This window comes from Arachis hypogaea, chromosome 12, assembly GCF_003086295.3.
Source record: "Arachis hypogaea cultivar Tifrunner chromosome 12, arahy.Tifrunner.gnm2.J5K5, whole genome shotgun sequence".
NCBI lineage: Eukaryota > Viridiplantae > Streptophyta > Magnoliopsida > Fabales > Fabaceae > Arachis > Arachis hypogaea.
This window is the reverse complement of record NC_092047.1, coordinates 12561437-12622384: the sequence shown is the minus strand read 5'-3', so window position 1 is coordinate 12622384 and position 60948 is coordinate 12561437. Positions and strand designations below refer to the sequence as shown.

General features: G+C 31.6%; 3 protein-coding genes and 1 pseudogene across 3 annotated transcripts; 3 read left to right on the top strand and 1 right to left on the bottom strand.

Moving 5' to 3' along the window:
• The first annotated feature begins 9577 nt into the window (after positions 1-9577).
• On the top strand, positions 9578-15802 carry LOC112726885 (putative pentatricopeptide repeat-containing protein At1g69350, mitochondrial; annotated as a pseudogene).
• Positions 15803-24785: 8983 nt separating this feature from the next.
• Positions 24786-25274, bottom strand: LOC140176626 (F-box/kelch-repeat protein At1g30090-like). Its single transcript, XM_072208159.1, has one exon. It carries the CDS (start codon positions 25272-25274, stop codon positions 24786-24788), a length of 489 nt encoding a protein of 162 aa, XP_072064260.1.
• Positions 25275-28566: 3292 nt separating this feature from the next.
• Positions 28567-29710, top strand: LOC112729140 (mavicyanin). Its single transcript, XM_072208158.1, has 3 exons — positions 28567-28732; positions 29317-29510; positions 29603-29710. The coding sequence occupies exons 1-3, from the start codon at positions 28567-28569 to the stop codon at positions 29708-29710; spliced, it is 468 nt and encodes a 155-aa protein (XP_072064259.1).
• A 3805-nt stretch (positions 29711-33515) lies between these two features.
• Positions 33516-35374, top strand: LOC112726883 (probable inactive patatin-like protein 9). Its single transcript, XM_025776416.3, has 2 exons — positions 33516-34745; positions 34889-35374. The coding sequence occupies exons 1-2, from the start codon at positions 33822-33824 to the stop codon at positions 35120-35122; spliced, it is 1158 nt and encodes a 385-aa protein (XP_025632201.1). The 5' UTR covers positions 33516-33821; the 3' UTR covers positions 35123-35374.
• Positions 35375-60948: the final 25574 nt, after the last annotated feature.

Sequence of the window (60948 nt, the reverse complement as noted above, 5' to 3'; positions counted from 1 at the left end):
TCGATGAGTTGCGAGATGGTGACGGAGCAGAGGATCTTTTATCATCTCTTGTATTTTGGTTTTTTTGTTGTAGTACTCTCTCTTTTGTATCTTAGACCTTGCTGCCTTAGAGGCTTATTTGAGAGACAAATGTTGCTGTTTAACTTTTCAAAAACTCTATATTGTCTGTATATCACTAGTCGGCCTAAACTTCGTGGGCTACAGCTAGAGTTCTTTTGACTATCATACTTACATATATCTATCTTGATTATTATTGTATTATGTTGTATCTTGTGCCTTTACACTTATAGTTGATTGTGAATGCTTCGCGCTTTTGTATCTCTGTTTTGAGCTTTATTTCTTCATCGTACTTCTAGTATTATTATTTCTTTCTATATATATCGTAGGGGCTTTAGAACTGTCGTGGCACTTTTTTATCTTTTTCTTTAAGGCATGAGGTAAGGTTTAGAATAATAGGGTGTTACACCTGACGACCTTGCGTATCACCTTCCTCGATAACTCGTTCACCCTCTGTTTCTCCCTCTGCTTGACACTGCATATTAATGTATTGATTATATAAAGATATAAATGATAAAAATACTCAGTAAATAAATAGTTGTTATAAAGAAAGAAATTGAGCATACCCACGGCGATGATGCCTTTACCTCCGGAGTTGAGGTTGCCTGTTGACTTTCCACATGAGACTCTTCATGCTCCTTCTGAACTTCAATGTTCTCTATCTGAGTAGGAACAATGATAATTGAAAATAGTTTGATAGGAAATATTAATCTGAAATAGGAAAAACTATATAAAGAAATAACATAGGTAATTGGAAATAGTTTAAAAGGAAAGCGCCTCAGATTTCAAACGAGCTCCTTTTGAGTCCCATGAGGCAATCGAGCTTTCACTACAAGAAAAATGCTGAGAACCATCTGATTTATCGTCAGATGTAGTGTTGGACATTATCGACGAGTTTTTCATCGGATTTACCGTCGGAGTTGATAATAAAATCGTCACCCTAAAATATTACCGTCGCTCTTAATATCCTCCATCATCTTCTTAAGCTGCAGATCAATATGAAGGTAATGAGGCAGACGAGTATCGAGTCACTCTGGCTGAAAGAGTGGCTCTCCATCGAGGAGTTGGCGATGCGCTACATGCGGATGATGGGATAGCACATAATTGCCACAAATGACAGTGGTAATAGATCCACCAACTGTTCTTTGATGGGCATATACCCCTGATGGTTTCGTAAGGTAAGGCTTCCACACAACCTAATGTTAAAACATCAATTAATTTTAAAAAAGATAACATATAAAATAAAATAAAATTTTCAAAATAAAATAAATAAGCTTTTTACAGCATTAATAGTCACCATATGAAATTCATCATGCAGCTTAGTCAGCATATCTTTCAAACATGAGGAGACTCCACTCGAGATTTCATGTTGTAGATTATCTTATTCGTCAAAACTGATTAACAATTCCACATAAGTCGAAAGCCCTTATGTGCTATAGGATGAACATCTTTGTAGCATAAATGCATAATGGAAGGTAGACGGGAGAAAATAAATGCCGACAATAAAATTAGGATTGAGAGAAAATCTTAAGATAGAATAAATTATCAATGTTTGAATAATATTTATATACCTGCAAAGCGATGACGCAACCTTGAACGTTGGTGGATCCACTACCATCTCTTTTTATTTTGAGAAGACTCGTGTGCAGGTTAACCTAGGCAACTGCCCCCAAGACAAAGTCCTTAACGTCATCTACATTCTCAACCAATTATAGGAATTTAGATGAGATTATGTTAGCTGATGCATCTTGTACTATCATGGATCCAATGGCCAACATGGCAACCGCCTGACACTTCTGAAGTAATATTTCTTCATTGAGCAGATATGGGTCATTATCAATCGGAGCACTTGCAAATTCTGATAGCCGGTTTAGATTAATAACATTTTTTTGTTTAGGGCGATCTACCAATGGGACACCAACCAATTCCATGCATTGCGTGTAATCGTATAATTTTTTATCCTTAATGAAGACTGATTTACCATCATTACCCCGTCAACATAAGAACATCTTCAAGACCAAAGCATTAATCAATGACGTAACCAGAGTGACTTTAGAATAGTCATGATAAAATATAAACTCAAAACTGGAACCTATCAACTGCTGCTTCACCTGTTGATGCAAATTGGTTTGGTAAAAATATACTTTTTCTTGGTTTGTTAAATTGGGAATATCTGAAAATTAAAAGAGTAAAACTTACGATTAAATGAGCAATTGATCAAAATAAAAGTAACTAAAAGAGCAATTAAAAACTTGTCAAAGTATAATGACGTCAACTGGCTCTTATTATTGCCTTATTCTCCTTTCATACACTCTTCCAAACTTGCCTATCCTATCAATTGCATATTTGAGTCAGAAATTATCCGAAAGGGACAAGCTGAAATCAGTATATAAAAGGGAATTAATTGCAATAGGGATGGCAGTGCAGAAATGAAGACATTACCTGCTAGTGGGAAAATTTATTGTGCTGGCTGATCAAAAGAGCTTGAAACTTTTTATTAATCAAAGGATTATGGGAGAAGGACAGCAAAAGTGGATGGCAAATACTCCCATGAAGACTCTTAAAACGTCTTTTTTTAAAGACGCTTACATGTCACATTATTATTGGACTATTAATGAATTCTTTATTTTTAAATTTCTTAATAAACCATAATAAAATAAGTTTTAGAACACTCTATATAACTATATAATAAAAGATGAGTTTTTCACTACAAGAAAAATGTTGAGTACCGTCAGAAATAATCGGACGGTATAAACCTCGCCAGTAGATATTTTTCCGTCGGATTTACTTTGTCCGACGGTAGTTAGCGTTGGACTTTCTGGTGGATCACCTGGTCAGAAAACCAATTGGTTACCGGTGAATTTTTTCGATGATAATATTGGCGCCAAAAATATGTTGTTCCGCGCCATATTACCGGATAATGCCATTTTTTTAAAATTTGAAATAAATTGTCAATTTTAATTTTAAATTTATTTTTCTTTACATATTAGTGGTCAATTCATAAATAATACAATGTGCAAATAAATATATGAAACAATAAAACAAAAACCTAATATCTACAGATCCAGGTAGTTGTTGTCGCCAGTCCCGTGGCCCTGAGTTGGCGGGGCAGAAGGTGGTGACGATGTTCGTGTGCCACCAGTGCTACCGCTGCCAACCTGCAGCTGGATCGCTGCCACCAATAGCGGTGCTGCCACCAGCAAAGTCGATGTCAACGACACGCATATGGGCCTGGTACACCTCTATCTGAGCCTCCATACACTGAATCCGCTCCAGTGACTCCCTAAACTCCAGCCTGAACTCATTCGTAGACGTCATGCGAATGAGGATCTCTTGATACCTCTCCCGATAATCATTAAGCTCCTGAGCGTGCTAGTGACGGCTGCGCTGAAGCTCTTACACTTGGAGCTTCAAATCCACGCCTTCCTCGAGCTGGACGGCTCGACTGGTGGTGGGGCCTGATGATGGCCTCAACGTCGAGGTGTGGAAGCTACTGGCGAAGAAAGACTCCATCTCGTATACGTGGTTCTTGTACGGGACTGAGGTGGTCTCGTGCCAAACCGCATTGGGGTCGACGACTGAGGCCACAGATCCATCGACGGCGTCCTTTCCACTTTGCTAGGACTATAGAGACTGCTGAGTCACGGTCTCTAGTCTCTGTGTGTAGGACTTCTGTGCAATTAACACAAGTTACTGTGATTAGTAAGACAAAAATACAGTTAATCTCTAATAATTTCATGGCAAAAGATAATCAGATGTATGTTTACTCACACAATGGTCCCGAGACCGCTGATCAACAAATCTCGCTTTGTTCTCCTTCAGCGTGTGGGTGTACTTGAACGTCTCCACCAATGTGGCCTCGCGGTCCAACGATTTTGACTACACAAGTTGCATTGAAATACAAAATTATTAGAATGCATAGTAATGATATGCAAAATAGATAACATAACGAAGTTATTAACAATATTAAAGGAACTACATACCAGCCTGACCTTCATCTTCATGAAGGTCACCAAGCCGCCGATGTACTTGGATGACCTGGCTGATGCTCTGTTAGCTCGGTTGGTGAGACGCCGATGTCTGAACCCCGCATCAGTCTCCCAATGAGCCAACATGCCCTTTTTTTACCTCTGACCATGATGAACATCATCCAACATCATCCAACATCTAGTGGAGCCACCGACCCATCTTATGATTGAATATCTTTTGGATGGTCAGGTCGTGCTTAGCATCCCAAATGAAGTGCAACAGCGTCAAAGAAGCTTTAAATTTAGTTAAGCAATATAAAGGATATAAACTAGCTAAAAATATTTAAAACAGAAACAATAAAAGTAATTACCGCCCATTTCTCAAACCAGCACTGCCTGGTCTCAGCGTGGATCTTCGTGTAGCTGGGCCAGGACTAGTAGTACATTAGCTTGATGATATTCATAATCTCTTGAGTACACGCGTTCGGGTTCGGCAAAAACTTAACAACAACCCACAAATAAGAATCAACGCTAATCCTTAAATCTAGAAAATAGGAATCAGGAATCATAATCATTAAAACTAGAAAATAATAACCAACAATCCAAATCAACCTAAATCCACTAAATAGGAATAAAGTTTCAGAAACTTTTAGCAATAACAGGAATCATAATTATGAAAACTAGAAAACAATAACCAGCAATCTACATCATCCTAAATCCACTAAACAGGAATCAGGTTTCAAGAACTTTTAGCATTAACAGAAATCATAATCATTAAAACTAGAAAACAATAACCAGCAATCCACATCAACCTAAATCCACTAAACATGAATAAGGTTTCAAGAACTTTCAGCTTTAACAGGAATCATAATCATTAAAACTAGATAACAATTACCAGTAATCTACATCAACCTAAATTCACTAAATAGGAATCAGGTTTAAGAAACTTTCAGCATTAACAGGAATAATAATCATTAAAATTTGATAACAATAACCAGCATCCCAAATCAACCTAAATCCACTAAACAGGAATCAATTTTCAAGAACTTTTAGCAATAATAGGAATCATAATCATTGAAACTAGAAAATAATAACCAGCATTTCAAATCAACCTAAATCCACTAAACAGGAACTAAATTTCAGAAACTTTTAGCAATAACAGGAATCATAATCATTGAAACTAGAAAACAATAACTAGCATTCCAAATCAACTTAAATCCACTAAACAGAAATTAATTTTCAAGAACTTTCAGCAATAACAGGAATTATAATCATTGAAACTTAAAAACAATAACCAACAATTCACACTTAAATAAACTAAACTAGAAACAATTCAGGTACTTTCAAAGATAACCATAAACAGGAAATACATGAGCATTTGAATGTGATACTTACCTCGTGCCACCATCAGGCCAAATGCGCAATCATACGATGGGAGGTGGTGGAGGGGCATTAGTTGCTGCTTCACTTTCGTGACTGGACTTCGGGGCTGTGGCATCCGTTGTTGGAGTCGGCATCGCCGTGGATGCGGGCTACTGAGTGGTAGGAGGCAGCGGCGTCGTGGATGACGACACATAGTTGGGGTTAGGGACCATGATGAACGGCTGGTCCACTAAACCTGGAACCTGTGGCGTGACCGGGGTGGTCAGAGTAGAGGGAGAGGATCCAAAAGTCCTAGGGGTACCGGAAGAAACCATCCCTCTACCTCGACTATGGCTATGACCACGACCAGCAGCCTGATCTGTAGCACCTCTTCTTGTTGTCATGTCTGCATATATCAAAACTAGCAACAATGTTTAGACAATTTCAAACAACTCTAGCAACAATATTCAACAATTCAGTTCAATAACCGAAACACTTTTCATAGTTGAAATTGAAAGTTCAAATTCAAATTCAAAATAAGAAAAACCAATTCAACAATCAACAAAACCTCAGCATATTCATAAACTCAAATTCAACCATCTTTAAACACGTATAAAAATGCAGTCTCTATACTCATCATATACATCATCTAACTAGGTTTCCATAGAAAAAAGGAAAAATTAATTAAATCGAAAACAAAGATTTTCACTCTAAAAACAAAATCTGTTAGGATAATGTTTCATTCAATATATAGTTTACATACATGTGGATATGATCTATTAAAAGAAAAACAGTTGGATATAAACAATCAGACATAAACACCCATCTCCACTTTTATCAAACAGAAAAAAAGGTTAAACTAGTTTTCTTTTTCAAATATGCATCCTTAATAAGCAACATATGCTTCAATATAACTTAATTTCTCAATCATTTTTGGATATGTTAAAATGGATAGCTTGACAATTTTTTCAATTTCCAACAAAATATTTTGGCCTAATATAGAGATTTCAATTAACTCGATATAGATATTTTAATAAACAAAACAAAGTATAATCTAATCGAATTTCAACATGCATCAACATTAAGTAGAGAAGCTTCTATTTTTAATATTTACATTTGAATCTGTTACCTGTTGTTGCAGAAGCAGAATCAATTTGAGAAGGTGGATGACTCACAGTAGTGTGCAGGTAGCACAATCGCGGAGGCACGAACGACCTTCCACAAGCAGCAAAAACCACCCACAGAGACGGCGGAGCGAGGCGCGGAGAGACGCGAGCAGGAAGCAAAGTCGAGTAGAGACGTAAGGAGGGAGAGAGGCCAAGCTGGCAGTGGCGGTGGTGGCTCTGTGGTGCGACACAGCGGTTCGGAGAACGGAGAAGGTTAACAGTGAAGTGGCAAGGAGAGAAGAGGGAGAAAAAGAAGAATGAAGGGGCCTCGGTGGTGGGTGGGCTGACGGCGATGGAGAGGGGGTTGTGATGGTGGTAGTGTCGACGGCGGCAGATGGTGGTTTTGGGGAGAGGGAAGGAAATGGTTTAGTGAGAGAGGGAGTGAATCTTGAATGACGGAGAAGAGGGTTCGCGATTTGAATTTACGTCCCAGTTACCATTGGATTTACCGTAAAAAAAATCTGACGGAAAACCATTGCGGGTCACCAAAACGTATCGTTTCACTAATTGGCTTTACCGTCGGAAAAATTTGATGATAAATCCAACGGTAAAGAATGCGTCATTTTATTTTTGTTTTCCTCCAAATATTACTGACAGATTTACCGTAGGAAACCAAAATCCGCCGGTAATTACTTAATCTTACGAACGCCGTTACCGTCGGTAAATCCGACAGTAAATCCGCCACTACTCTGCAACGCTAAATCCAACGGTACTCAACGTTTTTCTTATAGTGTTTGGTGTTCAAAATTTCTTTCAATAATACATTCTTAATTAACTCCTCCACTTAACGTCAGTTCTTCAATTTTAAAAAACTCACACCAGTTTCTCTCATCTCATATTCATATTCATATTCATGTTATTAGAACAACTTCACACTTATCCCACTTTGACGTAACTTCCACCAATTGTCTCTCACTACTTTCCTGCCCATTTCTCTCATCTTATATTCATGTTATTAGTGCAGCTCCATACTTTAACCTTAATATTTTGCCTAAGAACTCTATCTAAATTAATTCTACAACAAAACAAATACTATAGATTACTCCTACAATATGATAAACTATAAGTAATAAGTTTTTCGTTACATCCATATTATTATTATTATTATTATTATTATTATTATTATTATTATTATTATTATTATTATGTGCTCTTAGTAGCTATGATTTATATAAGAAATCACTTTATTTTCGGTGAAATTTAAAATACATTTATCTCATGCCAACAATATATTACTTTTTAAATATTCAGATATTCACAGTAGTGGAGTTGATCTATATGGTGATAATAGCATTGGTAGTTATAAATTATAATTTTTTTTAAACTTTATTTCATACTTAGTGAATCTTTAATTATTTCTAATATAATATGTTACATATATCTATAATATAATGCATTATGATTGATAATTATTCACTTAATAAATTTATATTGTTAATTTATTGTTTGAATTATTTTTATTATTATTATTCTATTTTAATGTACTCTAAGTTTTTATCATGTATTTATAATTTTGATGATAATCATCCTTAAAAGAAATATTAATTTTATTTCTTAAATTTTTTGGCCCTAACAATGTTAAATAATTTATATTAAAAAATTTAGATAATTCAAAAAATATTATTAAAATAAACGTATTAAAATACATTAAACAAAATTATTAATTCAATATTTATTAATGGATAACTATCAGAAGAAAAAAATTACTGCATAAATAATAAAAAATGAATTGATAATATACAGGCTAATTTAGATAACTAAAATAAAAAAAATAAATAACAAAAAAAAAAAGATATAAAATTCTACTTTTTGTTATATGGTACAAAAATAATATAATAATATAATAAACTATAATATTCTGAACAAAAGAATATGAAACTTAATATTACATTTTCAAGAATTCTCTATTTTTTTATTTTAATTTTGTTAAAAAATACTAATATCATTTAACTTTAATATTTAATTTTTAAAATAAATAAAAAAATGTGATCTTTTATGCATGACATAATTTAAAAAATATTTATTATAAAAAAAGTTAAAAATATTCTGAAAAGACAGAGATAGAGAGGGTGAGGGGGGAGAGAGAGAGAGTTGAAAATTTTTAACAAATAAAAAAGAATCACCACCGTCAACCTATTAAATTTGAGTTATATCAAGTGAGGGTTAACAAGCCAACAAGCTATAGCTCAAATGACCTATGTCCAATTTGGGTAAACATCTTAATTAATCTCCTTTTGAAAAAATAGTTTAAACAATAAATGCTTATATTAAAAGTAACTTATAAATAAGATATTTTATATTTGGTTTTTTAACTTTAAAAGTGCTTATTTTAAGAAAAGAGTCATAAAAAGTCTTATATTATGAGTCATTTTTTTTTAACTTCTTCATAAGTACTAAAATAATTTTTTAGAAAGTTGCAATTTAGTTTTGAAAATTGTATCAGAATATTAATAGTATACCTTTTCATAAGTTAAAAAAAAAATAGTAACTTATGAATTTATCCAAACGGGCCCATAATCTCCTCATACTCACCTAGAAGTCGCGGGTTCGAGCCTCACTCCTAACTTTGAAAAAACAAAAGTGAAGATTAAGAAACAAATTAGAACTATGAATTCAAAAGTTTTTTTTATCTGAAAATCGGACCGAATCGACCAGTTGAACCGATTCAACCAAAAATTGACGATAAGAACAGTCCGATTTAATGTTTAAAACCACAAAAAGAACCGCTGAACCGGTCGATTGGATTGGATCAGAAACCGGCCAATAAAAAAAGGAAACCCCACGCGTGCCCCTCCCCCAACCGGCCAAACCCAACACCCCCCCCCCCCCTTCCTTCGTGAGTGTGTCACTCGGCAGTCGGCACTCAGCAGCAAAGAAACTTTCTTCAAAGTTCAAAAAGCCAACCCAAAACCCTAGGGCTAGCTTCTTCAACGGTTCCGCTGCCGCCGTCCGTGGTTGTCGGCGCCTCCGCGGCTTCCTCCTTCCCCCGTCCCAAACCCAGACCCTCTGTTCTAACTCGGCACATCGTCCATCCTCCCGTGGCGTGTTGGTTGCTGCTCGAGCACTCACTGTACCATCGGTTCCCTGTTCTGGTCGTCCGTGCTTGTCTCTGCTCGATTCTGCCTCTCAGTCTCACTCGAGTCTCGTCTCAGTCACACTTCTGGCACCTGGCATCTCGTGGTTCGTCTGTCTCATCGCTGGCGGCAGAAGCAACTCGTGGGGTTGTCTCTTGCTTCGTCGCCTTCAGTGGGGTGGTCGTCGACTCGCCGTCGACGGTTGGTGAGTTCCTGCACCATTGCTTCCCTATTCTCTCTTTTCCAGATTACCCTTCTCCCTGTATTTTTGCATGTTGCTGAATTGCTAATCAATAAATTTGCCTTGCTACTGGTCTAAATGTTGCTGTAAATCGTGACTGAACTAGGATTTGTTAAATTTGTTGCTGTAACTTGAATTTGTTGCTTCCCAGTCGCAGAATCAGAACAAAATGCTCAGTGAGTGCTTCGTTGATTGGCTTTGCTCACTGATTGTATTTGATGATAAAATTTAAATTGATATCACTATTACTGCTTTGCTGCCTGTTTCTGTAGTTAAATTTTATTAAAGTTTCTTGAATTTGCACCGCCTATGTTACTGATTCACTGTTCCTTCAGTGCTTTTTTTTGTTGTTAATCATTGTGATGAGCTTTGTTAAAATTGGATTGAAAACTGTTGATCTTTCTTCAATTTTCATTGTTCTAACTTCTGTTCTTATTAAAAAATTTGCAATTCGTGATCTTTTGATTTATTATATGCTTTATGTTTTTATTGTTCTGTTCTTACGAAGAAAAAATTTGTAATGAGTGATTGTATGATTCATGTTTTGATTGTTCTGTTATATAAAAAAATTCTGTTTTCATTGTTTGGTTGCACTGTCCCTGCTCTTGATCTCCACCAACTCGTTGCCCCTCCTCCGTGTTGGATGCTCTGTTGTGTGTTTGTTGTGCAACACTATCATTTTTTTTTGTTTTACTTGTGACTCAGCTACATTAAGGCAACATTCTCTATCTTTAACTTGTGCAGTGTGATTCAATCCAACTATTTTTAATTGAAGTATAGTTATGTTAATTGTCAACAAATTTGCAGCAAGTTTTTGTATATTTTGATGATTAATTACATTTAGTTGGTAATATTTTATGTAGAGTTTTAAATTTGAAAGATATTTTAGGATGTTTATTTATAATTTATTTATTATTTTATTATGGAATGGTTTTTTCGGTTGACCACGGTTAGACCGGTTGGACTAATAAACCAGTATAACAGTGATTAGAGCGGTTCGGTGATTGGTCCGGTTTTCAGAACCTTGGATGAGACAATGACAGGTATGTGCATAGAGAATAATAGTAAGAAAATAATAGTGTGTGATACAATGAGATATAATAAAAATATAAATTAATAATTTTGAAAAGGTAATAAAAATTAAAGATAATTTAATAAATTGAATATAAAATTAAAAAATAAAATATTTTTTATTTATTAGAATTATGCATGAAGATAAAGAATGCTTTGAATATAAATTTTTATCTTTGATTCAAATTAAATATTGTTAAAAAAATAAATAAATAAACTTATGTAATATTTATAAATAATTACTTTATAAATTTTTATCTTGATTTTGTTACACAAAATAACGACGTCGTTTGGCAAGGCTAACTCACACTCCTCCCTCGATGTCACTAGACTAAACCTCGAGCTCTCTCATCCCTGTCACTGCTGTCGCACCCAAACTCCCCTCCCTCTCTCGGCTCCAGTCTCTCTCACGGTCTCCGGCGTCGCCATCAAGCTCGTCGTTGCTCTCTCGGATCTGGTCTCTCTCTCTCTCACGGTCTCGCGCGGCTTTCCTGCTCTCATCATCGCCGGTGGCAGAAGCAGCAGGTCCCGGCGCTTGCTCCTCGCTGTCAGCAACCCTCGCCGTGAGGCGTGAGCTTCCTCCCCGCCGTCAGCTTCTTTCGCGCAGCCAGAAGCTGGTCCCGATTTGGGGAGTTCCAACAAATTCCCCTGTTCTTCCCTTTTCTGTTTTGTTATTGTCTTTGATGTTGTTGCTGAAAATATCAACATGAATTTGTTATTGATTATGAACCTTGAATAATTTGTTGATGAAAATTTACTGAGCTAGTTTTTTAATTGCTGAAAAATCATTGAGATGAATTTGTTATTGGTTTGAATTTTGAAGTTGTTGCTGTTCTACTCAAGTAATTACTTAGCTAAGTCTTTTTGTTGCTGAAAATCATCACTGAGTTGAATTTCTTAGTGATTGAACCTTGAATTTGTTACTTCACTGAACCTTAAATAATTTGTTGATGAAAATTCACTGAGCTAGTTTTTTTTGTTGCTGAAAAATCATTAAGATGAATTTGTTATTGATAACATTCACTGAATTTTGTATTTGTTGCTGGTCTACTCAAATAATTACTTATTGATAACATTTGAGTTGAATTTCTTAGTGATTGTACCTTGAATTTGTTATAACAAGGACAATATCCGAAGTTCAACGGCATGCAGTAGCATTACCTAGTATAGTGTGATGAAGAGTATAGTTTGAGATGTTATTTAAATTTTTGGATTTCAATTAGTATTGCATTGAGGTTGATAGAAAATTTCTATTATTAAAAACATGCATTGTTGGAATGCTTGTTCCATTGATGATTATTTATTTGCATCTTTGTTTCATGTTATATATTTCATCAGTCGTGTAATGTGTCTGACAGGCAGATTTTGATCTATGTTCCAACTGCTTTAGTAATAGAAAGTTTGTTACAATCCTATCCATTGGTTGTCTTTTTAGAATTCTTAATTTAGTTTCCAATTCAAATCTGTAGAATGAATGAATAATCCAGTCGTGTTTTTATCTTTTTGTTATTCACCTTTTTTGGGGGTGCCCCTTCCCACAAGGTTGATTTTGGAGGCAAAAATTGATTCTGAGTTGTACACTCTGTCAAAATCAGTTTTAGATGAAGTACCAAACATAAATTGATTTACTCGAAAAGATCAATTTTAAGTGAATCACTTCCAACTGAACTACAAAAGCAGAATTGAAACACTCTTTTTGTTCTAAGGACACCACATCTCCCATTTATTCAATTTTAATACCTGGCAATCACCTGGAAGTTGGAATTCTTTGCACATTCAGATTCGACTGGTTTTCCTTTGCAGGTAGGAGGGACACATGGTATAATTGTTGAGTTTACTGATCCTCACTAAAACACAAGGCGAAGTGCCACATAAAATTTATTCTATTCAACTAATAATTTAAATCTACACTTAATACTATACATACATGTGCATTGTGAAGATTTAACCCCCCCCCCCTCCCTCTCTCTCTCTCTCTCTATATATATATATTATTTATAGTACTTTTTTGAGAATGAGAATTCATCGTTATGAAGTTAAATGATTTTTAGATTTGCTTACATTCAAGAAAAAAATTACATTTTTCACTCTCATTTATTAAGATTGTAATAATAAGTCTAAAATATTTTGAATATAAAATAATACAGATTAATTTTATAATTTCAGAATTTTATTCAATTGATATTTTATAAAAGCTCTTATAAATGATTGTAAAGTACTTTTGTCTAGTTATAACTGATCTTAAATCATGTAAAGGATATATAAAAAGTTAGCAAAAGCTTATAACAAAATCTATTTCACAGAGTCTCACTAAATTTGTTGGTTTTTTTCAGAGAAGGAAGCAACATTGTTCTATGATATTCCATTCCCATCTTTTCAAGAAACCCTTTTCTTCAGCCATTCACACACACACCCACTCAAACCTTCTAAAACTCTGCAACCTTTCCAATACTCTTTTTCAAACCAAGCAAGTTCACGCCGTTGCCCTCATCCATGGCTTCCTCCCATACAGCATCTCCCTCTGCGCCTCCCTTATCCTTCAATATGCCACCTTTGGAAATCTCCCTGCTTCTCTCCTTCTCTTCCAGCGAACCTCTCTGCATTCCCATAGCGCCTTCCTCTGGAACACTCTCATTCGTGCAAACTCCATTTCTAGAGTGTTTGATGGGTTTCACACTTACAACCGAATGATTTGTGCTGGAGTTAGGCCTGATGATCACACTTTTCCATTTGTCCTAAAGTGTTGTTCTGATTTCGAGCGGGTTGAAAAAGGTAAAGAGGTTCATGGTTTTGTCTTTAAACTTGGTTTTGATAATGATGTCTTTGTTGGGAATACCCTTTTGATGTTTTATGGTAATTGTGGATTTTTCGCTGATGCTAAGAAGGTGTTTGATGAAATGCCTGAAAGGGATAAGGTGTCTTGGAACACAGTTATTGGGTTATGTTCTATGAATGGGTTCTATAATAAGGCGCTCTGGTTTTTCAGAGAGATGGTTGCAGAGTCGTCGGGGTTTAAACCGGATTTGGTCACCGTTATTAGTGTGTTGCCTATTTGTGCGGAGACTGAGGACGAGGTGATGGCGAGACTAGTGCATTGTTATGCTTTGAAAGTTGGTTTGGTGGGTTGTCATGTGAAGATTGGGAATGCTTTGGTTGATGCTTATGGGAAATGCGGGAATGAGAAAGCCTCCAAACGTGTTTTTTATGAAATGGATAAGAGAAATATAATTTCTTGGAATGCTGTTATGACAAGTTTTTCTTATAGAGGGCTCTACAAAGACGCTTTTAATGTATTTAGGTTGATGATTGATGCAGGAATGTTACCAAATTCTGTGACGGTTTCTAGCATGTTGCCTGTGTTAACAGCATTAGGACTTTTTAAGTTGGGAAGGGAAGTCCATGGGTTAAGTTTAAAGGTTGGTATGGAGGATATTTTTATTGCTAACTCATTGATAGATATGTATGCAAAATCAGGATATTCCGGTGTAGCATCGGCTGTATTCAACAAAATGATAGATAGAAATATTGTATCTTGGAATGCCATGGTTGCAAATCTTGCTCAAAACAGACTTGAATTTGCAGCCATAGAGTTAGTGAGGCGAATGCAAGCTAATGGAGAAATTCCGAACACGGTCACCTTCACAAATGTTCTTTCAGCCTGTGGAAGATTAGGTTTCTTGCATGTTGGAAAAGAGATTCATGCCAAAATAATTCGGATGAGATGGTTTTCTGATTTGTTTGTATCTAATGCTCTTACAGATATGTACTCAAAATGCGGACACTTACACCTTGCTCGAAATATCTTTAATATTGCTATCAAGGATGAAGTTTCATACAATATGTTGATTATGGGATATTCCCAAACAAGTGACTGCTTAGAGTCCTTGAATTTATTCTCAGAAATGATACTCTCTGGCATGGTACCTGATATTGTTTCATTCATGGGTGCCATATCTGCTTGTGCAAATCTGGCTTCCATGAAGCAAGGGAAAGAGATCCATGGTCTGCTGGTGAGACAGCATTTTTACAGACATCTTTTTGTGGCAAATTCACTCTTGGATCTGTATACCAAATGTGGACGAATAGATCTTGCTAGCAAGGTATTTGACTGTATCGAATACAAGGATACAACCTCTTGGAATACTATGATTTTAGGCTATGGTATGCTGGGTGAGCTTGACACTGCAATCAACCTCTGAGGCAATGAAGGAAGATGGTGTGGATTACGATTCAGTGTCCTTTATCGCGGTTTTGTCAGCTTGCAGTCATGGGGGGTTAATTGAAGAAGGGATGAAGTACTTTATAATGATGCAGGATCTTAATATTGAACCAACACAAATGCACTATGCTTGTATGGTTGATCTTTTTGGAAGAGCTGGGCTAATGGAAGAAGCTGCAAACCTTATTAGAGGCCTTTCCATAGAAGCAGATGCTAATATTTGGGGTGCGATGCTCGGCGCATGTCGGATACATGGAGATGTAGAATTGGGCTGCTGGGCTGCTGAGCATCTGTTTGAGTTGAAGCCTCAGCACTGTGGCTACTATATTCTGCTTTCAAATATGTATGCAGAAGCTGGAAGATGGGATGAGGCAAACAAAGTTAGGGAATTGATGAAATCAAGGGGAGCTAAAAAAAATCCAGGTTACAGTTGGGTTCAAATTGAAAATCAAGTGCATGCATTTCTAGTTGGTGAGAAAATAAAGAGCTTGGATAATGGCTTCTTGCTATCAGAATGTTGTTAAAAAGTAAATCTTGTTATGAATGAGGAGCCACTAAATATTTGTTTTGTGAAAAAGAGAAATACAGTTAAGACATTGTTTTATTTTTGTTATGGAAATTATATTAATTTATTTTTCTAAGAACATCCATAATTTAATTATTATGATTAAAATACAGAATAAATATTAATATTAAATTTCATGCTTGAGGATATACAGTGAAATTATTCAGTCATTAAAATAGCCTTTATAATTTTCAGCTAAATATAGTTGTATGGTATGAAAAAATTTATCAAACCACATAAGGAGATAATACCTCGTATAAAACCAGCAATAGATTTCAATTGATGAGCAGTAAGTATAAGAAGAATAAAAAGAAACATAACTGTTGGGAATAAGGAGTATGACCACAATTTAATTAATTATATATTAAATAATTTGTTATTGTTATTATATTAAAATATTAATATAATAAAGTCATTGATTAAATTTAGAGATTTATCATTGTGATAGTGATCATAATATTGAGAGATAAATCTTTTATAATTTAATTTAAATTGTTCTTGGTCATAGAATTATTAAAAAGGACATTAATAATCCGAAAAGATCAATATATATATATATATATAGGTTTATTGGATGAAGATTAATAGATCTTATTTATTAAATTATATATATAGATAGTGCATATAGAGATATGACCATTGAACTGACTCACTTTGAGAATTCCTAATGGTTATAATTATCGTATATTTATCAATAGGATATTCTCAAGATGAACATGGTAATAGAGTTTCCTTTGACCTGTGAATGTCATATTAACAATGTATTTATTATACTTTGATTCCGGACACCTAATATCCTAAGGTGCTAGTTGAATGGATATTGGGTATGATTTAAATATTTGTAAAATTAATGATTCGTCAATAAGGAATCCGTCAACTCTCGGTAAAGAGTTTAAGCTCTATGATTATAATGACTGTGATGAATAAAACCTTGGCCAAGGGGATCGAATGAATGAAGAAATGAGTTTCTTAGGTCATTCACAGTTCATTATAATAATGGTAACAAGTTAGACTTTGACAATTAAACCATACTCTAAGAGTTAACCAAGAGCTGGAAAGATGGAAGGAATTATACTTTGTTCTTCTGAGGTTCTTAGTAAAAATATTATTACTTCATACTATCGGGTCGTCAAGGAGCGTTGCTAGACGTCAACCTTGATTAGTAAATTTAGTACGACTAATTTACTACCCGCTTAGTATTGAACCTATGGGGTCACACACTAACGAGTTCTAATCCTTGGTAAATAATCATTTAATTATTATTTTGATTAGATCAAATAAATAATTATATTAATTCAAATAGAATATTATTATATTCTTTGCTAACACCATGAATATTATAATATGATAATTGAGAATATTAAATAATTAATTATTTATTCTATGATGAGTTTTAAATATGGATAAGATCCTAACTGATTCTGTTTCAAATTAAGTTGTAATTTGATTTACAAATCAGTCACCAATCTCATACTATATATGTGTATATGATAAAAGAAAAATATACAAGTTTTTTTCTTTTACCTCCACATACACAAATATTCTAATTCTTAGTGAAGAATTACTGGTGCAAGGAGTTGCAAGAAATTTTTCAGTTAAATCCATTGGTCAAGGAGTTGACAACAAGGATCAGTCTTGGTATGGATACACATAGTACCTTCGAACTATCGAAGGAAAAAGTTTTCATTTACTAGGGTACTCAGGTATTGGCATCTAACATATCTTATTTCAATAAAGTTTTAACCACAAAAATAGATCAATAGAATTACTTTATTACTTCCGCTGCGTGTTATGAACACTTGTAATTCTTTAGTGGTATCAAAGCTTTGGCTTTTTTGTGTTTAAATTTTTATTCCTATTTTCTTAAAGTTTGTGAATTAATAGGATTAATTCAAATTATTTTTTAAGCATGTGATGTATTTATTTCCATTGAGATGATTTTCTAATAAATTAATAGTTAATTTATTTTAATTATTTAATTGTGATTAAATTATCATTTTTTTAATATAAAAGTTATATTTATAATCAAATATTTTGTTTGATTTTATTTATTTATTAATTTTATTGTGATTTTGAACACAATAAAAAGAATAAGATGCAAAATATCTTTTATTTATTTCTTATATATATAAATGTATATATAAAGATCAAATTTGATTTGATAATTTTTTAAGGCTAAACGTTAGTACATGAAAAATCAAATTTTGATTTGATTAATGTGTTTTGAACACTATAATTTTAGAAATTAGTTTTTCTAATGTTCTTTATTATAAAGAGCGGCCTGATAACCAGGAGTTTTATTTTCAAGATAATAATCAGTATATACATTTGATGTATTAGGAATTTAATTTTATATTTTTACCTAGACAACTTGAGAGTATAAAATTTAATCCATGAGTACTGATAAAAAAAATCTCTAACAATAGAGATAAATTCCAAAAGTTAGGAGATTGTCAAAAATAAATTTATTTCTTGTTTACAATAAGCAACCTGACAACCAGGAGACTTGTACTCAAAGATAGAATTTATTTATGCATATGATGATGTATAAGAAGAATTAATTTTATGCTTGAACCTAGACTATCTAGGAGTATAAAATATAATTCAGTTAAATAATTGTTTGACAACCGGATAATTATTTGGGATTATAATTGTATGAGATATAATTTAATCATGTTTATTTGGAATAGATATGAGTAACAACTTGACAACCAAGGTACTCATTCACAATTCTAAATAATTTTGTCAGAAATATAAATTTCTTGATTTACTTTCATATTTTAAATTTTTAAATATGTCAATCTTTCATATGCATACTTAAAAGTAAAAAATTGGCTACAAATTGAGAATTGTTCTCATGTATGAAAGGGTTATTATAGACATAATAATCCTATTGAAATAATATTGTCCAATAAAATTTGTGATGGAATAGTCCGTACTTATGAAGTATTTGAAATATTGCTTTACTGGATGGGTTGTTTTGACAACTATATCTATAAATTCAAAATTCAAAAACATTTTTTCACTATTTATTACTGAACATCTTGAGAAGATGTAGTGCCCAGAGTACGATAGTATGACTATCAAAAATTTTGTTTAAATTAGTGGGAGTATTGGGCGATATATTTTGAATTAAACAACTTTAGAAGTTGGAATGCCATTAGGCAAATGGTTGTAGCGAGAATTGTTCTTGCAAGCATTTTTGGAGATTTAGTTTGTTACAAACAATTTATAATTGGCCTTAAATGATTAAGGTTTGTGGTCTTTCTGAAAAAGCTCAACATGAGTATTGAGAATGCTAATCAAAATTGCTCTTAAAGGTTGGTTTGACCAATATTAAAGATATTGAGTATTTTTATTCTAAGAGTTTAAAGTAAAATCTCTAATATCTAATTGATATTTTATTGAATAGAGAATGAAATTTTCTTAATGCACAAATACTAGTATTCTATGTACTCCATCATGTTTAAAGAAACATGAAATTTGATTTAGTTGAGGATCACTGTTTGTTAAATATTTGGACTATGTTTTAGAAATGTTGCTAAATTAATAAATTTATCACTAAATCAATTTTTTTTATCCATATGAGATATGGAAAAGGTATAAGGTGAAACTCAAGAACATTAGAGTTTGGAGATGTCTTATATGTGTTAAGAGATTGCACAACAATAGAATTGATATTAGGTCCGATAAATGAGATTTATTGGTTACCCTAAAGAAATAATGAGATTATTTTTATCACTTTTCTTATGATAAAGTGTCTGTGATAAGATGTTAAACTCTTTTTTAGAAAAGGGATTCCATCTTAAAGAAAGAGTGGGAGTACAATTACTTTTATTAGAATTGTATACCACTCAATAGAGGATATACTTTCTCAAAGTATAAAAGGTTTGATCGTCAAACTAACTTTTCGAAAAAGTAGCCTATTTGTATAATGATACAATTCTATACAGATAGATCTAATGGTTAATTAGATTTTTATAATCATGTTCAATAATAAGGATTGTCCTTAAAATAAAATTACGCACTATTGAAGTGGGAGATTTCATGTTTTGAAAAAATGTGATATTTATTATATATTAGGCATATTTTGCAAAAAAAGTCAAGCACATATGCTCAAGAGTTAAGGTATTTAAGGTCAAAAGAGTTTTGATAAACACAAATTTGCATTGAAAATGATACACATGATTGATTGGCTCTAGTGCAAGTGGGAGATTATTGAGATAATAGTATGCCCAAGATCCAATCTATCATGATTGACTCTCATGCAAGTGGGAGATTGTTGGGAATAAGGAGTATGACCACAATCCAATCAATCATATATCAAATAATTTGTTATTGTTATTATATTAAAATGTTAATATAATAAGGTCCTTGATTAAATTTAGAGATTTATCATTGTGATAGTGATCATAATATTGAGAGATAAATCTTTTATAATTTAATTTAAATTGTTCTTAGTCATAGGATTATTAAAAAGGACATTAATAATCCGGAAATATCAATATATATATATAATGATCTTTATTGGATGAAGATTAATAGATCTCATTTATTAAATTATATATATAGATGGTGCATATAGAGATATGACCATTGAACTGACTCACTTTGAGAATTCCTAATGTTATAATTACCGTATATTTATCAATAGGATATTCTCAAGATGAACATGGTAATAGAGTTTTCTTTGACCTGCGACTGTCATATTAACAATGTATTTATTATACTTTAATTCTGAACACCTAATACCCTAGGGTGCAGTGCTAGTTGAATGGATATTGGGTATGATTTAAATACTTGTAGAATTAATGATTCGTCAATAAGGAATCCGTCAACTCTCGGTAAAGAGTTTAAGCTCTATAATTATAATGACTGAGATGAATAAAACCTTGGCCAAGGGGATCGAATGAATGAAGAAATGAGTTTCTTAGGTCATTCACAGTTCATTATAATAATGATAACAGGTTAGAGTTTGACAATTAAACCATACTCTAAGAGTTAACCAAGAGCTGGAAAGATGAAAGGAATTATACTTTGTTCTTCTGAGGTTCTTAGTAAAAATATTATTACTTCATACTATCGGGTCGTCAAGAAGCGTTGCTAGATGCCAACCTTGATTAGTAAATTTAGTACGACTAATTTACTACCTGCTTAGTATTGAACCTATGGGGTCACACACTAACAAGTTCTAATCCTTAGTAAATAATCATTTAATTATTATTTTGATTAGATCAAATAAATAATTATATTAATTCAAATGAAATATTATTATATTCTTTGCTAGCACCATGAATATAATAATATGATAATTGAGAATATTAAATAATTAATTATTTATTCTATGATGAGTTTTAAATATGGATAAGATCCTAACTGATTCTGTTTTAAATTAAGTTGTAATTTGATTCACAAATCAGTCACCAATCTCATACTATATATGTGTATATGATAAAAGAAAGATACATAAGTTTTTTTCTTTTACCTCCACATACACAAATATTCCAATTCTTAATGAAGAATTACTGATGCAAGGAGTTGTAAGAAATTTCTCAATTAAATCCATTGGTCAAGGAGTTGACAACAAGGATCAGTCTCGGTGTCGATACACATATTACCTTCGTACTATCGAAGGAGAAAGTTTTTATTCACTAGGGTACTCAGGTATTGGCATCTAACCCATCTTATTTCAATAAAGTTTTAAGCACAAAAATAGATCAATAGGATTACTTTATTATTTTCGCTGCATGTTATGAACACTTGTAATCCTTCAATAACTTTTAGAAATTTTCAGCTTTAGGGACAAGCTTCCAATTCAACTATTAGATTCAATTAATGAAAATTCTTCATCGTTTGAACCATTGGACTTTGTGTGTTCTATATTGTATTTGTATAAGAATAATTAGAGGATTTGAATGTGTATTTTAAAGTATTTGTTATAATGTATGCTATTATTTTAATTTATTATGTGCTTTAAGATTGATATTATTAATTTTGAAGGGTTAGAATTGAGTAAATATACATTATGATATATATATATATATATATATAAAATAGGTGAACTCGTACGAGTCTACGAGTTAACTCGCGAGTCGAGTCTAGGTCAGCTCCACGAGTTTACTTAGACTCGCGAGTTTGATAACCTTGAAGATACCTAAAGCATCGGTCTCCACGCTCCCAGTTACGCCACCTAATATGACTTAATTCATTAACACACTTGGATTCTAAATATGAAGAAAGGATGTCAGTGTAAGATAATGTTACCTGTTTGCAAGTTGCGGGGTTCCCGAAGAACCGACGCTAGATATGGGAGACGGATCCAAGCCTATGTGCAGAAGTGTTAGCGGACCATCAATTTCCTTGCAGTCAAAACGAGATGCCCTACATAATGACTTGTACAGCTGTGCCAGACATGCAGATCTCCAACTGTACTATCCGATACTGCCAAAATCATGAAGCAAAGGCAGGAACTTCTAGTACACACATGCCCCAGACTTGTCACCAAATAAGACTGTACTAAATAATAACATAATGTGGCACTTCACGTACCTCTGCATGCTGGTTTCGTCAACGAACTGTAATCGTTATTTTAGATCTCGAAGCCACGTCAGTTTTATGCAACTTGCTCTACAGTCCGACTTCCTCGGTGCAACCCTAAATTGCTACAAACACTCCGCCTCTAAGGTTTCAAAACTACTCATAGTCATCTCTGTGACTGGAAGACCGTCTGTTGGAAGACCAAGAATAACAGCAACATCTTCCAGTGTCACAGCACATTAACCAACAAAAAACCGGTAAACCGTAAATGTTCTTCAACCCTATCATTGTACCGATTCGGAGAGAGTGGGTGATCACATGTTAGATACCGTGAACTCTACAAAAGCATATCAGATTATTAGTCAAATCATTAACAATTACTAATTTACTATTATAAGATAATAATTATCTAACTAGGGCAACTAATTTATTAAACTCATACTAAACTTTTTGTTAATTAGTTAATTTAGTAATTACCATGTATGACTAACCTAACCTACTAATTAATTAACTATCATTATTAAATAATTTTCACAATTAACTAAACAAGACATAATAATTGAAATCACAAAGCTATGATATATAATTTTACTAAATCCAATTCAAACAAATAATTTTACTTAATCAAATTTACTAAATCCCCGAATAATTAACTTAACTGCTAAATTTAATTAACAACCCTATAAATTATTTTGAATGCTTTATAAAATATAAAAAATTACGATATTATTATTATACATATTTTACTCATTCTGTTCCCAAATGAGCATTGAATTACATAATTATTTATTTATTTAGTCACTAACAACAAACTACCTTACTACTAATAATAACTAATAAATAAATCCAATTCTTGTTTAACTAATAAAATTTTACTTCATTAAACCCTCAACTACACTAACATATTTATTTCAATTAAAAATCTAACAACAAACAAAAAATTATTACAAAAAATTCTACCTAATTTACTCAAAATTTTTCAAACCATTTCCAAAAATTATACAACTTAAACATAATAATTAATTATAATTTCTAAAATTATTACAAAAAATTCTAAACATATATTTTTACTAATTTATCACATTACATCAATTTAAATATTATCATTAATTAAAAAGTTCACTAATCAACTACAACTGTATATATATACATATATACTTTCAACAATAAATTCTTAAGTTCTAATGATAATCACAATTTCTTAACCTATATGTTCCTAAATTCACTTTCTAACAATAATAATAATTCTATAACATATAATATTTACTTCATTTAAATATATATTCCTAAATTTTTAACAATAATAATAAATCTGAAATATAAAAAAAATTAAAAACTAAACTTACATAATTAGGATGGCTGAGATAATGTATAATATGAAATTCAGGACGATCAACATCTTTATATTTTTGTTTCTTTGGCATTGTGAATTTTTTCTTCAAGTTTGCATGAAGAACAATGAGATTTTGGAGGCTCAAGAAAAAGAAGAGAGGAAAGGGGTTGCTGGTGGGATTCACTATGAAAGTGACTCGGAGGGAGTGAGTTGAGGTTCCAGGAAGCATGTTAGTATAAAGGGACACTGTTCTAAGGGGCAACGAACGTGCGACACGTGGCTAGGATCGCACAAATCGGACGGTCCGAGTTGTGCCCTCTAATCAGACCGTTCGAGTTCCTACCTCCAACTCCCTCCGTTCGATTTCAGTCCCCCTGACACCACATGCAGATAAAGTACTCATGTTCTTCATAATGTTGTATCACACCAAACTCTTCTCCATATTAAAATTAGAGTAAAGGAAAATCCGTTCCTGACCTTTTTTTTTGCGGACATTTTCGTCCCCGAGGTTTGGAAAATACTTTAATGTCCCTGACCATCCGAAAAAGTGGACATATTTACCCCTCCGTTAGAGTCGCTCAGTTTGCCCTGACGGAAAACGGTGACGTGGCTCCCATGGCGCTGACGTGGCCGTTACGGGCTGCCACGTGGGATGGACTTTTGAAAAGAGGATGTATTAGTCCTTTCACACCAAAACGTGTAGCTTTTCAAAACAGGACATATTAGTCCTCTCACCCCAAAACGACGCTGTTTCTCCCCCACCCCTCCAAACACACTTTAATCCCCTTCTGCATTTCCAATCAACAATACTTCACCAAATCCAGAAGCAGCAAATTCAGCACTTCCAATTTTGTAATTCCAGAATCATCAGCAATGCATTCAAAGCACATAAACAAAGAATCAACAGAGTAACAAATCGTAGCAACATCAGCGGAATTTCAAGAAAAATGAGAGGCAGGAGTCTAAGCAAATTCAAATTCAACAAGCAATTCAGCGACATATTCACCAACAACAGAGCACAAATTCAATTTCACAGGCTCAGTTCACAATTCAACCAGTCCAGATTGTGCAATTTATGAAGAATATGTAAGAACTCCTTATAATTCTGGAAAAATTGCTACACTCTCAAATAGAATCAGCAACTTACCAGAAATTGCATATGGAGAAAACAGATCTGAGAGAATAAGAAAAATTATGCAAATAGCACCTGAGAGCTTGAAGGAGTGAGATCTGATAAACTCTCCGGTGCATCGATTATATGCCACCGAACACTGAAGCTCCATTTTTCGTCAGAATTTTCGTCTGGAAGCAGTCTAGAGATATGACCAACAGCAACATGAAGATTTCGGCCCACGACATAAATATGGCAATCGCAAGCATTGACAGCAAAAGGCTTGCATATTTGCTCAGGCAAAGGGGGGCCATCTATGGCATCCCAGGAGTCTGTTTCTGTGTCATAGACCTTTAGCTTCATTCTTTCGAGCTCCGAGACAACAAACAAGTGGCCATAAACAACGACACTTGAACCGGTCCAGCCTTCTCTAAGTCCAACAGCCATGTTTTCCCAATTATCTGTTCTGGGATCATAGACTTGTCCCCTTGGAGAGACATAAAAGGGCCATAACCATCCTTCCTTGACGAGAAGCTTCCTGTTGAGAACTGCTGCATCATAAGATGCCATATTGGTTCCTATGCTGGCGATAGAGCGCCAATTTCCAGTGAGAGGATCCAATACCTTTCTCATCTAAATACACACCTCACCTAAACCCTCCCTTTCACAACTAAACTTGATTTCATTCCCCTCAAAATCCAAATCCTCCTCAACAAACACAAAATTTCCTGACTTTATGAAAGCAACTTCACCACAAAGCCAGTAACTTTACTATCAACTGGAAAGAATTTAACTTTGGAGCACAGAGATACCAATTTACAAAAAGACAAAAGCTTAGAAGCAGCACATAGAAAAAATCTCAACTTTATCTGAAATAGCAATCACTAAGGACCCCACGGCGGGACCCACGGAGACGTCGTCGTCCTTGGCAGAAGCGTCGTCGTCAGTGCATATGCACTTGCCGAGTATGAAGGGAGTGGGAGCGAGCAAGGGCTTGTGGTCGAGCGAAGACGATGCGGAGGTTGAGGAAGGAGAAGAGAGAGAGCCAGCACTGCCACGTATGGAGACGGAAACGGAGGAGAAGCTGGCGGGAGTGGTTCCGGTTCCGGTGGCGGCGATGATTGAGGGCTCGGCCTGGCAGAGGAGCCACTCGATGGTCTGGCCGTCGGACTTGTGGCCGAGCTCCGTCGGATGCCATGGGTTGGAATGCTCCCTTTCTTCCATCACCCGCTTCACCTTCACACTGAATTCGAAGGATTAGGGCTCAAGGATTTCATAGATTGGGGGTGGGGGAGAAACGGCGTCGTTTTGGGGTGAGATGACTAATATGTCCTGTTTTGAAAAGTTACACGTTTTGGTGTGAAAGGACTAATACGTCCTCTTTTCAAAAGTCCATCCCACGTGGCAGCCCGTAACGGCCACGTCAGCACCACGGGAGCCACGTCACCGTTTTTCGTAAGGGCAAACGGAACGGCTCTAATGGAAGGGTAAATATGTCCACTTTTTTGAAGGGTCAGGGACATTAAAGTATTTTCCAAACCACGAAGACGAAAATGTCCGCGAAAAAAAAGGTTAGGGACGGATTTGTCCTTTACTCTTAAAATAAAAAAGTGGTACTTTTTGACTGAACATAAAAATAAGAGAATCTATGGTTTAAAAACATTATATCTTATGGAAAATTTAATGTTGCCTTTCAGGAACATCATCACCATTTTTTTCCAATTTTTTAACATTTTAATTTTTCGAGATAAATGTCATATCAAAGAACCAATAAAATAAAATGTCTATTTTCACATGCCTGATTCAAATGTCAAGAAGAAGGAATATTATTCTTAGAATAATTATCTAAATCAGTCTCCAAGAATTTTAAAAGCAGACATTTTAGTTTCTAAAAAAAATTAATACATAAATTAATCTCTAAGATTTTACTCCGATAAATAAATCAGTCTCCAACTCATTTTTCGATAAAGTAATTACCCATATCAGTCCCCAAAAATTAAAAAAAAAGGGACATTTTAATCCTAAAAAAAATTAATATACAAATCAATCTCCAATATTTTTTTCCGTTTAACATAACAGTCCTCCGTCCAAAAAAAAAAAAAAATTATTACTATTATTAATTACATAATAATATTGTACCTAATTTTTTGTATTTTTTGGACAAAAGTAATAATAAATTTATTTATTAAATTTTTATGTATGTATTTATAATATATATATATATAGTCACTAAATAATAATAATAATAAAATTATTAGAGATTATTCTACAAAAAATTTAAAGTTAAAATTATTTGATATTTTTGTATTTAATATAATCAAAAGATGTCCTATTTTAAAAATTATGTTTGTATTAAAAAAATATTTTAATTTAAATTTCAAAGCATCATGCATTATTCACCTTACTTGTTTCTAACAAAAAAGAGTGTATTAATAATAATAATAATAATAATAATAATAATAATAATAATAATAATAATATTATTATTATTATTATTATTATTATTTATATTATTATTATTATTATTATTATTATTATTATTATTATTATTATTATTTAGTGAATATATATATATCATAAATACATACATAAAAACCTAATGAACAAATTTATTATTATTTTTGTCCAAACAACAACAACAACAACAATAATAATACACTCTTTTTTATTAGAAATAAGTAAGGTGAATAATGATGCTTTGAAATCTAAATTAAAATATTTTTTTTTAATACAAACATGATTTTTAAAATAGGATATCTTTTGATTGTATTAAATACAAAAATATCAAATGATTTCAACTTTAAATTTTTTGTAGAATAATCGCTAATAATTTTATTGAATATTATTATTATTATTTAGTGAATATGTATATATATATATATATATATAAAAATCTAATGAACAAATTTATTATTACTTTTGTCCAAAAAATACAAAAAATTATGATACAATATTATCATGCAATTAATAATAATAATAATAATTTTATTATTTTTTTTAGGATTGTTATGTCTAACGGAAAAAAATATTAGGGATTGATTTGTATATTAATTTTTTTTGGAACTAAAATATCAAGTTTTTTAAATTTTTGGGGACTGATTTGAGTAATTACTCTGCCGAAAAATGAGATGGGGACTAATTTGTCTGCCGCAGTAAAACCTTGGAGATTGATTTGTGTATTAATTTTTCTTAAGAACTAAAATATCCGCTTTTAAAATCTTTGAGGTGATTTGGTAACTACTCTTATTCTTATATGAAGAGAATCATGATAGTAAACTTTATTATTTTACTCTCTTTCTACGGGTCTCTAATTTTTAGTTTTTGACACTAATTTTGACAGAAATTATCAGTCAAAACTACCTAATTGATTGATCTTTAGGAGTGAATTAATATTATTTCATTTTCCAAGCTCTTTCTTGTTTTCAAAATTTTAAGGCGTCAAACTTAAACACACTTCCAACATTAACAATTTATTTTAAAGAAAAATCAAACGAGAGAATATAAAATAAAAATACATCACATTCAACTTAAAATCTTAAAATATTAAATTAATAAATTTATCATCTTATAAATTTCTCATTCTCTCTTATTTTCTTTAATGTGAGACTAATTTCATAATTCCTACACTCTTCACACTTATAACATTAACAACTAGGATATCCCAAAAGGTGTGCATAAGCATGATTTGGCTCTGCATAAGTAACAAGACACACTTCACACAATTTTGCTGACCAAACTTCTTAATTTTCATCTCATTCTTCATGTATCTTCTGCCATCTAATTTAGTTACCTATTCTGATTCCAAATCTTTTTGTTTGATGATATCTTCATACATTGTCAACACCAAATATAATATCTAATAATGGCCTTGGTTCTCTTGTTTGTGACGGTGGTATTGTTTAGTGTTTGTGAGGTTTCTATGAATGCAGTTTACAGGGTGGGAGATTCTGCTGGGTGGACCATGATAGACCACCCAGATTATAAGAGGTGGGCTTCTACCAAGAGATTTCATGTTGGGGATACTCTCAGTGAGTGATTCATTCACTATATATACTATAATTGATATATAAATTATTCTGCATTTCTATTCTTTCTTTTTCCTGTGTGTTAATAAAAAATATCTGGCATGGCATTATTTATATTTGTGACTCCAAATCATGAAATATAATGAATATCTTTCAAATTCTATTATGAGATGGATACATGGCTATGCATATATATATGTTTGACATGAACATGATAATAAGAATGAGTTGCCAGTTGTACACTAGCTCTTATATCAACTAAAGATTCACTCAGAATATAACCCTGAACATCAGATTCTCTAACAGAATAATTGAAATATCCATACAAGTATATAACCCTTAATTATTTATTTAACACATGATTTCCATGTATTTACTGGTGTTAATTAGTGGTGTACAGTCAATATTATCAATTGTTCAAAACCTTATCAAAAAAGATATTTGTTCAATTGTACCTTATGTGGCATTCTTCCTTATTTCAATTGTGAACAAAGCATGTATTTCTATTCAATTCATATAAGATGCATGGCTAATTAATAAGTTCCTGCTGTTCATTAATTAATAACAACAGAGTTTGAAACATGTAGTTTTCACTTACCTCACGCAATACCATGATGTGATGGAAGTGAGTCACCATGACTATGTTCACTGCAAGACTAACTCTGCAAAGGCCGTTTACCACACTGGCTCTGACTCTGTCAGCCTCACCAAGCCAGGCGAATTCTACTTCATTTGTAGCAATGATGGCCATTGTTCTGCTGGACAGAAGCTTCATATTAAGGTCCATCATATTTGACATCCATCATTTTAATAATCTTGGCAGTTAGGATGGCGAAGCATATTTATAAGTGTCACTGTCTACTATTGTTACAGAGTAGTAGTAATAATGCTGCAATTATCAGGAATTTCTACCTCACCATTGCAACTGTTTTTGCACTATGCATTTACAAGACTAACAGTCTAACAGACCATATTAATTAGCACACTAAAGATAGATAGATACGGAATTGTATGAACAACTAAATATTTTCTTGATTTTATTAAGTTTATGCATGAATTGCATTTATCTCTAATGAGATTAAATAAGGGGACTGCTAACCTTCATGCTATCCCCTTTTAGCATCATTAATATTTCTTGATAATATTAAAGTACACTGACCTCTTTTTTATGATTAAAAATATTGCATTCAGTTCATTATATTTTGATAAAACGTTATACTAACTAAGTACTCTGGAAACAATGAGAGGTATATATCAGATCTATATCAATAAATGTCAGAAGGGACCAATATAGTGTTTCAGCATCTGATGGATTGACATATATGATGCTCTTTTCTGCTTTATTCCTTGTTTTGCTCTCTCATGCAAAAGTTGTCTCCATTTGCTCCAAGATCATATGCTCAGGTATAAGAGCAGGCTTTCCATTCATTTCTTATGCTATTAGTATGCATGATCGTTTTATTATAATTAATCTGTTCATCAATATGTGGATCTGGTTTTCCATGTGATATCCAACAACTGAGTATCCTGTACGACTGTACCCACATCTGGAATGGGACCAGTTATGTTTCCAGATTTTTTCATTATCTTTCTTTTTTCCCTTTTGATTTTTTTTTTGCTTTTTCTAAATTTGTTTTATAGTCAACACAGATCTTTTGAACCATCATCACACTATAATTTGTATTTTATTTTTAGTGATTGTGCCAATCTGACTAATTTAATGTAAATATACATTATACATTGGATTCCAGCAGTTGGTCAGAAAATCCTTTAATTCGTAGAAGAATCTAATATGGCTATGTTACTGTGATTACCGTCAATATATAAGTGTTATTTAAAGTTATACTTTTTTTATATTTCGGTAATACCATTTTTAAACAATACTTTTTAAAAAGTATTGTTTAATAATAAAAAAATATTATTTTAATTTTAATAACATTTTTTAAAATATCATAATAAATTAATAACCATAGCATAATCATTCTAGAATAGCTCTAATTTGTATTATGAGAATTATCATTAGCACCATAGCTTGAAAGCAACTTTACGAAAGCAATTCCGAATTCTGAAGCACCGCTTATAAACTTTTTTTTTTTGGTATTTTTTAAACTGTTATTTTAACAACCCTACTTTCAGCTATCCGTGCGAAATCCAATAACTAATTGTATTACCTTAATGCGTAAGTAATTAAACACTTTTTTTTTTTCATTTTACCAAATACATCAGCTCTAGATAAACTCGATACTATTTTGTTATTCTATGTATCTCTTTCGCATTGGGTGAAACTGCGGCCTGGTTGATTCAGTTGGGCGGTGACACTAGGCCTTTTTCTTTTTGTAACTTTGTAAATGAGTTAATACGGCATTTACATTCCCCATTTTTGGGCCCTAGACATCTTTTACATTTTGCACTTTGTCTTTTTTATAAATCTTATGTTCCATTTGTGTGCATGATGAAGTCCAGGTTTGTGCATGAGTGAAAATCCCACAAATATATGAACAAAATGCATGAGGTCAGGGAGATAAACAAAACTGAATACAAGCATTTTACATTGGTGCTATTTGGTCATCGTATTGACTCTTTTTCCTTTCCTGGAAGGGACAAAACAAACTTTGTAGCCTTTTAGTTGTCGAAAACTATTCGTGTGTTTGGATTATAGTGGTTAAGTTATGGTTTAATACAATGAGAAAAGGAAGAGGGGAAGGGGGCCGGGAGTTCACTTTTACAATAGCCATAATTTGAGACAAAATTATAGTGAAACTAATTGGCAGATTTGAAATAAATAGTGGTGTGTTTATGTATTATATTTATATTTATTTTTCTCTGAGTGAAAGGATTTCCTGATATGTTCTTCTCCATTTTTTACAAATAAAAAAGTTCTGTTATTTATATTATTATATTTATTTTCTTTTACGTAAAGAACTCTTTTTTTTTTTTTCTGAAATTAAGACTGAGACTTGAATTTGAGAGGTGAGAATGGAGAGATTATGTGGCATATATAGAACTCATATTATATATACCATTAAATTGACTTAAATAAGTTTTTGGCCCCTGTAATTTTTTTCTTTAATTTTGATCTAATAAAATTTAAAAATTATCTGTTTTAGTCTTTATTGTTTATATTTTTTTATCAAGTGTTAGATATTAATATGATAAGTAAAAGTACTGAAATGATATGACATATTTTGTCAGTAATTTTTAACCAAAATAAAAATTATAGAAGCCAAAATAAAAATATATATTTTATAAAGAGATTCTTATATAAACCTTTATATTTATACTTAATCCAATTTTTATGAATTATTTGAAAAATTTTAATTTTCTTTACTTATAGTCCCATTCAAAGTTTGTTTATACGCATTACTAAACTCCCATTGCTTCCCCGCTCCAAGGAAGAAATGAATTAAATCATAGTAAAACTAAAAAGACAAGTACACACAACACACTAGAGTACAGACTACATACTAATCATAATAAACGCATACGAAAAAAAAAATGTAAAATAACATAGTCAAAAATATAAAATAGTATTTTAGAAAAGAAAAAAGAAAGTGAAATGTTACCTGTGAATTGTGACATAAACAAGGGGAATGACTGCGGCTGCTGTGTGCCGGCTCAGTGACTCAGTGAGTGATGATGGCCTGTACTGCTGCATTTGCTGCCTGGTTAGTGGTTACTACTGACTGCTGAGACAGCGTAAGCCGAGCCGACTCAAAAGCCGACTTTGACGCTATTATCATTTATCCGGCAACCCCATTACGGCACGCGCACCTGCACGTGCAAACTCACTCTTACCACGTAACACCCCCTCACGGGACCAACACCATAAGATGCAAACATGCAAACAAACAAAATTAATACACTGCCACATGAGCGTGATTAGATCCTCTGGTTTTCCGTTTTTATAATAGGGATCATCATTATATTTTCTTACTATATCTTAATATATGAGGAATTCTTAACATTTTTGGAGTAGAAAAAATTCTTCTATAGTGTATAACATTATTATTCATTTATTCTTAATTAGCATATGAGGTTTTCAAAAATGATTTTTCCTTTTTTTTAAATGAAATTAACTCATGTAACAAGTGATAAATAGTAGAACATAATTTTTTAAATATGTGATATTACTGTCTCAAAATTTATGGGCCTTGATTTTTCTCTTGAAATAGTGAGTGTAAAAGTAATTTTTAATTTAATGTGATGATTTATAATTTATTAATAAAAAAATATTTAGACACCAAAAAAAATAAAAAAATATTTCTTACATTATCATTTATTGACAGAATAATGTTCATAGTTTCTAAAATAATAATATTGGTAGGTTGAGCCAATAAAAACAAAACGTACCTTAAGCAGCACTTTCCTAAACTCATGTGACAGGTGAAGGCTTTGAAACCAGAAGTTTAATCCTCTTCTGTCTAATCAGCTTATTAACTTCTCATTTGTTTTTAAGAAGAATTATACATATCAACTTTTGCTTCTCCAGATTAGATGCTTTCATTGATTGCTTAAAAATTATACATATATATTCGATTTGGTACCATATAAAAGTTCATTTAATAAGAATTTTACATTCCATTCTATATACAAATGTGGATGTTGACTCAATATAGAAAGAAAAATAAAATGAGAAAAGATCAAGAAGAAGATTATATATAAGTTAGTACGTACAACAATCATAAATGAAAAAAATGAAAAAGATATGAAGTAGCGCACTGTAATAAAAGACAAGGAAGCGACATGGTGGCGTATATAACTACCCCCATTCCGAAACGCACCTTTCAGTCCCCTGTTCCTTTTAACTCTCATCTCACCAACTCATATCACACAACACACACAGGACACAGAGACACATAACACACCCTTCACTTCACTTCACTCCCAACCCATTAACCCTTCTCATCAAGAAAGCGTGATTCACTCCTTTATTTCTTTACTCACCTTCTATTCTCTCCTATTTCTCTCACATACACACAATCAAAGAATAAAAATAACCCAAAACCCCTCTGTTTTGTGAAAAACCAAACAAACCATAGCAATTAACAAACACGCACAGATAGAGTGAGAGTAAAGAGAGAAAAAAAAAACGATGGAGCTAAGTAAAGTGACCTTAGAGATCTTCTCAAAGCTGGAGCAGAAATGGCTCTCTCATTGCACCAAAGAAGCGAACAGCAAGAAAACCCGCATTCTCAGCATCGACGGCGGAGGAACCACCGCCATTGTCGCCGGTGCGGCCCTACTCCGCCTCGAGGATCAGATCCGTCACAACATCTCCGATCCCCACGCTCACATCGCAGATTTCTTCGACGTGGTTGCCGGCACCGGCATAGGCGCAGTCCTCGCCGCGATGATCACCGCCGCCGACTCCTTCGGCCGTCCGCTCTATACCGCTCGCGACGCTGTGAATCTCGTCGCCGATCGAAACTCCGACCTGTACAAGCTCAAATCCGCCGGAATATTCCGTCGGCGCCGGAGATTCTCTTCCCGGAGCATGGAAACAGTGTTGAAGGAAGTGTTCACGAGAAAAGACGACGGAAAATCGCTGACATTGAAGGACACGTGCAAGCCTCTGCTTGTTCCATGCTTCGACCTCAAGAGCTCAGCGCCGTTCGTGTTCTCACGCGCTGACGCGTGCGAGTCTCCGAGTTTCGACTTCGAGCTCTGGAAGGTTTGCCGTGCCACGTCGGCCACTCCTAGCTGCTTCAAGCCGTTTCCGTTGGAATCCGTTGACGGAAAAAAATCCTGCTCCGCCGTCGACGGCGGACTCGTCATGAACAATCCTACCGCCGCAGCAGTCACGCACGTGCTTCACAACAAGCGCGATTTCCCCGCGGTTAACGGCGTCGAGGACCTCCTCGTCCTCTCCATCGGAAATGGATCATCCAGCGCCAAAGCGCGCGAGAATCACGAACCTTCTGTGATCGACATTGTCCTCGACGGTGTTTCCGAGACGATTGACCAGATGTTAGGAAACGCATTCTGCTGGAACCGCAATGATTACGTCAGAATCCAGGTACATGAAAGTGGAAACGGTTCTCTTCCTACTTATTTATTTATTTCATTGATGTTTGGTTTCTAAGAAAATGAAAGAGAAAATGTGGAACGGAATGATCTAAATGAATGTTGATGGAGAATGTGTGTGTTTGTTTGTTGCAGGCATTTGGTTTGGGAAGTGAAGGAACGGTAACGGAGGAAGTGGAAGAGAAGAGTGAGGTGCTGAAAGAGAGGGCTTTGGAGTCGTTACCGTTTGGCGGGAAGCGGTTACTGACAGAGACTAACGGAAACAGAATCGATAGCTTCGTGCAACGGCTTGTTGCCTCCGGAAAACCCAGCCCGCTGTCAAGTCCCCGCAAGAATTCCGCCGTCAACCCTCTGGTTAACGGCCGCTAGATTCTTTTTTTTTTCCCTTTTTTTTCTCGAATTTTCTTTTGGCTTTTTCATTTTAATTTTCCTTTTTATTACTTTGTTAGATGCTGTAAGTTGTAATTGCAAGGTGTAACCAAGATGACAAGGTCAACTTGTCATGGAGGAAAAAAAAAAAAAAGAAAACATGACCAAAAAAAATTGCCTCAAGTTTTTTTACCTAGCTTAGCTGTGCCAGTTGTATCAATAATTAATCTGGTAGAGTTCTATTGAAAGAAATTAACCTGGTAGGGTTACTTCCTCTTTCTTACTTTCTTAAATTATGACACTTTAGTTGCTTCATTAAAATGTTAAGCATAGTGGAAGCCATTTATTATTTATAATATTAAAATTAAAACTTAATTTAATAAGTGCTAAACTATTTAAACCAACTTATTAAACAATTTGAAATTTATATGTTGTTAACTGGATATATTTAGGATAAAAATTAAAGTAATGAAGCATTATATATTATATATTCACTTGCATTAAATTTTTTTTTCTCGGAGTGAAAGAGTGAAGTAGTGGCGTACATGATGATGAGCATTGTTTGGTGTATAAATATTTCAGATGTTTTGCGTTTAAAGTTCACTGCATTCTAAGTATTAATCGAAACTCTTTCAAATCTCAATTGATAAAATTTGAGTTCTAAACCTTCCATAGAAAAAAGCAGAAGAACAGTCATCAAATGCCTTAAATGAACTACTCATAGTGGGAGACACAACTATTGGACTTACCATTTACCTTTTCATTCTTAGTCACCTTTTGACTTGGAACTGTAATTGTCAATCCCCTGAATTGACTGCGTAATTTGTGGAGTATAGGAACATCAAACTTAAAATGCTATATGATTTTTCATCAAAAGAAAGTTAAGTGTATTTATTATCCTTATATATCATATTAACTATTAGATGAGTTGAAGATTAATTTCAGTAGTTTATATTTTAACTGCATAAGTTTTGTTATACTTATATATGATATTATTAACTGAATTGATGGTTTTATAACTCTAATCAATTGTATAATAAGTTCTAATTAAAAGTTTGATGATTGAGTAGTGTTCGTATCTTAGTTTGAGGATGCGAATTTATGAAATTAAGGTATAGGAGATCTTAATTTAATTGACTTGTAGAATTAAGTTGGAAGGATAACCTGTTAAATACTTCAATGTTTAAGTTAATAATATTTTTAGGTATTAAAGATAATTCATTTTTATCTATTAAACTCTTTTTTTATTCTCGTATTCTAGGATAATTATTTAGACATTTGTTGTCTTCTTCATATAATTTTAATACTATGATTTAGTTTTTTTTGTGTATCCTTAACTTTATTAGTCTTTATGATGTTATATTTATTTTTTAATAACGTTAGATTCTCATTTAATTTGTATTTATTAGTGTTATTCTTGTCCAGAACAAGTAGTGAAGAGATTAATCACCAGTGTCAACTTAATCATGGATATTTTGAAGGAAGAAAAAAAATAAAAAAAAGTATAAATTAGTACAAACACAATTCTGTGACCAATATCTCAGAACTCACTTTGATCGATCTCAACACAGAATAATTGTGACACAGAAGACATGTTCCCTAGATAGTGTTAGAACTTTGAGAAATAATAGTTATTATTTATTAGAGTATTTTTAATATTAATTTTAATTTCAATTTTATTTTAAGTCTACAGAATGACACATAAATATTTATGATATCATATGTTATAAATAGTGATTGAAAATTAAAAATAAAATTTGTTTTTTTAATATTTAGTTTTAATTTAATTAAAATTTTATATTATTTTTAATTATTTTATCAATATAATTATATGAACAGCAAAATTTTATTAGTTCTTTATCAAGTGATATTATATCTCTAAAGTAATATCAATTTTATTTTATTAATTAATTCTAATATAAATTTTAATTTTAAACCAATTTATTTTTTAAAAATATAAAAAATATGGTATTCTAAAAATATTTCGTTAGAAATGCTAGTATCATTTTTTAACCATTTTTTTATATCATAAAAAATATATTACAAATATTATTTCTCAAAATCTTTTAAGAGACGTTTGATGTATCATGGTTAAAGTATACAAACTCCAAATATTAGAATTGTTTTATACATTGTCTTTCACTCTTTTCTACTCACTCTCTCTGATCTTGAGTTGAGTGCCATCTTTTGGGCCCAAAGAAAGTTATAGTGGGGACAATCGGGGACCAACCATGAGCACTCATTCATATTCATCACTATGACTTGGCATGTTGACGCTTGCAAGTTGCAAGGGAAGAATAACAAAATCATGACGTTTTGGGTTTCTTGTGTCTCAATTCAGATAAATTCTTACATGCGTTGACTACAACCGTATCATTTAAGCTCCAACAACATGTATATGTGATCATGCATCGATAAATTCTCATTTATTTTCATCGATTTAACTCCTACATATTTATTTATAACAAAAAACTGCATCTATTAATAAAATGAAAATATTTGGTAACCAAAGAAAATTAGTTAAAAAACAACCATAATTTATCTTATTTGGCATTTATTAATTGTTACGACAATTAATTAATATTAAATAAGACAAGTTCTGACTTTGTTTTTTGTCTCTCTAGTATTATCCTTAATAAAATGTCTACATTTTCAATAATATTTAAGCGATTTTTTTTAGATTTTTTATTTTTTTTTAATTTTAAGCCTTCTATTTAATTTCAAATCACATCAAACTTAACGACAAACTAAATTTAATACTTATAAAATAAATTATAAAAATAAAATTTGATCTTGCTGTTTATATCTAAAAGTGTTGGGATATAAAATTGTCCCAAATAAGCCGAATTGCGAAAGGGTAAAAATTCAGGTACAGTCACCTTTACCTTCACGTAAGTTGATAGTTAAGAGTCGTTAGATAAAAATTTAGTTAAATCAGTCAAATCATCTAACGGTTCTCATATATTAATTTTACGTGAAGTCGACTGCACCTGAGTTTCCACCTTAAAATTTCTCAAGATGAATATAACAATAATTATCATTAGATAATTTTGACAGAAAATCCGATGATAATAAACGTGTTTTGTTTCTAGTAGTGCCAATCTCACAGAAATATATATACACAAACCATAACACTCGTCTTTTCTAAACGGTTCAAGAAATAAAAGATTTTATTATTCCAATTAAGCCATCCACCATCTTCTTCTTCCTGCAGGCGTTTAAAAAATTATTGGAGGACAGAAAAGCAACCTTTTTATGTCCATTAATTTCAGCATTTGATCCTTTTCTGTATTTCATTTATAGTATGGTCTCGAGTGAATGATGTTGGAGCTTATGATCCGGTGGTTGAGTTTGGTGAATGCACAGTATATAAAATAGAACATAGTACTGTTGGAATCACATAGCCACTACCCACTGGTCACTCATGTATGTCACGGCATTTATTTAGCCTCTAATATCTGCTTCCTTACATATATGTCGTTACCTTCTCTTCTCATTGGGTTTTCTTTGTGGTCCTTTTTCTCAAACAAAGATACTTTATATTTGGTAATAATAACTAGGCTTGAAAGTTGAAACAACAAATATCATATATCTCTATATATATTATCTACTCTTACTATATATTCAAATTTAATTTTATATGTAATATAATTATTGCCTATTCGTTGTTTCTTTAGTTTTATTTTTAAACTGTTTTAACTAATAAGAATTTTATTAAATAATAGGATTTTTTTATTTGAATTTAATTTTGATGTACGTTAGTATAAAATATGTGATTTAATTGTTCAATAATATTTAATTTTTTAGATACCTATTCATGTGGTTAATATAAAAGATAATTATTCTTGCTTTGATATGATGTTATATGATTGAATGTATATGTAAAATTGTTTGATTTTATTTTTACATTTATAAATACAAAATATAATTTTATATTTATCGGAAAAAAAAATCAACATCTGTTTCTGTTTTTTTTTTATTACTAATAAACCGTGACAGTTAAGTTTGATTTAAAATTTAAAAATAAAAATAGCAGACAAATATTAATTTTTTTAGTTTTGAGACATAGAGACATAATTATTATTATTATTATTATTATTATTAAATATAGGAGACTCGAACCCGCAACCTCTTAATTGGGTATGAGAAAACTATGTCATTTGAGTTATAACTCATTGGCTAGATTTTTTATTATTAAATGCAAAAAACCCTTAAACAATATGCATTATTGAATTACTATATTAATAAAATTAAAATGTGATGACTTGATCATAAACACGTACTAGCTTATTAGCATAATAGAATAAGAATAACATGAATTATTACTCTTTAATTTCTAGTAATTTTCAAACCTTTTCGTTAAGTGCACATAACTTATAAGGACACACTATTAAAAGCTTATAGTTTTTGGTTATTTGTTTCTTGTTTCTTGTTTTAGGGCATTGGACACTCTTGAAGTTACTCAGAGTTAGATAGCTGCATGGCACAATTTAATATATAAAACTCACTTTCATTAACTGAACCGATATTGACATTAAAAGATTAAGACAAAATTCACGGCATAGCCAATAAAAATGAGCAGAGTTCTGAGCATATAATGGTTTTTTTACTTTTAGGCCAAACTGTTTGATGTGGACACAGTGTGTGGAGTATTAAGTTCTAGGTTTCATCAGTAATAGTAGTGGGGAAGCTTATTATTATTGAAGGTGCCAACATAACAAAGTGGGGACCCTAAACCAATTCTCTCATGAGGGCCATGTTTTGTGTGCTTAGGCTTTAGTCCATTTGTTCAAGGGAATTTTATTTTTTTTCTTATTTTTTTTTAATTTAATTTTATACATACATCCAATTATATATATAACACTTTATTAGTAAAAATAACTACTTTTTATATTAATCGTATAAATAATTATTTAAAAAAATAAATATAATTATATTACCGTCAATGAATCAAAATTAAACTATTTTTCTTTTTTTCCAAAGAAATTTAAAAATTAAATTCCTCGGCGCAACGAATTTCATGGGTTCTCATTTATTGTATATATAGTTCCCCATCATCAATTAATTGCTTTGTTATTTGTAGGGACCTTTGTGACAAAAAGATCTGTTTTCTTTTTTAAAATTTGTTGGTAAAAATAGAAAAATATTTTGTGTTTAAATTTCATTTCATAAATTAAGTCAATTTATGTATTTTCTATTATTAGATATAAGATATAATAGATTTATTTTATATAAATTTTATAATCTGTTAATAATTATTTGTGTAGTATATTATTGATAAAATACAAATAACATATATATATATAATAACTAGAAGATAAGAATGTATTATCTATGGTGTGAATACTTTTATTGGTTACTGGGAATTTAAAATTTTAGTGCTCATACTCATAAAAATTAATTGGCAAGGTAATAACTGAATTATGAGACCTAGGTATATTAATATGTATCTTTGCTTTATTTTAATTTAATTAATATTTTTTAATTTACTAGTATTAAAAAATAAAAAAATTAATTTCTTCATATTTTGAATGTAACTTGTTGTAAATAATGAAAAGTATTACTTATTTTCTCTATTTATTCTCAAAACAAATAGAATCATAAGATAATATTTCATTTTTATGGTTATAAATGGCACATATATTCCACTTACAGCTGCTGCTCCAGAGTTTCAGTTTTAGGTATGGTAAAATTTTCTTTTTTTCTTTGGACACACACTTAGTTGAACTTATTACAAACTTCAGTGACAGTAAGAACTAAAAACTAAGAGTCTAAGAGAGGGTTAGAGAGAGGAAGTTAAGCCGCGCTTAGAGCTTGGTGGCTTCAAGTTGCTGGCTAGTTTTTTTTTTTTTTTTGGTGACTTAAAAGAAAAATATTATTATTATTATTATTATTATTATTATTATTATTATTATTATTATTATTAGACATTAACGTACCTATTAATTTTAATTTTTTTATAAATATAGTAATAATAAATTTGAAATGAGTCAAGATAGTACATAACATTTTATTTTATAAATTATATATAATGAAATTCATTTTAATTAAAAAATAATTTGGATATGAAGCTATTCTCATATTCCTATTATATAATAGAAAACAAGAAGATATATATATAATGAAAAGTATTTTAAATAAATATTTTAGACACAAAACTACTCTTATGTCTTCTTTATATAATAGATAGATTATTATTATTTTTATTATTCAGTTTCAATTTATCCAAAAACCAACACCAAAACCACCTGAATCCAACAAAAATATAGGAATGTGGGTCAAACACGGGGTAATACCAATATATTATAGTATAGGAGATCGGAGTAATTTTTTTCCCTTTCTAATTGATAATATCACTCGTTTATTATGTTATTTTTAAATTATTCTCAATAAAAATTCTTGTGAAAAAAGTGAAAAACGAAGGATAATTTTAAAAAAATGACATAAAAAATAATGTTATAAATTTTAAAAGTGGTAAAATAATTTTCCTATATTATTATTAATAATTGCTTTTTAACTTTTATGTTCTCTTGTGGTGATGACACTAGTAATAATTAGCTATATATTAAGTTATTCACATTGATAATATTGAGGGATCGTTATATTGTTGATGAAACATAATTAATTAAGAGCTATGTTTGGTGATATTGCAACATATATATTAGTTTGCCATATCACAATCAGGTGGGTCAAAGATTGGATTAGAAGATTGATTTTTGTTTTTTCTCGGTACATGAGAAGTGTGATTTTTAAAAGAAATGGTGTATGTATATATATATTAGAAAAAGGAGACGTGTGTTGGAACAAAATTGTGTATGGTTGGCCGCTAATAAACAAATCTTTTTTTTTTATTTTTTCAGCTAGTTAAATGTTACTTCAGCAAGTCAATAAAATTAGAGTTAAATTTAAAAAGTAAAATGTGATAGTAAGTTTGATTAAGTGAGAAATAAATAAATAAAGAGAAGAGAAGAATCAAATTAAATTAAAGTAAATTTACCTCATCAACAATTAACATTTCTTCTACCATAGAGGAAATTAAAAATATAAGATTTCATTTTAAAAGAGGTATCACTACAAAAAAAAAATGGTGGTAAGTGGCGGTTTTTCAAAAAAAAAATTGCGGTAATTTTAGACCGCCACTAAATAAATCTGTGAAGCTTGTTAAACTGCTGTCTTTTAAGGTGTCGACAAACAGATTTTTAGCAGTTTTAGATCACCACTATTTTTATTATTTTCTCATATTCACCCTAAATAAAAAATATGTTATTGTCTAGTCGAATGTTTATTTTACTTGTTCAAAATAGCATCTCTTATTTTTAGGGGAAAAAAAAAGTGTTATTTCAACATTTTTAGATTAACATTTATTCAATTTTACTATCAATAAAAGGGCATCTTTAATTTTTAGCATTTTAAAAAATTTCCTTCCCACTAATTACATATTAAAAAGAGTTTAATTAAAAAATAATCTTTTCACTCAATATCAATTAATTTTTTAAAATTATTTTTTATTTTAAATCTTAAATTTTAAACTCTAAATATTCTAAATGCTATATTTTAACACTAAAATTTCAAAAAAAAAAAAGAATAAAAAAATTAACTAAAGTTAGCTAATTAAAAATAGGTTCTTTATACTTATTCATTTAAAAAATGTATTTGTTAAAGCAACATTTCTCTGAAAATAATCAACTACTCTACTTCTAAACTATATAAAACTGATCGAGGTCTAAACTAAGAGTTAATTACTATAAGGTGCATACTATAATGCCTATATATATTTATCTAATTTATTAAAAGGAGATAAAAATAAATATTTAATTTAAAATATAAAAATAAATAATTTTTAAATATTTAAAATTTATTATAAAAGTCAAGTTTGACAATTTTGACACCAAACTTATAAACACTAAAATATTTGCCTTACCATAATCAGATTACCAACTTGGCAATATGAAAAACCATGAATCTCAAAAGAATCTCACCAGAATTATAGTAAAAGATACAGAGACACCATGCCATACCCCATTAAAGTACTCAGCACTCATCAGTCATAAGCTCAAATTTCAATATTAATCAATTGTTACCTTCATTTTAATTTTACCCTATGTGCCCATTTAAAAGAGGTGAGGTGAAAAAGCTTTGTTCAAAAGTTTGCACCATAAATCTTTATATATATATATAATAATAGTACTGCTAATAATATATACTAATGCAAGGTTGGACCATAATGTCTTCTTATCAAAGCTTATTTTAAGGGAAGTTTGTTTTCTTCTTTTGGTAAAGTAGATTCTAAAGCATTGCTATATTTTGTCAAGACAAACTTGAGTGACAAGAATTAAGAACATATATATTGATATATCGATCCCTCCCCACAAGAATAAAAAAATACATAAGAGGAAGATAAAGACATCAAGTTTATATATTATATTAAAAGCAGTTTTGGGTATGAATGAAATCACTTGTTAATTTAAGGACCCGTGAATTAAAGTGTAATATAATGAAGTTTTGGTCTCTATTCAATCTAATTCAGTCGCTTCATTCATTCTTTTATTGTTAGCATCTAATAATTATTATTGAAAAATTTTCTAGGGACATTGAATATAACTCGAGACATACATAAATTAAAGAGCAAGACCGAGCATAATTAATTAATTAGTTGACGAAAATATTATTTAAATATCATAACAAAATGCAATAATGTATATTTAACTATTTAAGTTAAATGAATTTGGCAGTACTTTTATTAGACATCAAATCAAATTAAATTAGATAGGGTACATCTTCTAAATTCATTGTATTTATAGATTACATAACATCACCTACCATCAAACTCTCATAATATTGGGAATCAAACTAGTACTATTTGTATTGTCAAGTATGTTTTCTTATTTTGCCTATTTCGATTGCCATATATAAACATGTTCAATATAATTGTATATATAAATTTTTCTTAATCAATGTTCTAATTAAGAACTAGACAATGGTCTAATAAGAGTGCTGCTAAAGATTTTAATAAAAGATATTTTTAATAATGCATAAACATATTGATAATGTTACTCCTCCATTATATATTACAATGGATTTTTCCCATCACCCATAGAAAATAAAAATATAAATAACGAGGATGAAACATAATTTAAAAAAAATTATATAAAAAAAGGACAGTATATATATATATATATATATATATATATATATATATATATATATATATATATATATATATATATATATATATATATCAAATTTTAGAATCGGTAATATATACTACTTGACCAAGTTTTTTAGTAATTAAATTCAACCAAGTTAATTTAATAACTTGTTGATACAATAAAAATAAATAAAAAAAAATACATAAAAATATTAGTTGAATTAAATTACAAAAATAACTTATTTACTTAGTATTTTTCTTTGAGAATGACATATTTTTTTTGGTACGGAGTGTTGGGCGGTTAAAGGAGAGCACGAACATAAGCTGAGTGTGGCAGAGATGAAGATGTTGAGATGGATGAATGGTCATACGCGATTGGATAAAATAAGGAATGAAGATATAAGGGAGAGAGTTGGAGTAGCACCCATTGTGGAAAAAATGGTTGAATCGTGTTTCAGGTGGTTTGGACATGTGAGAAGAAGACCGATAGAACATCCAGTCAGGAGGGTGGATGAGATGGAAGATGGACAAAGGGCGAAAGACAGAGGAAGACCTAAGAAGACCATCCATGAGGTGGTCAAACGAGATCTACATGTAAACGGTCTCTCTGTAGACATGATACATGACAGAGCACAATAGCGTCGTTTGATTCATGTAGCCGACCCCACTTAGTGGGACAAGGCTTTGTTGTTGTTGTTGTTGTTGGTTTATGATTAACTTAAACATTTTTTCTCAATCAATATTTTTTATTTTAAAATTCTTCACTAGCAAATTCAGTTAGGACATTTGTTATTATTAGTGTTGTTACACACTTTACTTGCATTTACATTATTAACAGTAATAAATAGTAACTACTATACATATACCATGTCTATATCCATATAATAAAAATTTAAATTTCAAAGCTTTCCCTTATTACAACCTGCTTATGTAACAAATACAATATAATTAAAACATGAGAAAAAGGCAAATAAGTCATTGACATTTTTTATTCGCAGATATTTAGGTCTTCGAAAATTTGAAAATACATTTAAGTCTTTGACTTTTTAAATTTTGGATTTATCGATCTCTCATGTTCATTTAAGTCTTTGACCTTTTTAAAATTTGGACTTATCGATCCCTTATGTTCATTTGGGTCTGTCAGACTCAACAAAAAAATCTGACCTGGTTGATACAGATGCACACGTGAGAGAGTTTTTAAAATTAGATAAATTAAACTCAAAAATTGATATGTCAAAATTTTGAAAAAGTCAGAAACTTATATGTATTTTTAAATCTTCAGAGACTTAAATATCCGCAAATCAAAAAATCAGGGATCGATTTGTCCTTTTTTCTTACAACATTAATAGGTTTCAATTTCTGAGGTTGAAGTGACTAATAGGGTTTGGCAACGTAGAACCCACTTGATTGAGACCAAAGTGATGCTCTTTTCTTAAGAATATTGATCACCATTCATTTTCCACCAAACCAAGCATTAATTTCCCATAGCTATAGATTAACAATATATATATATGTAATGCCCCTTTCTCCTAACATTACTTTTTAATAATAATTTCCAGGTGCACTACTCTATAGCATTTTATAGCATAATACAATCAAAGGATATGATTCCAGACACAAAATGCCAAAAGTGTTACGAATAATAAATTTGGGCATGCGTGTGAACAACTTCAAATAAAACTAAATATATATAGCTTGATGAATGAGTTTAATGAAGCATAAAAAGGCTTTGTTTTTTAGGCTCATGAAGAATAATGAAAAAAGCATAGTGTTAATTAGATTAATATCTTATCATAACTACGTGTCTACTTTTTGTGTGATAACTTGGGGAGAAATTAAAGAGATAAGATATCTTTGAATTGGATGTTTACTTAATGGGAAAGTCGAAGGAATTTTGTACTTATTTAACTGTTTAATTTGATTATAAACTTTGTTTGCTTTTGGTTGTTTATATTTGTTTTAAAATAGTCATGATACCTCGCCTAACCAAAACCAAAAGGCATAGGTTTGTAATTTAATAATGATGATACTAATTAATAAGTTGCACAAAGTTTGGTGTAGACTCCTTTGTATGTAAGAATGACTCATTAGCTTTTAACTATTAATCACACTTAAATTTAGTTCTAAAAACGAGCCGAGTTGAGTAAGATTAATTAAGTTTAAGTTTGTCTCATAAAAATTAACTTTAATTTATTAATAATTATTTGTAAATTAAAATTTAAGTTTGACTCATCAAAAATATATAAATTAACTTGATTTCACGAATTTGTTCAAATCACATAAATATATTCTATAATTTTATACAAATTATAATTTATATATAAAAAATTATTAATTATATATTATCTATCTAATAATTATCATTTATTTGTATTAATATAAATAATTAAAATGAACAATATATATTCGAGTCAACTTACAAATTAATGAGTTGAGCTTATTCAAATTTAACTTAAACTCATTTAATATATAAATTCAAATTCAAATTTAAATTTGAGTCACAAATTCATAAAATCGGTGTATGGAGTTTTCATCAATTTGATTTGTAACATCTATTTGCTTCTTTTTAGATAACTTTTTATTATTTATTTATCTATCATTTTCAATGTTTGATAAGAAGTAATTTTATTGAGAACTTTTTATTTATTATATCCTCCACATAATTCTAAGTATATATAATAACCAAATAATATACATTAATATAATAAATTAATTATTAAATGGTGATATTTGATAAACATCTTTATAATTTGCTCTTCTTAAATTAAATTTGTATTTCTTGATATGAGTGGCAGAGGTGACAATATCGTGAATGCGAGAAAGTTAAAGGTAAGCGAAAAAAATTATGTAGTCAATACTTTGTTTATATAAAGTTGATAAACTGAAAAACATGTAATAAATAGAATTCCATAATAAATATAAAAAGTTAAAGTTTTAGTCTATTTAGGGCGTGTTTGGATAGGTTTATAAGTGATTTTTTTTAATTTTTAACTTATGAAAAATTGTAGTATTAATGTCTGATACAATTTTTAAAACAAAATTGTAATTTTTTAAAAAACTATTTTGGTGCTTAAGGAGAAGTTAAAAAAATGACTTTTCTCATAATAACAATTTTTTTTATCACTTTTCTCTTAAAATAAGTACTTTTAAAACTAAAAAACTAAATATAAAATAATTTATTTATAAGTTATTTTTAATATAAGTATTTATTATTTAAATTATTTCTTTAAAAATAATTTAATTAAATTGTTTACTCAAACGGAGTATTAGTAATTTTTTATTTCAAATATGAGACTGAGAGAAGATATATTGTATATCATTTTTTTATGAAGGTCATCCCCCCCCCCCTCTTTCTTTATTAGGTGATGAGTTTTATATATTTATATGACTTTTATTAATGCTAGTTGTTTGTAAAATAAAATGACAGGAAATATAAATAATATATGTTAGCAAAAAAGGTTTTAATATTAAAATTTGTGCATATTATAAAACTAATGTTTGATAAACTATAATTAAGCATTAAAAATAAAAATAATGTAAAAAATATACATATTTAAATTTTATTAGCTAAATACTTATTACTTATTACACAGCAATCAGTGTACTACTGATTTGGTTACTTATTAAATGCATCATAACAACTAATTTATATAACTATATAAGCATCTTTCAATTGTTGTTAATATAGAATTTAAAATGTATTCAAATGACTTAATTAATTTGTACTAATTTTTATTTAATTAAGATTTATTATATGAACCGATTTCGAGTAATATATTTACCACAGTTATAAATATATACATTTATATGAGATAAAAATTTGGTAGCGAATTTCTAAAATTAAAAAAATAAATAAATAAAAAGTCAAATTAAACAAAATTAAAGTAAAGGAGGATAGAATCCTTGATAATGGAGGAGGCATTTCTTGAACTAAGGAGGGCCTGTTGAAGCTACCATATATGGGGTTTATAGTACTATAGCTAGGCACTGTATTAAACAATTCTGTGTGTGTCACAGTGTCAGGATATGAATTAAATTGATGTTAATGTCAGGAAATGCCTGATTGCATTGTTGAGCTAGTCATAGTATATTAAAAATCTCACTGATGAATTATTGGCTGAATTATTTTCCTCACTATTCTCTTATGACTTGCTAAATTCCATTCATCTCATTCTCTCTATAGGTCAGCCTGATCTTCATTCAGGGCTCAATTGAAGGTCATAGTTTTAACATAAATTTGCAATTTTTCCTGTTATATGTACAGTTTCAGCTTTCAGCCACAGAGTAAATTATTATTTATATATTAAAATTAATTATTATATATTTATATATAAATATATATATTATTTCTTATTTTTAATATATATTTTATATTAATAATTAATTTTAGTATACACGTAATATAATTATTTTGTTATATATAATTGAATAGCAAGTGTAATTTATATTAAAATGAAATAGTTATATCAAACCTTTTAGTTACTCTTTTAAAATGAAATACATAAAAATCTTGAGAACTTTAATTTTTACATTGATATTCTTAACAAGCCAAACTCTATGGTTATATTTTTTTTTTTAAATGTCATATAATCATATTCATCAATTATAAATATTTATCTAATATTATTAATGTTCTCTCGTAAGTATTTATCTTTGACTTTTTTAACATTATTCGTAACAATATATATGTATATATTGTTTATAGAGTAGGATAGAGAATAGATTTTTTTTTATTTTTTTTAATACTTAAAAGAATAAAGTGTGATTTTTCACCTTTAATTCTATAAATGAAACTAAAATTAAATAAAAAAGAGAATAATAAAAAATAAAATTTTATATTAGACACTATCTATTTTTTTTTTCACTTGAAAGGATCCACTCCGGTAAGATATATAGTTAGGTGGGTGCACAACTATTATACAATTATTTATTTGTTTATTTATTGCTGACGTGTATTAATTTAATATTATAATTAAATAGGCGTAGGCCAGCATACATATAACTAGGGCCCTTTGAGACGTGAGACAGATGCTTTGCATTGAATAAGATTCTAACCCACCCATTTATTTAATTCGACCATGGTCTAATTAAAAAATCACGCTATTGCAGTGTAAATAAATGATGATATATCTAAATATTCATTTACGGTCAGAAGACATCAATGCTAAAGCCACATGTATCACAACTAACCTAGATTCCTTGAACAGTAATTAACTTATTTAATTTGTTCATTTAAATAAGTATTAAAATTTAAATTTTATTTTATATATATAATAATTTATTAATTAATAATAAATTTTTAAATAAAATTTAAATATAATAAATATATTATAATAATATATTATGTAAGATATATAAATAATATTGATGCAGACTAAAAATATCCATACACAATATTTATACATTTTGTCCTTTATTATAAGGTTCCCTTTCTGTATTTTTGTTTTAATTTCCTTTTAATCTGCAAAGAAAATGAAGTATTTTCGTTCAGTAAAGAAACGTAAAATGTGGTGTATAACCCGGAATCAAATGGGATATCAACCCTTAATTTTATAAATAGTTTATATAAAATAAATTTAAAAAATCGTATGTGAATAATATTCATAATGATAGACCACATCATTTTGTATCTTTTTAAATTTGCATAATGTACCACATTGTCATATACTATACTTTTTACTAAATAAAATTTAATAATTGTATATTAATTTTAATATTTTATTCACGGGTTCGTATCTTAGATTTGTTTATGTTAATTTCCTTTGTTAATTGGAACCAATCACTTACTTGTGCAAAAGATTATATAATAATTTTATGCATATCCTTATATTTAAATTGACAAGAATGGAAATAGTAGTTATTTTCGACTAGATAATTTTAGTTTCAAATTTATTCGAACATATAAAAAAAAATCACAATTATTAAATTGTGGATTTAATTGAGATTTGATGATAGATATATCTTAGTATATATACATGTACTTCCTCTTATCTATTTAAATTTTTGAGATAATTAATTTAATAATATAGCCTGAAAAATTTTATAATTTAATTAAAGTTTAATATTCAATTTTTGTTATTAATTGAAAAAAAATTCAACATTAAAAAATAAAAAATTGTAAAATAGATACAAATCGAATGAAGCTCAAAAACGTGATAAATATATAATTATATTATTCCTATATTCTGGTCTCTTTAATTAATTATTAATTATCATCCCTCTTAATTTGTTGTTCAAATTTATGGATTACCATTGGACTATTGATGGTTGAATAAATATATGAGGTACATGTTTTAGTACTTGATAGGTACATATATACTAAATGCTAGTGTATATATATGGTGGATGATCCGTGACTTGAAGATGTTGCATGCTTTAATTTCATTGTCTCCCCTTTCTCATTTCTTGTTCTTCATGGATTGTGACAGCTCAGGGCCACAAACCTTATTAGATTCTAATATATATATATATATACTTATCATTTGCTCTGCAATTCTATATTAATTGTGTTTCTTTAATCAAAATAGGGTCACTATTTTAGTTTAGTTTATTTCACTTGTATAATTTTTAACCCAATAGAATCATTGTAGAAATTTGATTTTACAAAAAATTTGACTTGTTTAGGAATGTTTAAAAATTTAAACCTATTCTAATTATTCCTATTTATATAGTATTTTTTAAAATAATTAATTTTGTGATAATTAATTTATAATTAATATTTTAGCTGAAAAGTGATTTTAAGATGGTCTATTCTATCTGAAATGTATAATAGTCTATTATATCTAAAATGTGTTAGAATTTTTTTTGGTCTAGTTTGTTAATACAAAAATTAGTCTGGATGATATTATAATTATTTAAAAATTTTATTAGTTAACTATATTGACGGTTAGTTAGTTTTTTGATAGAGAAAATATGATTGTTCACAAAGGATATAATTTGGGTCTCAATTATAATCATCATATCAGACACTGGTTCCATCCTAATTTGATGGTTCAAGAATTAAAAGTTCCAAATTTGGATTAGGAATTATTGGTAATAGCTAGAGGTACGTAAAAACAAAAATTACCTCTGCCTTACTATTTTAAAATTTAATTACTGTGCAATTGTTTTGATTAATTTAAAAAAAAAAAAAACATAATATGAATTTTGGAATTAGCAATAATTTTTATTAATTTATAGAATAAAAAAATCATTAAAATTAAAATTAACGCACAATAAAAAAGGAGAATAATAGATAATACTCTCTAAAAGAATCTTTTAAATTTGTACCATATTTATTCTTTATATTGGCATAACTTTTTATAATTTACATAAATTTTTTATTCTTGAATTATTTAAAATAAAGAAGGAGAAACAAAAGATGTGGAGTTATATAATAATAAATGCTTAATCCAATTGTTATCTTTTTTTAAAGTTAAGTTGATTTGAATTTGGATTCTCTAAATATTCTCAAAATGATTATTTACTAGACCATTTTTTATTTTATTATTATATATATCACTAAATTTATTTATTGGTGATAATGATTATATTTGTATGTAATATAAATTCTTTCGTTGCATATCATATTATTATATTATGATTAATACATGATTTGTTAAGGAGTAGCTACAGTATCTTTAAAAATAATTATATTTAAAAAAATTATATAAATATTAATATAATATATTTGTAATTGTTGTGAATGATATACTGAACTTATCCATAAAAATTTATTATATTATTCACATATAATTAAGTTGAAATAGAAAATATTTTAGTTCTTAATTAACCCACAGGTATTAAGAAATAATATTTTATTTTTTAATTTTAACACTTTAGTCAATATAATGAATATTATTTGTGTTAAAGTCTTTGTTCGCAAGTAGATTTTAATGACATTATGATTCATATTTATTTTGCGGGCCTGCTACACATACAAGCCTACAAGCAAACAAGTTGGCCCAGCCCAAACAGAAATCACGCGCATGAAGAGAGATAAGATGGCGCGTCAAAATCACGCGCTCAACATTCGAACGGTTACGTATGGCAGACTCTTCCACTTCTTCCACTTCTTCCATTTCTCAAGGCGCTTTCAAAACAACGAAACCCTCTCATTTTCGAGCGAAAATCAAGTTTCAAAATATAGAAATCGTAGTTCGAAAACTGCATCAAAACACCATCAACCTCTCTGTGAAGAATCTGAAGAAAAAACAAACCAAGAATACTCAACGTAAGTCCATTAAAATACTGTATATTTTACTTTTCTTCTACGTCGTTCTTCTAGGGTTTACTATTACTCTTGCTTCTTTGTTACACTGTTCTAAGTTATACATCGTTCTTCTAAGTTCTACGTCGTTCTACATTGTTATTCTAAGTTCTCCTGCTATTTTTGTTGATTTTTGGGGGTTTATTCCGTAGATTCGGGGGTGTAAACTGCTTAACCTTGTAATGTGGCTTGATATTGAAGCATGGTTGAGTGATATCTGACTGATATCTATATGGATGTATCTGAATAATATCTATGGGTGTATCTCACTGTAATCAATGGGTGTATCTTGTTTGACATCTTTGGGTGTATCTGAATAATATCTATGGGTTTATCTCACTGTTATCAATGGGTGTATCTTGCGAATATCTTTGGGTGTATCTGACTCATATATATGCGTGTATCTTACTGTTATCAATGGATGTATCTTTTTGTTATCAATGGGTGTATCTGAGTCATATATATATGGGTGTATATTACTGATATCTTTGGGTGTATTTTTAGTTTCAGAGAAAATGGCAGCAAGAAACCAAACTAAAGACCTTAAATGTGCCACACATCTCCTGAATGATAAGTTCAGAAACATGACTGAGGAGAAGAAGGCGATTGTGAGGGATCTTGGATTCGGTGGGTTGATGCACATCCCACCACTGAGGGTGGATCACCAACTCTTAAGGGAGCTGGCAAACAACTTCAAACTTGGGGAGAACAAACTGAAGACAGGATATGGTTCTTTCCAAATAACCCCAAAAAAAATAGGTGATGCGCTTGGCATCAATGCAACAGGTAATTAGCTCAAAATTATAGATGAATATTAAGTTGTTGCTTGGGTGTATATTAACCTGATGCTTGGGTGTATTTGAACCGACTTGGATGCTTTGTTGTCTTCCTTTTTGTAGGAGATCTATTTCCTGAGAAAGTTGACTATAAGAAACTTTCTGATGATGACAAAATAATTTATAGAAGATTCCAGGGTAAGACCCTCAAAAGTCTTACCGATGAAATGATGGAAATCGGCGTTGGCAACGAAGAGGAACGCCTGATGTTCAAGAGGATATTCATCCTCTACATACAGATGGCGTTCCTTTTGCCAACGACGATAAACAAAATATCGCCCGTGCACCTGGTCCCAATTTTTAAGATGGACGGCATAGAGGAGAGAAACTGGGGGGCATGTTTTGACCTTCATGATCAAGGGCATAACAGACTATCAAGAGAAGAAGAAGAAGGCAATCAATGGCTGCCTCTTCGCCCTGATGATAATCTACTTTCATCTTTCAAAAAACAAAGGCAAGAACAGTGTTGAAAGACCACCAAAGCCATGGATTGCTAACTGGACTAAGGAGCAGTTGGTGGAAAGAATGAATGCAGAGAGAGAGGAAATTTTGGTGAGTAATCATAATAAGTTGGTGTATTTTATTTACCCGAATGGTGCTAACTAAAATATCTCATGTTTCAGGGGATTGTGAAGTTGGCAGAGACAAGAGAAAAAATGAGAAAAAAAGAAAAAAAAGAAAAAAAATAAGAAATAAAAAAAAACAAAAAAAAGGAAGGCGAGCCCAACATCGTCTTCGGACACAGAAACTACTGACAGTGACACTTCTACCTCTGAGTCTGAGGCTCAAGAAGACTCAGAGGATTCGGGAAGAAAACACCCCGGCAAAAAGGGGAAAAAGTAAGTACCATACTTGGGTGTAATTTCTTTTTCGGTTTGGGTGTATTTTGTTTGTCCACGTTGGGTGTATGTAGCTTATTAAGCAGGGTGTGTTTCGTTTGCTGCGTTGGGTGTATATTGTATATTTAGTTGGGTGTATCTCGTGAATTCATTTGGGTGTATTTTTAGTATGTTCTAAATGACAATTGTTTGCCTTCCAGAATGGACTCAAGAAAAAGAAAGCAGAGGCAAGAGGAGTCAGATTCTGACTCAGAATCTGAATCTGAACCAAGTGATGAGTAATGTCCTGAAATTATTACTCCTTTCTTTTGGCTTCTTTATAAAGATTTTGTGTATTAACTGAAGTGTCTTTTATTGACTTATAGGAGCGAAGAATCATCACCTGGGAAGAAGGAGAAGAAAAAGAAAAAAACAAAAATAACTCCAAAAAAGTAAGCAATTCTTTGGATAAAATTCTGTGATAAAATTAATTTTTTATTTCTGATTGGTACTGTTTTTTTTTTCCACCCAGAACACCACAAAAAAAGAAAAAAGTTGTTGTGGAGGATTCACCTCCTGAAGAAGATCAATACTTTGACGGGTACAGTACCTCGTAAGCTATACTACGGTCTATCATCATAATTATTTTTGTTAACGTCTTATTTTATGAATGTAGTGAGAGATATGAAATATCGAGTGACGAACTTGATGAATGGCTAGGGGAAAACGTTCATAAATCTGCTGCAGAGGGGTATGTCTTGCTGGGCTGTGTATTTGAGATTTTGGTGTCTTTTGTTTGCTAATAACTGTATCTTGTTTCGCAGGGACAACCAAGCTGACCTGCGATCGACAGAAGGTCGCTATGTGTCCTCTGAAACGTAAGAAGCTTTATTATTTAATAAAATCTTGTTATCATGATTTGGATGTATTCTGTGAAACAATTTGGGTGTATTTTGTGGATCAAGTTGGGTGTATCTTGTTTACTAAGTTGGATGTATATTTCGGTTGAATAACATGAAATCTGTTTAGACTACCGGCTGTGAACTTGGGAAGTGATGATCCTTCCTCTCAAGCACGCACAGAACAGAGTAGTGTAAACCAGCCGTCTCAGAGCATGTAATTTCTCTTTCAAATAACCGTTACTTTTGTTCTTCTAATAACTTCTACTTCTAATTCTGTATATATTTTTTTTAGAAAAAAAAGCCCTTTATTATTTTATTCAAGAAAAAAAAGGCAGAAAAAAAAGCAAAAACTGCAATTATGTAAGTTCTCAAAAAACAAAGCCCATCTTCTTTTTGAATTGTTCGGGTGTCTTTTTTGACCTTCTTTGGGTGTATTTTAGGTTGACTCCGAATGATTCCAATATGATGGTTGTTAGGGAACAAACGCCGTCGGAAGCGCTTGCAATGTGAGTTTTCCAAGAATATTTCAACCTTATAACCTTATTATTTTCAAATACGTTGTTAACCTTTCATTTTTATTCTTGTTTAGAGTCCCGATCCAGTTTTTTGTGCCGGCATCCCAGCAAACAACCACTGACGCAGATTCCGAACCAACCCCTATGCTACAGATTGAAGGGGCTAGAGAAACGTAAGAAAATAATATTGGGTGTATATTTATTTAGAGTTTGGGTGTATATTTGATAACAGTTTGGGTGTATATTCTTCCTGATTAATTTTGTGTAACTGTGCAGCACTCCTGAAACCCCCAAACAACTTCAAGAAACAACACCCAAGCTTCCCCCAGCTCCAACAAAAATGTAAGTTCATTAGACTAGAATCAATCTTTGCTTATCGTCCGTATATTCTTATTCTTACTCTTATTCTTATACATAATGATGCAGTCATCCAGACGCAGAGGACGCTGCTGCCCTGTTGATGATGGCACGGACAGCAACCTATGTTCCTAAAACAGATCCGGGGATGCCATCATTCAGCCTCGGATTGACAGATTCAAGCCAGGAGGGGGCGTCGACGCAGGAGACAGAAAGGGAAAAATCTCCAGAAACTGCAACTATGCTAGAACAATTGGACAGTTTGGTCCAAAAGTTAGCAAGCAGTGCGTCAAAGGGAAAAGACGAAAGTCCACAAATTCAGAGGGAGACTGGGGGAGAAAGTTCTGCAAAGTTTGAAACTCCTGGGGGAATAAATCAAATTCCGGATGATATGAAACAAAAGTGCTACATCTGGGGGACGAGACTGAAGGAAGACGCAGGTGGCAATACTAACGAGTATGAGGAGATGTGCACTCTGATTGGCCAAGGAGAATACATTTTGATCAGAATGCACCTTGCATCCCTCCAGGCAAAAAGTGATATAGAATCTCAGGTAATTTTAGACTAACATTAATGTTTTTACACCAAAGTCAACTGCGACGTTTATTAATGTAAAATTGATTTCGGCATATATTTCTAGATTGTATCTGCCATCTGCCTCATCCTAAACCAGAAAAATGAAAAGAGGTTTCAGGAACAAATATACTGTCTCCCCCCTGATATTGTGGTAAGTGTTACTTCTATGAACTTTGGGTGTATTTTATGCTTTGATTTGGGTGTATTTTGTGCTTTGATTTGGGTGTATGTTGTGTATTTTCGGTTTTTCATTTCTTGTATCGCAATTCTTGCAGAGCATGGCACTTTCGGATCACCCAAGGGGGGAATTCATATCCCCGAAAACGAACAAAGAATTCAGGGTGGAAGCCTACCCGAGTTTCATTGAATTCATAGATAGAAAAAAATTAAGTTTGCATCCATATGTAAGTTTTCGTTTCGTAAATTTGTTAGTACGCTTATTCACTTATATGCCAAATAAAATAACAGACTGTTGAAATGTGGCAATCCTTCAGATTTTTGCTCCTGTTTGCCACTCGGGACATTGGTGGTTATGGCTGATAAATACAACAAAGCGGAAATGTCAAATACTTGACCCGCTACACAAAAAAGCTCCAAGCGATGAGAGAAAGGACATTAATAAATTCACTGTAAGTTGCCTCTGTCTTCTTTACTTTAATAGATAGGTCTATTTTGAAGGTTGAGTTGGGTGTATATTCCATATTCAGTTGGGTGTATCTTGTCCATTCATTCGGGTGTATTACTGATTTGTTTTGGTATTTAAGGGATATGTATTTTCAAGATTGATAACATATGCCGGCGGGAAACCTCTCGAGAAAGGCGAGAAGGAGAAGGAAATTAAAGCCTCATATGTTAAAATTTCAGGCCAAAAAACAAGGTATAAATTTGTGACTCTGAACATTAAACTTTCCTAAATGAGATTTGTAATTTATTTTCTTCGTTTTCAGCTATGACTGCGCTATCTACGTAATGAAGTGGCTTGAGTTAATAGAGCCGGAAAACATTAAAAAAGGGAAGTATGAATGGGATAATTGGACACAGGTAACTGTCTTTAGAACTATATAACTCTGTATTACTTTACTGAATTAATATTTCTGTTTAAACATAACATACTTTTTAATTGTAGGAGGAGGTGGACCACTATAGAGTGGAGTATGCTTCCCGGATACTATTCAGTGAGATGAATACACAGAGAGATCGGGCAATTAGAGAGAGTAGTGCTATAAGGCTGTCGAAGCCATCCTCTGTATTATTGAGTCCGTTTTGTCAGATTAATTCTGCTGATATAGAAACTGGGTAGTTTGTAAATTGAACAAATGATGTAAATATTTGCCATTTATCAACAACTTCTATTCCATGTATATTTTTTCCCATAGTTAAACTATCTGTGCTGGTAAACTGTCTGTGATGTATTCAAAAACTGTATTACAGGTGGTAAAACATAAAGCAAAAAATCAAGGCATACGCATATTATAAACTGTTACACCCAAAGCAAGTCTAATAATACACCCGAGGTTGAATAAAATATACACCAAATTGTCTGTGCTGTATTCAAAATGAATGAATTACATGTACTAAAATATGAAAAAAAAACATCAACTGAAATATACGCCCATAACCTGTGAATTTTTACAGCTTTTGTTCTATATGTATCTATATATGTGTCTATATGTAAATTGTCAATTAACAAAAATACACCCAAAAGTAACAGTGATTTTACACCCATACTCTTTATAACTATACACCCAAAGCGTTATCCCCTGCTGCTGGTACCCTGAACTGATAATTTATAACTTGTCCCTGATATTGGCTGCAACTTGAATGCGCCACTGATGCAGCATCAAACAGGTTTATCTGAATATAACACTCACGCATTAGCTAAACTATTAACTAGAAAAATAAACTCAATCGCCACAAATTTAAAGAACATTACATTTACCTCGCTTAAAACTTTCGTCTTCTTCTTCTTTGTGGCATTTGCAATCTGTTTCTCCAGCTTTGAACCTAGCCTGTTTTTTGGACGTCCTCTTGTTCGAATCCTTGGCGGGCTTTGAAGCTCGTTAACGGATTCCAAGTTGGCGTCTTCGTGGGATAAAGAAGATGTCCCCTTTCTTTTGCCTTTTAGTGCTTCCATCTCGGCCATGACGTTATCGTACGCACTGTGCAGAATTGCAGTCAGCTCCTCCGATTCGGAGGCAAATTCGCAAATATTTTGCGAACGAAAAACCAATTGGTCGAACCTCTTGCTTCTTGGCTCCATTAGTGGCTCGTCGTGGCTGCTCTTGATGTGTGTGTGTTGCCTCTTTACCTTCTTGCTCCATCGTTCCAGTATGTATCTAGGGGACACTTGGCTTACTTGTTCGAAGCTTAACACGCTTAGTGCGTGACGGCACAGTATCCCTCTCGACTCGAATAATAAGCATTGGCATTTTACCTCGGCTGCAACTGAGTCATAGGTAACCGCGAACTTGTCGAATATTGAGCTGGAAACTTGTTCTGCGACTTCGTATACTGAATAGCCTAGAGCGGAATTCTTTAATCTGGTGATGCAATTCGCCTTTCCTCTGAATTGGGCTTGGACTTCCCTAAACTTTGCGTGAGTGTACGCATCTTGAAACTGAGCTTCGATGGAGGATTTGGTTGCACACGGTATGACCGTATGAAAATCTGCAGCATCTGATTCTCTCTCTGCTTGCTCCCTGCTTCCGAGGCAATTATCGTACTGTTTGACGAACTGAATGAGCGAGCTGTTCCGGGTGATGTACTTGTTAAAAAATGAATGCATGCTCTCGCTCCTTTGTGTGCTTCTCATCCCTGCCCAGAAGTGGTGGTCCAGATAGATAGGAACCCATATGTGACGGTCTTCGTACAGATCTGCATAATACACCCAAACACACACAGTAAAATACACCCGAGAGATCGTACAATTTACACCTCTGCTGCAGATTTTAAAAACACATTACCTGAAAGCCACTTGTTGTCCGCAAGACCAAAATTCACCAGAAAATCGTTCCAATTCCTATCGAATAAGTCTTTGCTGTGAGAGTTCCAAACAACATGGCTCATTTGTTGTTCGATATCGGCATGTCCCTTGTACCCGTTTAATTTGCTTGGAATCTTCTTCATGATGTGCCAAATACACCAGCGGTGAACTGTTGTTGGCATACAGGCCTCTAGAGCCCTTTTCATTGATGCGCACTAATCGGTGAGAAAACCTTTCGGAGCGTTTCCTCCCATGCAACGAAGCCAGCATTGAAATAACCATTTGAATGAATCAATTTCTTCGTTCTTCATCAAAGAGCATCCGAGAAGTGTTGACTGACCGTGGTGATTCACCCCGACAAAAGAACCACAGACCAAATTATACCTGAAACGAATTATCATGGTCCAGAATGCAAAATCATTAGGTACACCCCAACAAATGCTTCGAATACACCCAATGAAACGGCCAATATACACCTCTGCTGCGGATTCGTAAAAATAAATTAATTTAGCATCATAAACAGGGACATTTTGTTACCTGTTTGTATTGTAGGTGGTGTCGAATGAAATGACGTCTCCGAAATACTCAAAGGCGGCTCTGCTTCTTGCGTCGGCCCAAAAAGCCAGCTTAATCGATTGATCCTCCTCGAGTTCGAGCTCAAAAAAGAAATTCGGATTCTTCTCTTTCATTCTTAAGAAATATTTCCCGAATTCCTTTGCATCTTCTTGTTCGGAAACATTCCGCACTTCCCTGGTAATGTAATTCCTCACGTCCTTTTCGATAAAATTTAACTCGCGGTGACCCCCGGCAGCCGCAACAAATGATTGGTAGGTTTTGCTTGGTCTGATACCGGCCTCGTCGTTATTCTCTATCGTACGACGAATGGACATGCTTAGTTCCCTGTGCTGTTTGAGCATCTCTGCTTTGCTTGGACAGCAGGGGTGTGAATGATCCAGCACAACCTTTGAAATGATCCAAGCACCGACATCCTTCAATGTGTGTATATAAATTCTTGCAGGACAGTTTAAACCGGCTGTCGGATTGGTCTTCTCGGTTGGAGATATTTTAGATTTCCATTTTCCCTCTCTGCTACATGTAATCAGTTGATTCTTAATCTCGTTTCCCTTCCTATTTGTGCACCGAACTCTTGTAGAGAAACCTGCAGCCTTGGCGTAGTTCCTGTAAAATTTTCCGGCATCTTCAAGGGTCGTAAAGGTCATTCCAACCTTCGGAACAAGCTCGTCATCAACAACCGAGAGAGGCTGCACAATACACCGTGTCAGAACTGTGAATACACCCATAGATATGATACAAATACACCCAATCATGTCTAATATGATACACCCGAACCGAAACAACTCAACTACAGAATGACCTTTAAAGCCATAAACTGTCAATACACAGGCTGCAGAATACACCATATCAAAAACTAAAAACACACCC

Excerpts from the sequence above, each read along its gene's own strand:
- LOC140176626 (XM_072208159.1), bottom strand. The coding sequence starts at position 25,274 with ATGGCATCTTATGATGCAGCAGTTCTCAACAGGAAGCTTCTCGTCAAG.
- LOC112726883 (XM_025776416.3), top strand. The coding sequence starts at position 33,822 with ATGGAGCTAAGTAAAGTGACCTTAGAGATCTTCTCAAAGCTGGAGCAG. Across the intron at positions 34,746-34,888 it reads ATGATTACGTCAGAATCCAG|GCATTTGGTTTGGGAAGTGA; the intron begins GTACATGAAAGT and ends TGTTTGTTGCAG.
- LOC112729140 (XM_072208158.1), top strand. The coding sequence starts at position 28,567 with ATGGCCTTGGTTCTCTTGTTTGTGACGGTGGTATTGTTTAGTGTTTGT. Across the intron at positions 28,733-29,316 it reads TCATGTTGGGGATACTCTCA|TTTTCACTTACCTCACGCAA; the intron begins GTGAGTGATTCA and ends TGAAACATGTAG. Across the intron at positions 29,511-29,602 it reads GACAGAAGCTTCATATTAAG|AGTAGTAGTAATAATGCTGC; the intron begins GTCCATCATATT and ends CTATTGTTACAG.